This window comes from Triturus cristatus, chromosome 1_1 (assembly GCF_964204655.1).
Source record: "Triturus cristatus chromosome 1_1, aTriCri1.1, whole genome shotgun sequence".
In the NCBI taxonomy this organism is placed as follows: domain Eukaryota; kingdom Metazoa; phylum Chordata; class Amphibia; order Caudata; family Salamandridae; genus Triturus; species Triturus cristatus.
This window is the reverse complement of record NC_140579.1, coordinates 308,930,185-309,000,905: the sequence shown is the minus strand read 5'-3', so window position 1 is coordinate 309,000,905 and position 70,721 is coordinate 308,930,185.

Sequence of the window (70,721 nt, the reverse complement as noted above, 5' to 3'; positions counted from 1 at the left end):
CAGGTCAGCAGAGCTGCTTTACAGCCTAAGAACTAGGTCAGCAGAGCTGCTCTAGAGCCACATAACCAGGTCAGCAGAGCTGGTTCAGAGCCAGAGAACCAGGTCAGCAGGGCTGCTCTACAGCCAGAGAACCAGGTCAGCAGAGTCACTTTAGAGCCATAGAACCAGATCAGCAGAGCCACTTTAGAGCCAGAGAACCAGATCAGCAAAGCTGATTTAGAGCCAGAGAACCAGGTCTGCAGAGCTGCTCTAGAACCAGAGAAACAGGTCAGCAGAGCCGCTTTAGAGCCAGAGAACCAGGTCAGCAGAGCTGCTTTAGAGCCAGAGAACCAGGTCAGCAGAGCTTCTCTAGAGGCAGAGAAACGGAGCAGCAGAGCTGCTGTAGAGCCAGAGAACCAGGGCAGCAGAGCTGCTGTAGAGCCATAGAACCAAGTCAGCAGAGCTGCTTTAGAGCCAGAGAACCAGGTCAGCAGAGCAGTTGTAAAGTCAGAGAACCAGACCAGCAGAGCTGCTCTAGAAGCAATGAACCAGGTCAGCAGAGCTGCTCTGGAGCCAGAGAACCAGGTCAGCAGAGCTGCTTTAGAGCCAGAGAACCATGTCAGCAGAGCTGCTTTAGACCCAGAGAACCAGGTCAGCAGAGCTGCACTAGAGCCACAGAACCAGGTCAGCAGAGCTGCTTTAGAGCCAGAGAACCAGGTCAGCAAGGCTTCTTTAGAGCCAGAGAACCAGGTCGCCAGAGCCAAATTAGAGCCACAGAACCAGGTCAGCAGAGCCGCTTTAGAGCCTAAGAACCAGGTCAGCAGAGGTCCTCTAGAGGCATAGAACCAGGTCAGCAGTGCTGCTGTAGAGCCATAGAACCAGGTCAGCAGAGCTGCTTTAGACCCAGAGAACCAGGTCAGCAGAGCTCCTCTGGAGCCTAAGAACCAGGTCAGCAGAGCTGCTCTACAGCCAGAGAACCAGGTCAGCAGAGCTGCTCTAGAGCCAGAGAACCAGGTCAGAAGATCTGCTGTAGAGCCAGAGAAACCAGGTCAGCAGAGCTGCTTTAGAGGGAGAGAACCAGGTCAGCAGAGCTGCTTTAGAGCCAGAGAAGCAGGTCAGCAGAGGTGCTTTAGTGGGAGAGAACCAGGTCACCAGAGCTGCTCTAGAGCCAGAGAACCAGGTCAGCAGAGTTGCTTCAAAGCCAGAGAACCAGGTCAGCAGAGCTGCTTCAAAGCCAGAGAACCAGGTCAGCAGAGCTGCTTTAGAGGCATAGAACCAGGTCAGCAGAGCTACTTTAGAACTTCTTTAGAGCCATAGAACAAGGTCAGCAGAGCTGTTTTAGAGCCATAGAACCAGGTCAGTAGAGCTGCTTTAGAGCCTAAGAACCAGGTCAGCAGAGCTGATCTAGAGCCTAAGAACCAGGTCTGGAGAGCTGTTCTAGAGCCAGAGAACCAGGTCAGCAGAGCTGCTGTAGAGGCAGAGAAACCAGGTCAGCAGAGCTCCTTCAAAGCCAGAGAAACAGGTCAGCAGAGCTGCTTTAGAGCCATAGAACCAGGTCAGTAGAGCTGCTTTAGAGCCATAGAACCAGGTCAGCAGAGCTGATCTAGAGCCTAAGAACAAGGTCAGGAGAGCTGTTCTAGAGCCAGAGAACCAGGTCAGCAGAGTTGCTGTAGAGCCAGAGAAATCAGGTCAGCAGAGCTGCTTTAGAGGGAGAGAACCGGGTCAGCAGAGCTGCTTTAGAGCCAGAGAACCAGGTCAGCAGAGCTGCTCTAGAGCCTAAGAACCAGGTCAGCAGAACTGCTCTAGAGGCAGAGAACCAGGTAAGCAGAGTTGCTTTAGAGCCCGAGAGAACCAGGTCAGCAGAGCTGCTTTAGGGATAGAGAACCAGGTCTGCAGAGCTGCTTTAAAGCCAGAGAACCAGGTCAGCAGAGCTGCACCAGAGCCAGAGAACCAGGTCAGCAGAGCTGCTCAACAGCCTAAGAACCAGGTCAGCAGAGCTGCTCTAGAGCCAGAGAACCAGGTCAGCAGTGCTGCTTTAGAGCCAGAGAACCAGGTCAGCAGAGCTGCTTTAGAGCCAGAGAACCAGGTCAGCAGAGCTGCACTAGAGCCAGAGAACCAGGTCAGCAGAGCTGCTCTACAGCCTAAGAACTAGGTCAGCCGAGCTGCTCTAGAGCCAGAGAACCAGGTCAGCAGAGCTGGTTTAGAGCCAGAGAACCAGGTCAGCAAGGCTGCTCTACAGCCAGAGAACCAGGTCAGCAGAGCCGCTTTAGAGCCATAGAACCGGATGTATGACGTTACAACGCATGCTGTTACAACGCATGCTGTTACAACGAAAGTTTTACAACTCGAGTGCATTGACAACGCAGGACATTACAACGCAAGTCTTTACATCGACTTGCACTAGATGGCGTGCTAACATTAAAAAAGTGTAATTTACTATTCCAACTCCAGTCCACGTAACAGTAGGGAAGGTGTTGGGATAGTAAACTACACTATTTTTAATGCTAGCACGCCATCTAGTGCAAGTCGATGTAAAGACTTGCGTTGTAATGTCCTGCGTTGTCAATGCACTAGCGTTGTAACAGTTTTGTTGTAATGGTAGTGCGTTGTAAAAGTTGCGTTGTAAAGGTTGTTCCCCCATAGAACCAGGCCAGCAGAGCTTCCCTAGAGCCTAAGAACCAGGTCAGCAGAACTGCCCTTGAGGAAGAGAACCAGGTCAGCAAAGCTGCTGTAGAGCCAGAGGAACCTGGTCAGCAGAGCTGCTGTAGAGCCCGAGAGAACCAGGTCAGTAGAGCTGCTTTAGGGACACAGAACCAGATCTGCAGAGCTGCTTTAGAGCCAGAGAACCAGGTCAGCAGAGCTGCACTAGAGCCAGAGAACCAGGTCAGCAGAGCTGCTCTACAGCCTACGAACCAGGTCAGCAGAGCTGCTCTAGAGCCAGAGAACCAAGTCAGCAGAGCTGCTTTAGAGCCAGAGAACCATGTCAGCAGAGCTGCTTTAGACCCAGAGAACCAGGTCAGCAGAGCTGCACTAGAGCCACAGAATCAGGTCAGCAGGGCTTCTTTAGAGCCAGAGAACCAGGTCGCCAGAGCCGCTTTAGAGCCTAAGAAACAGGTCAGCAGAGCTGCTCTAGAGGCATAGAACCAGGTCAGCAGTGCTGCTGTAGAGCCATAGAACCAGGTCAGCAGAGCTGCTTTAGACCCAGAGAACCAGGTCAGCAGAGCTCCTCTAGAGCCTAAGAACCAGGTCAGCAGAGCTGCTCTACAGCCAGAGAACCAGGTAAGCAGAGCTGCTTTAGAGTCAGAGAACCAGGTCAGCAGATCCGCTTTAAAGCCAGAGAACCAGGTCAGCAGAGCCGCATTAGAGCCAGAGAACCAGGTAAGCAGAGCTGCTCTAGAGCCTAAGAACCAGGTTAGCAGATCAGCTCTAGAGCCAGAGAACAAGGTCAGAAGATCTGCTGTAGAGCCAGAGAAACCAGGTCAGCAGGGCTGCTTTAGAGGGAGAGAACCAGGTCAGCAGAGCTGCTTTAGAGCCAGTGAAGCAGGTCAGCAGAGGTGCTTTAGTGGGAGAGAACCAGGTCACCAGAGCTGCTTTAGAGGGAGCGAACCAGGTCAGCAGAGCTGCTTTAGAGGGAGAGAACCAGGTCACCAGAGCTGCTCAAGAGCCAGAGAACCAGGTCAGCAGAGTTGCTTCAAAGCCAGAGAACCAGGTCAGCAGAGCTCCTTCAAAGCCAGAGAACCAGGTCAGCAGAGCTGCTTTAGAGCCATAGAACCAGGTCAGCAGAGCTACTTTAGAGCTGCTTTAAAGCCATAGAACCAGGTCAGCAGAGCTGCTTTAGAACCATAGAACCAGGTCAGTAGAGCTGCTTTAGAGCCTTAGAACCAGGTCAGCAGAGCTGATCTAGAGCCTAAGAACCAGGTCTGGAGAGCTGTTCTAGAGCCAGAGAACCAGGTCAGCAGAGCTGCTGTAGAGCCAGAGAAAACAGGTCAGCAGAGCTCCTTCAAAGCCAGAGAACCAGGTCAGCAGAGCTGCTTTGGAGCCATAAACCAGGTCAGTAGAGCTGCTTTAAAGCCATAGAACCAGGTCAGCAGAGCTGCTGTAGAGCCAGAGAAACCAGGTCAGCAGAGCTCCTTCAAAGCCAGAGAACCAGGTCAGCAGAGTTGCTTTAGAACCATAGAACCAGGTCAGTAGAGCTGCTTTAGAGCCTTAGAACCAGGTCAGCAGAGCTGCTCTGGAGCCAGAGAACCAGGTCAGCAGAGCTGCTTTAGAGCCAGAGAACCATGTCAGCAGAGCTGCTTTAGACCCAGAGAACCAGGTCAGCAGAGCTGCACTAGAGCCACAGAACCAGGTCAGCAGAGCTGCTTTAGAGCCAGAGAACCAGGTCAGCAAGGCTTCTTTAGAGCCAGAGAACCAGGTCGCCAGAGCCAAATTAGAGCCACAGAACCAGGTCAGCAGAGCCGCTTTAGAGCCTAAGAACCAGGTCAGCAGAGGTCCTCTAGAGGCATAGAACCAGGTCAGCAGTGCTGCTGTAGAGCCATAGAACCAGGTCAGCAGAGCTGCTTTAGACCCAGAGAACCAGGTCAGCAGAGCTCCTCTGGAGCCTAAGAACCAGGTCAGCAGAGCTGCTCTACAGCCAGAGAACCAGGTCAGCAGAGCTGCTCTAGAGCCAGAGAACCAGGTCAGAAGATCTGCTGTAGAGCCAGAGAAACCAGGTCAGCAGAGCTGCTTTAGAGGGAGAGAACCAGGTCAGCAGAGCTGCTTTAGAGCCAGAGAAGCAGGTCAGCAGAGGTGCTTTAGTGGGAGAGAACCAGGTCACCAGAGCTGCTCTAGAGCCAGAGAACCAGGTCAGCAGAGTTGCTTCAAAGCCAGAGAACCAGGTCAGCAGAGCTGCTTCAAAGCCAGAGAACCAGGTCAGCAGAGCTGCTTTAGAGGCATAGAACCAGGTCAGCAGAGCTACTTTAGAACTTCTTTAGAGCCATAGAACAAGGTCAGCAGAGCTGTTTTAGAGCCATAGAACCAGGTCAGTAGAGCTGCTTTAGAGCCTAAGAACCAGGTCAGCAGAGCTGATCTAGAGCCTAAGAACCAGGTCTGGAGAGCTGTTCTAGAGCCAGAGAACCAGGTCAGCAGAGCTGCTGTAGAGGCAGAGAAACCAGGTCAGCAGAGCTCCTTCAAAGCCAGAGAAACAGGTCAGCAGAGCTGCTTTAGAGCCATAGAACCAGGTCAGTAGAGCTGCTTTAGAGCCATAGAACCAGGTCAGCAGAGCTGATCTAGAGCCTAAGAACAAGGTCAGGAGAGCTGTTCTAGAGCCAGAGAACCAGGTCAGCAGAGTTGCTGTAGAGCCAGAGAAATCAGGTCAGCAGAGCTGCTTTAGAGGGAGAGAACCGGGTCAGCAGAGCTGCTTTAGAGCCAGAGAACCAGGTCAGCAGAGCTGCTCTAGAGCCTAAGAACCAGGTCAGCAGAACTGCTCTAGAGGCAGAGAACCAGGTAAGCAGAGTTGCTTTAGAGCCCGAGAGAACCAGGTCAGCAGAGCTGCTTTAGGGATAGAGAACCAGGTCTGCAGAGCTGCTTTAAAGCCAGAGAACCAGGTCAGCAGAGCTGCACCAGAGCCAGAGAACCAGGTCAGCAGAGCTGCTCAACAGCCTAAGAACCAGGTCAGCAGAGCTGCTCTAGAGCCAGAGAACCAGGTCAGCAGTGCTGCTTTAGAGCCAGAGAACCAGGTCAGCAGAGCTGCTTTAGAGCCAGAGAACCAGGTCAGCAGAGCTGCACTAGAGCCAGAGAACCAGGTCAGCAGAGCTGCTCTACAGCCTAAGAACTAGGTCAGCCGAGCTGCTCTAGAGCCAGAGAACCAGGTCAGCAGAGCTGGTTTAGAGCCAGAGAACCAGGTCAGCAAGGCTGCTCTACAGCCAGAGAACCAGGTCAGCAGAGCCGCTTTAGAGCCATAGAACCGGATGTATGACGTTACAACGCATGCTGTTACAACGCATGCTGTTACAACGAAAGTTTTACAACTCGAGTGCATTGACAACGCAGGACATTACAACGCAAGTCTTTACATCGACTTGCACTAGATGGCGTGCTAACATTAAAAAAGTGTAATTTACTATTCCAACTCCAGTCCACGTAACAGTAGGGAAGGTGTTGGGATAGTAAACTACACTATTTTTAATGCTAGCACGCCATCTAGTGCAAGTCGATGTAAAGACTTGCGTTGTAATGTCCTGCGTTGTCAATGCACTAGCGTTGTAACAGTTTTGTTGTAATGGTAGTGCGTTGTAAAAGTTGCGTTGTAAAGGTTGTTCCCCCATAGAACCAGGCCAGCAGAGCTTCCCTAGAGCCTAAGAACCAGGTCAGCAGAACTGCCCTTGAGGAAGAGAACCAGGTCAGCAAAGCTGCTGTAGAGCCAGAGGAACCTGGTCAGCAGAGCTGCTGTAGAGCCCGAGAGAACCAGGTCAGTAGAGCTGCTTTAGGGACACAGAACCAGATCTGCAGAGCTGCTTTAGAGCCAGAGAACCAGGTCAGCAGAGCTGCACTAGAGCCAGAGAACCAGGTCAGCAGAGCTGCTCTACAGCCTACGAACCAGGTCAGCAGAGCTGCTCTAGAGCCAGAGAACCAAGTCAGCAGAGCTGCTTTAGAGCCAGAGAACCATGTCAGCAGAGCTGCTTTAGACCCAGAGAACCAGGTCAGCAGAGCTGCACTAGAGCCACAGAATCAGGTCAGCAGGGCTTCTTTAGAGCCAGAGAACCAGGTCGCCAGAGCCGCTTTAGAGCCTAAGAAACAGGTCAGCAGAGCTGCTCTAGAGGCATAGAACCAGGTCAGCAGTGCTGCTGTAGAGCCATAGAACCAGGTCAGCAGAGCTGCTTTAGACCCAGAGAACCAGGTCAGCAGAGCTCCTCTAGAGCCTAAGAACCAGGTCAGCAGAGCTGCTCTACAGCCAGAGAACCAGGTAAGCAGAGCTGCTTTAGAGTCAGAGAACCAGGTCAGCAGATCCGCTTTAAAGCCAGAGAACCAGGTCAGCAGAGCCGCATTAGAGCCAGAGAACCAGGTAAGCAGAGCTGCTCTAGAGCCTAAGAACCAGGTTAGCAGATCAGCTCTAGAGCCAGAGAACAAGGTCAGAAGATCTGCTGTAGAGCCAGAGAAACCAGGTCAGCAGGGCTGCTTTAGAGGGAGAGAACCAGGTCAGCAGAGCTGCTTTAGAGCCAGTGAAGCAGGTCAGCAGAGGTGCTTTAGTGGGAGAGAACCAGGTCACCAGAGCTGCTTTAGAGGGAGCGAACCAGGTCAGCAGAGCTGCTTTAGAGGGAGAGAACCAGGTCACCAGAGCTGCTCAAGAGCCAGAGAACCAGGTCAGCAGAGTTGCTTCAAAGCCAGAGAACCAGGTCAGCAGAGCTCCTTCAAAGCCAGAGAACCAGGTCAGCAGAGCTGCTTTAGAGCCATAGAACCAGGTCAGCAGAGCTACTTTAGAGCTGCTTTAAAGCCATAGAACCAGGTCAGCAGAGCTGCTTTAGAACCATAGAACCAGGTCAGTAGAGCTGCTTTAGAGCCTTAGAACCAGGTCAGCAGAGCTGATCTAGAGCCTAAGAACCAGGTCTGGAGAGCTGTTCTAGAGCCAGAGAACCAGGTCAGCAGAGCTGCTGTAGAGCCAGAGAAAACAGGTCAGCAGAGCTCCTTCAAAGCCAGAGAACCAGGTCAGCAGAGCTGCTTTGGAGCCATAAACCAGGTCAGTAGAGCTGCTTTAAAGCCATAGAACCAGGTCAGCAGAGCTGCTGTAGAGCCAGAGAAACCAGGTCAGCAGAGCTCCTTCAAAGCCAGAGAACCAGGTCAGCAGAGTTGCTTTAGAACCATAGAACCAGGTCAGTAGAGCTGCTTTAGAGCCTTAGATCCAGGTCAGCAGAGCTGATCTAGAGCCTAAGAACCAGGTCAGGAGAGCTGCTCTAGAGCCAGAGAAATCAGGTCAGCAGAGCTGCATTAGAGGTAGAGAACCAGGTCAGCAGAGCTGCTTTAGAGCCAGAGAACCAGGTCAGCAGAGCAGCTCTAGAGCCTAAGAACCAGGTCACCAGAACTGCTCTAGAGGCAGAGAACCAGGTAAGCAGAGTTGCTTTAGAGACCGAGAGAACCAGGTCAGCAGAGCTGCTTTAGGGACAGAGAACCAGGTCTGCAGAGCTGCTTTAGAGCCAGAGAACCAGGTCAGCAGAGCTGCACTAGAGTCAGAGAACCAGGTCAGAAGAGCTGCTCTACAGCCTAAGAACCAGTTCAGCAGAGCTGCTCTAGCGCCAGAGAACCAGGTCAGCAGAACTGCTTTAGAGCCAGAGAACCAGGTCAGCAGAGCTGCTTTAGAGCAGGAAACCAGGTCAGCAGAGCTGCACCAGAGCCAGAGAACCAGGTCAGCAGAGCTGCTCTACAGCCTAAGAACTAGGTCAGCAGAGCTGCTCTAGAGCCACATAACCAGGTCAGCAGAGCTGGTTCAGAGCCAGAGAACCAGGTCAGCAGGGCTGCTCTACAGCCAGAGAACCAGGTCAGCAGAGTCACTTTAGAGCCATAGAACCAGATCAGCAGAGCCACTTTAGAGCCAGAGAACCAGATCAGCAAAGCTGATTTAGAGCCAGAGAACCAGGTCAGCAGAGCTGCTTTAGAGCGAGGGAACCAGGTCAGCATAGCTGCTCTAGAGCCTAAGAACTAGGTCTGCAGAGCTGCTCTAGAACCAGAGAAACAGGTCAGCAGAGCCGCTTTAGAGCCAGAGAACCAGGTCAGCAGAGCTGCTTTAGAGCCAGAGAACCAGGTCAGCAGAGCTTCTCTAGAGGCAGAGAAACGGAGCAGCAGAGCTGCTGTAGAGCCAGAGAACCAGGGCAGCAGAGCTGCTGTAGAGCCATAGAACCAAGTCAGCAGAGCTGCTTTAGAGCCAGAGAACCAGGTCAGCAGAGCCGTTGTAAAGTCAGAGAACCAGGCCAGCAGAGCTGCTCTAGAGGCAATGAACCAGGTCAGCAGAGCTGCTCTAGAGCCAGAGAACCAGGTCAGCAGAGCTGCTTTAGAGCCAGAGAACCATGTCAGCAGAGCTGCTTTAGACCCAGAGAACCAGGTCAGCAGAGCTGCACTAGAGCCACAGAACCAGGTCAGCAGAGCTGCTTTAGAGCCAGAGAACCAGGTCAGCAAGGCTTCTTTAGAGCCAGAGAACCAGGTCGCCAGAGCCAAATTAGAGCCACAGAACCAGGTCAGCAGAGCCGCTTTAGAGCCTAAGAACCAGGTCAGCAGAGGTCCTCTAGAGGCATAGAACCAGGTCAGCAGTGCTGCTGTAGAGCCATAGAACCAGGTCAGCAGAGCTGCTTTAGACCCAGAGAACCAGGTCAGCAGAGCTCCTCTGGAGCCTAAGAACCAGGTCAGCAGAGCTGCTCTACAGCCAGAGAACCAGGTCAGCAGAGCTGCTCTAGAGCCAGAGAACCAGGTCAGAAGATCTGCTGTAGAGCCAGAGAAACCAGGTCAGCAGAGCTGCTTTAGAGGGAGAGAACCAGGTCAGCAGAGCTGCTTTAGAGCCAGAGAAGCAGGTCAGCAGAGGTGCTTTAGTGGGAGAGAACCAGGTCACCAGAGCTGCTCTAGAGCCAGAGAACCAGGTCAGCAGAGTTGCTTCAAAGCCAGAGAACCAGGTCAGCAGAGCTGCTTCAAAGCCAGAGAACCAGGTCAGCAGAGCTGCTTTAGAGGCATAGAACCAGGTCAGCAGAGCTACTTTAGACCTTCTTTAGAGCCATAGAACAAGGTCAGCAGAGCTGTTTTAGAGCCATAGAACCAGGTCAGTAGAGCTGCTTTAGAGCCTAAGAACCAGGTCAGCAGAGCTGATCTAGAGCCTAAGAACCAGGTCTGGAGAGCTGTTCTAGAGCCAGAGAACCAGGTCAGCAGAGCTGCTGTAGAGGCAGAGAAACCAGGTCAGCAGAGCTCCTTCAAAGCCAGAGAAACAGGTCAGCAGAGCTGCTTTAGAGCCATAGAACCAGGTCAGTAGAGCTGCTTTAGAGCCATAGAACCAGGTCAGCAGAGCTGATCTAGAGCCTAAGAACAAGGTGAGGAGAGCTGTTCTAGAGCCAGAGAACCAGGTCAGCAGAGTTGCTGTAGAGCCAGAGAAATCAGGTCAGCAGAGCTGCTTTAGAGGGAGAGAACCGGGTCAGCAGAGCTGCTTTAGAGCCAGAGAACCAGGTCAGCAGAGCTGCTCTAGAGCCTAAGAACCAGGTCAGCAGAACTGCTCTAGAGGCAGAGAACCAGGTAAGCAGAGTTGCTTTAGAGCCCGAGAGAACCAGGTCAGCAGAGCTGCTTTAGGGATAGAGAACCAGGTCTGCAGAGCTGCTTTAAAGCCAGAGAACCAGGTCAGCAGAGCTGCACCAGAGCCAGAGAACCAGGTCAGCAGAGCTGCTCAACAGCCTAAGAACCAGGTCAGCAGAGCTGCTCTAGAGCCAGAGAACCAGGTCAGCAGTGCTGCTTTAGAGCCAGAGAACCAGGTCAGCAGAGCTGCTTTAGAGCCAGAGAACCAGGTCAGCAGAGCTGCACTAGAGCCAGAGAACCAGGTCAGCAGAGCTGCTCTACAGCCTAAGAACTAGGTCAGCCGAGCTGCTCTAGAGCCAGAGAACCAGGTCAGCAGAGCTGGTTTAGAGCCAGAGAACCAGGTCAGCAAGGCTGCTCTACAGCCAGAGAACCAGGTCAGCAGAGCCGCTTTAGAGCCATAGAATTGGATGTATGATGTTACAACGCATGCTGTTACAACGCATGCTGTTACAACGAAAGTTTTACAACTCGAGTGCATTGACAACGCAGGACATTACAACGCAAGACTTTACATCGACTTGCACTAGATGGCGTGCTAACATTAAAAAAGTGTAATTTACTATTCCAACTCCAGTCCACGTAACAGTAGGGAAGGTGTTGGGATAGTAAACTACACTATTTTTAATGCTAGCACGCCATCTAGTGCCAGTCGATGTAAAGACTTGCGTTGTAATGTCCTGCGTTGTCAATGCACTAGCGTTGTAACAGTTTCGTTGTAATGGTAGTGCGTTGTAAAAGTTGCGTTGTAAAGGTTGTTCCCCCATAGAACCAGGCCAGCAGAGCTGCCCTAGAGCCTAAGAACCAGGTCAGCAGAACTGCTCTTGAGGAAGAGAACCAGGTCAGCAAAGCTGCTGTTGAGCCAGAGGAACCCGGTCAGCAGAGCTGCTGTAGAGCCCGAGAGAACCAGGTCAGTAGAGCTGCTTTAGGGACACAGAACCAGATCTGCAGAGCTGCTTTAGAGCCAGAGAACCAGGTCAGCAGAGCTGCACTAGAGCCAGAGAACCAGGTCAGCAGAGCTGCTTTAGAGCCAGAGAACCATGTCAGCAGAGCTGCTTTAGACCCAGAGAACCAGGTCAGCAGAGCTGCACTAGAGCCACAGAACCAGGTCAGCAGAGCTGCTTTAGAGCCAGAGAATCAGGTCAGCAGGGCTTCTTTAGAGCCAGAGAACCAGGTCGCCAGAGCCGCTTTAGAGCCTAAGAAACAGGTCAGCAGAGCTGCTCTAGAGGCATAGAACCAGGTCAGCAGTGCTGCTGTAGAGCCATAGAACCAGGTCAGCAGAGCTGCTTTAGACCCAGAGAACCAGGTCAGCAGAGCTCCTCTAGAGCCTAAGAACCAGGTCAGCAGAGCTGCTCTACAGCCAGAGAACCAGGTAAGCAGAGCTGCTTTAGAGTCAGAGAACCAGGTCAGCAGATCCGCTTTAAAGCCAGAGAACCAGGTCAGCAGAGCTGCATTAGAGCCAGAGAACCAGGTAAGCAGAGCTGCTCTAGAGCCTGAGAACCAGGTTAGCAGATCAGCTCTAGAGCCAGAGAACAAGGTCAGAAGATCTGCTGTAGAGCCAGAGAAACCAGGTCAGCAGAGCTGCTTTAGAGGGAGAGAACCAGGTCAGCAGAGCTGCTTTAGAGCCAGTGAAGCAGGTCAGCAGAGGTGATTTAGTGGGAGAGAACCAGGTCACCAGAGCTGCTTTAGAGGGAGCGAACCAGGTCAGCAGAGCTGCTTTAGAGGGAGAGAACCAGGTCACCAGAGCTGCTCAAGAGCCAGAGAACCAGGTCAGCAGAGTTGCTTCAAAGCCAGAGAACCAAGTCAGCAGAGCTGCTTCAAAGCCAGAGAACCAGGTCAGCAGAGCTGCTTTAGAGCCATAGAACCAGGTCAGCAGAGCTACTTTAGAGCTGCTTTAAAGCCATAGAACCAGGTCAGCAGAGCTGCTTTAGAACCATAGAACCAGGTCAGTAGAGCTGCTTTAGAGCCTTAGAACCAGGTCAGCAGAGCTGATCTAGAGCCTAAGAACCAGGTCTGGAGAGCTGTTCTAGAGCCAGAGAACCAGGTCAGCAGAGCTGCTGTAGAGCCAGAGAAACCAGGTCAGCAGAGCTCCTTCAAAGCCAGAGAACCAGGTCAACAGAGCTTCTTTGGAGCCATAAACCAGGTCAGTAGAGCTGCTTTAAAGCCATAGAACCAGGTCAGCAGAGCTGCTTTAGAACCATAGAACCAGGTCAGTAGAGCTGCTTTAGAGCCTTAGATCCAGGTCAGCAGAGCTGATCTAGAGCCTAAGAACCAGGTCAGGAGAGCTGCTCTAGAGCCAGAGAAATCAGGTCAGCAGAGCTGCATTAGAGGTAGAGAACCAGGTCAGCAGAGCTGCTTTAGAGCCAGAGAACCAGGTCAGCAGAGCAGCTCTAGAGCCTAAGAACCAGGTCACCAGAACTGCTCTAGAGGCAGAGAACCAGGTAAGCAGAGTTGCTTTAGAGACCGAGAGAACCAGGTCAGCAGAGCTGCTTTAGGGACAGAGAACCAGGTCTGCAGAGCTGCTTTAGAGCCAGAGAACCAGGTCAGCAGAGCTGCACTAGAGTCAGAGAACCAGGTCAGAAGAGCTGCTCTACAGCCTAAGAACCAGTTCAGCAGAGCTGCTCTAGCGCCAGAGAACCAGGTCAGCAGAACTGCTTTAGAGCCAGAGAACCAGGTCAGCAGAGCTGCTTTAGAGCAGGAAACCAGGTCAGCAGAGCTGCACCAGAGCCAGAGAACCAGGTCAGCAGAGCTGCTCTACAGCCTAAGAACTAGGTCAGCAGAGCTGCTCTAGAGCCAGAGAACCAGGTCAGCAGAGCTGGTTCAGAGCCAGAGAACCAGGTCAGCAGAGTCACTTTAGAGCCATAGAACCAGATCAGCAGAGCCACTTTAGAGCCAGAGAACCAGATCAGCAAAGCTGATTTAGAGCCAGAGAACCAGGTCAGCAGAGCTGCTTTAGAGCGAGGGAACCAGGTCAGCATAGCTGCTCTAGAGCCTAAGAACTAGGTCTGCAGAGCTGCTCTAGAACCAGAGAAACAGGTCAGCAGAGCCGCTTTAGAGCCAGAGAACCAGGTCAGCAGAGCTGCTTTAGAGCCAGAGAACCAGGTCAGCAGAGCTTCTCTAGAGGCAGAGAAACGGAGCAGCAGAGCTGCTGTAGAGCCAGAGAACCAGGGCAGCAGAGCTGCTGTAGAGCCATAGAACCAAGTCAGCAGAGCTGCTTTAGAGCCAGAGAACCAGGTCAGCAGAGCCGTTGTAAAGTCAGAGAACCAGGTCAGCAGAGCTGCTCTAGAGGCAATGAACCAGGTCAGCAGAGCTGCTCTAGAGCCAGAGAACCAGGTCAGCAGAGCTGCTTTAGAGCCAGAGAACCATGTCAACAGAGCTGCTTTAGACCCAGAGAACCAGGTCAGCAGAGCTGCACTAGAGCCACAGAACCAGGTCAGCAGAGCTGCTTTAGAGCCAGAGAACCAGGTCAGCAAGGCTTCTTTAGAGCCAGAGAACCAGGTCGCCAGAGCCGAATTAGAGCCACAGAACCAGGTCAGCAGAGCCGCTTTAGAGCCTAAGAACCAGGTCAGCAGAGGTGCTCTAGAGGCATAGAACCAGGTCAGCAGTGCTGCTGTAGAGCCATAGAACCAGGTCAGCAGAGCTGCTTTAGACCCAGAGAACCAGGTCAGCAGAGCTCCTCTGGAGCCTAAGAACCAGGTCAGCAGAGCTGCTCTACAGCCAGAGAACCAGGTCAGCAGAGCTGCTTTAGAGTCAGAGAACCAGGTCAGCAGAGACGCATTAGAGCCAGAGAACCAGGTAAGCAGACCTGCTCTAGAGCCTAAGAACCAGGTTAGCAGATCTGCTCTAGAGCCAGAGAACAAGGTCAGAAGATCTGCTGTAGAGCCAGAGAAACCAGGTCAGCAGAGCTGCTTTAGAGGGAGAGAACCAGGTCAGCAGAGCTGCTTTAGAGCCAGAGAAGCAGGTCAGCAGAGGTGCTTTAGTGGGAGAGAACCAGGTCACCAGAGCTGCTCTAGAGCCAGAGAACCAGGTCAGCAGAGGTCCTTCAAAGCCAGAGAACCAGGTCAGCAGAGCTGCTTCAAAGCCAGAGAACCAGGTCAGCAGAGCTGCTTTAGAGGCATAGAACCAGGTCAGCAGAGCTACTTTAGAGCTTCTTTAGAGCCATAGAACAAGGTCAGCAGAGCTGTTTTAGAGCCATAGAACCAGGTCAGTAGAGCTGCTTTAGAGCCTAAGAACCAGGTCAGCAGAGCTGATCTAGAGCCTAAGAACCAGGTCTGGAGAGCTGTTCTAGAGCCAGAGAACCAGGTCAGCAGAGCTGCTGTAGAGGCAGAGAAACCAGGTCAGCAGAGCTCCTTCAAAGCCAGAGAAACAGGTCAGCAGAGCTGCTTTAGAGCCATAGAACCAGGTCAGTAGAGCTGCTTTAGAGCCATAGAACCAGGTCAGCAGAGCTGATCTAGAGCCTAAGAACAAGGTCAGGAGAGCTGTTCTAGAGCCAGAGAACCAGGTCAGCAGAGTTGCTGTAGAGCCAGAGAAATCAGGTCAGCAGAGCTGCTTTAGAGGGAGAGAACCGGGTCAGCAGAGCTGCTTTAGAGCCAGAGAACCAGGTCAGCAGAGCTGCTCTAGAGCCTAAGAACCAGGTCAGCAGAACTGCTCTAGAGGCAGAGAACCAGGTAAGCAGAGTTGCTTTAGAGCCCGAGAGAACCAGGTCAGCAGAGCTGCTTTAGGGATAGAGAACCAGGTCTGCAGAGCTGCTTTAAAGCCAGAGAACCAGGTCAGCAGAGCTGCACCAGAGCCAGAGAACCAGGTCAGCAGAGCTGCTCAACAGCCTAAGAACCAGGTCAGCAGAGCTGCTCTAGAGCCAGAGAACCAGGTCAGCAGTGCTGCTTTAGAGCCAGAGAAGCAGGTCAGCAGAGCTGCTTTAGAGCCAGAGAACCAGGTCAGCAGAGCTGCACTAGAGCCAGAGAACCAGGTCAGCAGAGCTGCTCTACAGCCTAAGAACTAGGTCAGCCGAGCTGCTCTAGAGCCAGAGAACCAGGTCAGCAGAGCTGGTTTAGAGCCAGAGAACCAGGTCAGCAAGGCTGCTCTACAGCCAGAGAACCAGGTCAGCAGAGCCGCTTTAGAGCCATAGAACCGGATGTATGACGTTACAACGCATGCTGTTACAACGCATGCTGTTACAACGAAAGTTTTACAACTCGAGTGCATTGACAACGCAGGACATTACAACGCAAGTCTTTACATCGACTTGCACTAGATGGCGTGCTAACATTAAAAAAGTGTGATTTACTATTCCAACTCCAGTCCACGTAACAGTAGGGAAGGTGTTGGGATAGTAAACTACACTATTTTTAATGCTAGCACGCCATCTAGTGCAAGTCGATGTAAAGACTTGCGTTGTAATGTCCTGCGTTGTCAATGCACTAGCGTTGTAACAGTTTCGTTGTAATGGTAGTGCGTTGTAAAAGTTGTGTTGTAAAGGTTGTTCCCACATAGAACCAGGCCAGCAGAGCTGCCCTAGAGCCTAAGAACCAGGTCAGCAGAACTGCTCTTGAGGAAGAGAACCAGGTCAGCAAAGCTGCTGTAGAGCCAGAGGAACCCGGTCAGCAGAGCTGCTGTAGAGCCCGAGAGAACCAGGTCAGTAGAGCTGCTTTAGGGACACAGAACCAGATCTGCAGAGCTGCTTTAGAGCCAGAGAACCAGGTCAGCAGAGCTGCACTATAGCCAGAGAACCAGGTCAGCAGAGCTGCTCTACAGCCTACGAACCAGGTCAGCAGAGCTGCTCTAGAGCCAGAGAACCAAGTCAGCAGAGCTGCTTTAGAGCCAGAGAACCATGTCAGCAGAGCTGCTTTAGACCCAGAGAACCAGGTCAGCAGAGCTGCACTAGAGCCACAGAACCAGGTCAGCAGAGCTGCTTTAGAGCCAGAGAATCAGGTCAGCAGGGCTTCTTTAGAGCCAGAGAACCAGGTCGCCAGAGCCGCTTTAGAGCCTAAGAAACAGGTCAGCAGAGCTGCTCTAGAGGCATATAACCAGGTCAGCAGTGCTGCTGTAGAGCCATAGAACCAGGTCAGCAGAGCTGCTTTAGACCCAGAAAACCAGGTCAGCAGAGCTACTCTAGAGCCTAAGAACCAGGTCAGCAGAGCTGCTCTACAGCCAGAGAACCAGGTAAGCAGAGCTGCTTTAGAGTCAGAGAACCAGGTCAGCAGATCCGCTTTAAAGCCAGAGAACCAGGTCAGCAGAGCTAAATTAGAGCCAGAGAACCAAGTAAACAGAGCTGCTCTAGAGCCTAAGAACCAGGTTAGCAGATCAGCTCTAGAGCCAGAGAACAAGGTCAGAAGATCTGCTGTAGAGCCAGAGAAACCAGGTCAGCAGAGCTGCTTTAGAGGGAGAGAACCAGGTCAGCAGAGCTGCTTTAGAGCCAGTGAAGCAGGTCAGCAGAGGTGCTTTAGTGGGAGGGAACCAGGTCAGCAGAGCTGCTTTAGAGGGAGAGAACCAGGTCACCAGAGCTGCTCAAGAGCCAGAGAACCAGGTCAGCAGAGTTGCTTTAAAGCCAGAGAACCAGGTCAGCAGAGCTGCTTCGAAGCCAGAGAACCAGGTCAGCAGAGCTGCTTTAGAGCCATAGAACCAGGTCAGCAGAGCTACTTTAGAGCTGCTTTAAAGCCATAGAACCAGGTCAGCAGAGCTGCTTTAGAACCATAGAACCAGGTCAGTAGAGCTGCTTTAGAGCCTTAGAACCAGGTCAGCAGAGCTGATCTAGAGCCTAAGAACCAGGTCTGGAGAGCTGTTCTAGAGCCAGAGAACCAGGTCAGCAGAGCTGCTGTAGAGCCAGAGATACCAGGTCAGCAGAGCTCCTTCAAAGCCAGAGAACCAGGTCAGCAGAGCTGCTTTGGAGCCATAAACCAGGTCAGTAGAGCTGCTTTAAAGCCATGGAACCAGGTCAGCAGAGCTGCTTTAGAACCATAGAACCAGGTCAGTAGAGCTGCTTTAGAGCCTTAGATCCAGGTCAGCAGAGCTGATCTAGAGCCTAAGAACCAGGTCAGGAGAGCTGCTCTATAGCCAGAGAAATCAGGTCAGCAGAGCTGCATTAGAGGTAGAGAACCAGGTCAGCAGAGCTGCTTTAGAGCCAGAGAACCAGGTCAGCAGAGCAGCTCTAGAGCCTAAGAACCAGGTCACCAGAACTGCTCTAGAGGCAGAGAACCAGGTAAGCAGAGTTGCTTTAGAGACCGAGAGAACCAGGTCAGCAGAGCTGCTTTAGGGACAGAGAACCAGGTCTGCAGAGCTGCTTTAGAGCCAGAGAACCAGGTCAGCAGAGCTGCACTAGAGTCAGAGAACCAGGTCAGAAGAGCTGCTCTACAGCCTAAGAACCAGTTCAGCAGAGCTGCTCTAGCGCCAGAGAACCAGGTCAGCAGAACTGCTTTAGAGCCAGAGAACCAGGTCAGCAGAGCTGCTTTAGAGCAGGAAACCAGGTCAGCAGAGCTGCACCAGAGCCAGAGAACCAGGTCAGCAGAGCTGCTCTACAGCCTAAGAACTAGGTCAGCAGAGCTGCTCTAGAGCCAGATAACCAGGTCAGCAGAGCTGGTTCAGAGCCAGAGAACCAGGTCAGCAGGGCTGCTCTACAGCCAGAGAACCAGGTCAGCAGAGTCACTTTAGAGCCATAGAACCAGATCAGCGAAGCCACTTTAGAGCCAGAGAACCAGATCAGCAAAGCTGATTTAGAGCCAGAGAACCAGGTCAGCAGAGCTGCTTTAGAGCGAGGGAACCAGGTCAGCATAGCTGCTCTAGAGCCTAAGAACTAGGTCTGCAGAGCTGCTCTAGAACCAGAGAAACAGGTCAGCAGAGCCGCTTTAGAGCCAGAGAACCAGGTCAGCAGAGCTGCTTTAGAGCCAGAGAACCAGGTCAGCAGAGCTTCTCTAGAGGCAGAGAAACGGAGCAGCAGAGCTGCTGTAGAGCCAGAGAACCAGGGCAGCAGAGCTGCTGTAGAGCCATAGAACCAAGTCAGCAGAGCTGCTTTAGAGCCAGAGAACCAGGTCAGCAGAGCCGTTGTAAAGTCAGAGAACCAGGTCAGTAGAGCTGCTCTAGAGGCAATGAACCAGGTCAGCAGAGCTGCTCTAGAGCCAGAGAACCAGGTCAGCAGAGCTGCTTTAGAGCCAGAGAACCATGTCAACAGAGCTGCTTTAGAACCAGAGAACCAGGTCAGCAGAGCTGCACTAGAGCCACAGAACCAGGTCAGCAGAGCTGCTTTAGAGCCAGAGAACCAGGTCAGCAAGGCTTCTTTAGAGCCAGAGAACCAGGTCGCCAGAGCCGAATTAGAGCCACAGAACCAGGTCAGCAGAGCCGCTTTAGAGCCTAAGAACCAGGTCAGCAGAGGTGCTCTAGAGGCATAGAACCAGGTCAGCAGTGCTGCTGTAGAGCCATAGAACCAGGTCAGCAGAGCTGCTTTAGACCCAGAGAACCAGGTCAGCAGAGCTCCTCTGGAGCCTAAGAACCAGGTCAGCAGAGCTGCTCTACAGCCAGAGAACCAGGTCAGCAGAGCTGCTTTAGAGTCAGAGAACCAGGTCAGCAGAGACGCATTAGAGCCAGAGAACCAGGTAATCAGAGCTGCTCTAGAGCCTAAGAACCAGGTTAGCAGATCTGCTCTAGAGCCAGAGAACCAGGTCAGAAGATCTGCTGTAGAGCCAGAGAAACCAGGTCAGCAGAGCTGCTTTAGAGGGAGAGAACCAGGTCAGCAGAGCTGCTTTAGAGCCAGAGAAGCAGGTCAGCAGAGGTGCTTTAGTGGGAGAGAACCAGGTCACCAGAGCTGCTCTAGAGCCAGAGAACCAGATCAGCAGAGGTCCTTCAAAGCCAGAGAACCAGGTCAGCAGAGCTGCTTCAAAGCCAGAGAACCAGGTCAGCAGAGCTGCTTTAGAGGCATAGAACCAGGTCAGCAGAGCTACTTTAGAGCTCCTTTAGAGCCATAGAACAAGGTCAGCAGAGCTGTTTTAGAGCCATAGAACCAGGTCAGTAGAGCTGCTTTAGAGCCTAAGAACCAGGTCAGCAGAGCTGATCTAGAGCCTAAGAACCAGGTCTGGAGAGCTGTTCTAGAGCCAGAGAACCAGGTCAGCAGAGCTGCTGTAGAGGCAGAGAAACCAGGTCAGCAGAGCTCCTTCAAAGCCAGAGAAACAGGTCAGCAGAGCTGCTTTAGAGCCATAGAACCAGGTCAGTAGAGCTGCTTTAGAGCCATAGAACCAGGTCAGCAGAGCTGATCTAGAGCCTAAGAACAAGGTCAGGAGAGCTGTTCTAGAGCCAGAGAACCAGGTCAGCAGAGTTGCTGTAGAGCCAGAGAAATCAGGTCAGCAGAGCTGCTTTAGAGGGAGAGAACCGGGTCAGCAGAGCTGCTTTAGAGCCAGAGAACCAGGTCAGCAGAGCTGCTCTAGAGCCTAAGAACCAGGTCAGCAGAACTGCTCTAGAGGCAGAGAACCAGGTAAGCAGAGTTGCTTTAGAGCCCGAGAGAACCAGGTCAGCAGAGCTGCTTTAGGGATAGAGAACCAGGTCAGTAGAGCTGCTTTAGGGACACAGAACCAGATCTGCAGAGCTGCTTTAGAGCCAGAGAACCAGGTCAGCAGAGCTGCACTAGAGCCAGAGAACCAGGTCAGCAGAGCTGCTCTACAGCCTACGAACCAGGTCAGCAGAGCTGCTCTAGAGCCAGAGAACCAAGTCAGCAGAGCTGCTTTAGAGCCAGAGAACCATGTCAGCAGAGCTGCTTTAGACCCAGAGAACCAGGTCAGCAGAGCTGCACTAGAGCCACAGAACCAGGTCAGCAGAGCTGCTTTAGAGCCAGAGAATCAGGTCAGCAGGGCTTCTTTAGAGCCAGAGAACCAGGTCGCCAGAGCCGCTTTAGAGCCTAAGAAACAGGTCAGCAGAGCTGCTCTAGAGGCATAGAACCAGGTCAGCAGTGCTGCTGTAGAGCCATAGAACCAGGTCAGCAGAGCTGCTTTAGACCCAGAGAACCAGGTCAGCAGAGCTCCTCTAGAGCCTAAGAACCAGGTCAGCAGAGCTGCTCTACAGCCAGAGAACCAGGTAAGCAGAGCTGCTTTAGAGTCAGAGAACCAGGTCAGCAGATCCGCTTTAAAGCCAGAGAACCAGGTCAGCAGAGCCGCATTAGAGCCAGAGAACCAGGTAAGCAGAGCTGCTCTAGAGCCTAAGAACCAGGTTAGCAGATCAGCTCTAGAGCCAGAGAACAAGGTCAGAAGATCTGCTGTAGAGCCAGAGAAACCAGGTCAGCAGAGCTGCTTTAGAGGGAGAGAACCAGGTCAGCAGAGCTGCTTTAGAGCCAGTGAAGCAGGTCAGCAGAGGTGCTTTAGTGGGAGAGAACCAGGTCACCAGAGCTGCTTTAGAGGGAGCGAACCAGGTCAGGAGAGCTGCTTTAGAGGGAGAGAACCAGGTCACCAGAGCTGCTCAAGAGCCAGAGAACCAGGTCAGCAGAGTTGCTTCAAAGCCAGAGAACCAGGTCAGCAGAGCTGCTTCAAAGCCAGAGAACCAGGTCAGCAGAGCTGCTTTAGAGCCATAGAACCAGGTCAGCAGAGCTACTTTAGAGCTGCTTTAAAGCCATAGAACCAGGTCAGCAGAGCTGCTTTAGAACCATAGAACCAGGTCAGTAGAGCTGCTTTAGAGCCTTAGAACCAGGTCAGCAGAGCTGATCTAGAGCCTAAGAACCAGGTCTGGAGAGCTGTTCTAGAGCCAGAGAACCAGGTCATCAGAGCTGCTGTAGAGCCAGAGAAACCAGGTCAGCAGAGCTCCTTCAAAGCCAGAGAACCAGGTCAGCAGAGCTGCTTTGGAGCCATAAACCAGGTCAGTAGAGCTGCTTTAAAGCCATAGAACCAGGTCAGCAGAGCTGCTTTAGAACCATAGAACCAGGTCAGTAGAGCTGCTTTAGAGCCTTAGATCCAGGTCAGCAGAGCTGATCTAGAGCCTAAGAACCAGGTCAGGAGAGCTGCTCTAGAGCCAGAGAAATCAGGTCAGCAGAGCTGCATTAGAGGTAGAGAACCAGGTCAGCAGAGCTGCTTTAGAGCCAGAGAACCAGGTCAGCAGAGCAGCTCTTGAGCCTAAGAACCAGGTCACCAGAACTGCTCTAGAGGCAGAGAACCAGGTAAGCGGAGTTGCTTTAGAGACCGAGAGAACCAGGTCAGCAGAGCTGCTTTAGGGACAGAGAACCAGGTCTGCAGAGCTGCTTTAGAGCCAGAGAACCAGGTCAGCAGAGCTGCACTAGAGTCAGAGAACCAGGTCAGAAGAGCTGCTCTACAGCCTAAGAACCAGTTCAGCAGAGCTGCTCTAGCGCCATAGAACCAGGTCAGCAGAACTGCTTTAGAGCCAGAGAACCAGGTCAGCAGAGCTGCTTTAGAGCAGGAAACCAGGTCAGCAGAGCTGCACCAGAGCTAGAGAACCAGGGCAGCAGAGCTGCTCTACAGCCTAAGAACTAGGTCAGCAGAGCTGCTCTAGAGCCAGATAACCAGGTCAGCAGAGCTGGTTCAGAGCCAGAGAACCAGGTCAGCAGGGCTGCTCTACAGCCAGAGAACCAGGTCAGCAGAGTCAATTTAGAGCCATAGAACCAGATCAGCAGAGCCACTTTAGAGCCAGAGAACCAGATCAGCAAAGCTGATTTAGAGCCAGAGAACCAGGTCAGCAGAGCTGCTTTAGAGCGAGGGAACCAGGTCAGCATAGCTGCTCTAGAGCCTAAGAACTAGGTCTGCAGAGCTGCTCTAGAACCAGAGAAACAGGTCAGCAGAGCCGCTTTAGAGCCAGAGAACCAGGTCAGCAGAGCTGCTTTAGAGCCAGAGAACCAGGTCAGCAGAGCTTCTCTAGAGGCAGAGAAACGGAGCAGCAGAGCTGCTGTAGAGCCAGAGAACCAGGGCAGCGGAGCTGCTGTAGAGCCATAGAACCAAGTCAGCAGAGCTGCTTTAGAGCCAGAGAACCAGGTCAGCAGAGCCGTTGTAAAGTCAGAGAACCAGGTCAGCAGAGCTGCTCTAGAGGCAATGAACCAGGTCAGCAGAGCTGCTCTAGAGCCAGAGAACCAGGTCAGCAGAGCTGCTTTAGAGCCAGAGAACCATGTCAGCAGAGCTGCTTTAGACCCAGAGAACCAGGTCAGCAGAGCTGCACTAGAGCCACAGAACCAGGTCAGCAGAGCTACTTTAGAGCCAGAGAACCAGGTCAGCAAGGCTTCTTTAGAGCCAGAGAACCAGGTCGCCAGAGCCGAATTAGAGCCACAGAACCAGGTCAGCAGAGCCGCTTTAGAGCCTAAGAACCAGGTCAGCAGAGGTGATCTAGAGGCATAGAACCAGCTCAGCAGTGCTGCTGTAGAGCCATAGAACCAGGTCAGCAGAGCTGCTTTAGACCCAGAGAACCAGGTCAGCAGAGCTCCTCTGGAGCCTAAGAACCAGGTCAGCAGAGCTGCTCTACAGCCAGAGAACCAGGTCAGCAGAGCTGCTTTAGAGTCAGAGAACCAGGTCAGCAGAGACGCATTAGAGCCAGAGAACCAGGTAAGCAGAGCTGCTCTAGAGCCTAAGAACCAGGTTAGCAGATCTGCTCTAGAGCCAGAGAACCAGGTCAGAAGATCTGCTGTAGAGCCAGAGAAACCAGGTCAGCAGAGCTGCTTTAGAGGGAGAGAACCAGGTCAGCAGAGCTGCTTTAGAGCCAGAAAAGCAGGTCAGCAGAGGTGCTTTAGTGGGAGAGAACCAGGTCACCAGAGCTGCTCTAGAGCCAGAGAACCAGGTCAGCAGAGTTGCTTCAAAGCCAGAGAACCAGGTCAGCAGAGCTGCTTCAAAGCCAGAGAACCAGGTCAGCTGAGCTGCTTTAGAGGCATAGAACCAGGTCAGCAGAGCTACTTTAGAGCTTCTTTAGAGCCATAGAACAAGGTCAGCAGAGCTGTTTTAGAGCCATAGAACCAGGTCAGTAGAGCTGCTTTAGAGCCTAAGAACCAGGTGAGCAGAGCTGATCTAGAGCCTAAGAACCAGGTCTGGAGAGCTGTTCTAGAGCCAGAGAACCAGGTCAGCAGAGCTGCTGTAGAGGCAGAGAAACCAGGTCAGCAGAGCTCCTTCAAAGCCAGAGAAACAGGTCAGCAGAACTGCTTTAGAGCCATAGAACCAGGTCAGTAGAGCTGCTTTAGAGCCATAGAACCAGGTCAGCAGAGCTGATCTAGAGCCTAAGAACAAGGTCAGGAGAGCTGTTCTAGAGCCAGAGAACCAGGTCAGCAGAGTTGCTGTAGAGCCAGAGAAATCAGGTCAGCAGAGCTGCTTTAGAGGGAGAGAACCGGGTCAGCAGAGCTGCTTTAGAGCCAGAGAACCAGGTCAGCAGAGCTGCTCTAGAGCCTAAGAACCAGGTCAGCAGAACTGCTCTAGAGGCAGAGAACCAGGTAAGCAGAGTTGCTTTAGAGCCCGAGAGAACCAGGTCAGCAGAGCTGCTTTAGGGATAGAGAACCAGGTCTGCAGAGCTGCTTTAAAGCCAGAGAACCAGGTCAGCAGAGCTGCAAAAGAGCCAGAGAACCAGGTCAGCAGAGCTGCTCAACAGCCTAAGAACCAGGTCAGCAGAGATGCTCTAGAGCCAGAGAACCAGGTCAGCAGTGTTGCTTTAGAGCCAGAGAACCAGGTCAGCAGAGCTGCTTTAGAGCCAGAGAACCAGGTCAGCAGAGCTGCACCAGAGCCAGAGAACCAGGTCAGCAGAGCTGCTCAACAGCCTAAGAACCAGGTCAGGAGAGATGCTCTAGAGCCAGAGAACCAGGTCAGCAGTGCTGCTTTAGAGCCAGAGAACCAGGTCAGCAGAGCTGCTCTAGAGCCAGAGAACCAGGTCAGCAGAGCTCGTTTAGAGCCAGAGAACCAGGTCAGCAAGGCTGCTCTACAGCCAGAGAACCAGGTCAGCAGAGCCGCTTTAGAGCCATAGAACCGGATGTATGACGTTACAACGCATGCTGTTACAACGCATGCTGTTACAACGAAAGTTTTACAACTCGAGTGCATTGACAACGCAGGACATTACAACGCAAGTCTTTACATCGACTTGCACTAGATGGCGTGCTAACATTAAAAAAGTGTAATTTACTATTCCAACTCCAGTCCACGTAACAGTAGGGAAGGTGTTGGGATAGTAAACTACACTATTTTTAATGCTAGCACGCCATCTAGTGCAAGTCGATGTAAAGACTTGCGTTGTAATGTCCTGCGTTGTCAATGCACTAGCGTTGTAACAGTTTCGTTGTAATGGTAGTGCGTTGTAAAAGTTGCGTTGTAAAGGTTGTTCCCCCATAGAACCAGATCAGCAGAGCCACTTTAGAGCCAGACAACCAGATGAGCAAAGCTGATTTAGAGCCAGAGAACCAGGTCAGCAGTGCTGCTTTAGAGCCAGAGAACCAGGTCAGCAGAGCTGCTCTAGAGCCAGAGAACCAGGTCAGCAAGGCTGCTCTACAGCCAGAGAACCAGGTCAGCAGAGCCGCTTTAGAGCCATAGAACCGGATGTATGACGTTACAACGCATGCTGTTACAACGCATGCTGTTACAACGAAAGTTTTACAACTCGAGTGCATTGACAACGCAGGACATTACAACGCAAGTCTTTACATCGACTTGCACTAGATGGCGTGCTAACATTAAAAAAGTGTAATTTACTATTCCAACTCCAGTCCACGTAACAGTAGGGAAGGTGTTGGGATAGTAAACTACACTATTTTTAATGCTAGCACGCCATCTAGTGCAAGTCGATGTAAAGACTTGCGTTGTAATGTCCTGCGTTGTCAATGCACTAGCGTTGTAACAGTTTCGTTGTAATGGTAGTGCGTTGTAAAAGTTGCGTTGTAAAGGTTGTTCCCCCATAGAACCAGATCAGCAGAGCCACTTTAGAGCCAGACAACCAGATGAGCAAAGCTGATTTAGAGCCAGAGAACCAGGTCAGCAGAGCTGCTTTAGAGGGAGGGAACCAGGTCAGCAGAGATGCTCTAGAGCCTAAGAACCAGGTCTGCAGAGCTGTTCTAGAGCCAGAGAACCAGGTCAGCAGAACTACTTTAGAGCCAGAGAACCAGGTCAGCAGAGCTGCTTTAGAGGGACAGAACCAGGTCAGCAGAGCTGCTCTACAGCCTAAGAACTAGGTCAGCAGAGCTGCTCTAGAGCCAGAGAACCAGGTCAGCAGAGCTGGTTTAGAGCCAGAGAACCAGGTCAGCAGGGCTGCTTTATAGCCAGAGAACCAGGTCAGCAGAGCTGCTCTAGAGGCAGAGAAACGGAGCAGCAGAGCTGCTGTAGATCCAGAGAACCAGGGCAGCAGAGCTGCTGTAGAGCCATAGAACCAGGTCAGCAGAGCTGCTTTAGAGCCAGAGAACCAGGTCAGCAGAGTCGTTGTAGAGTCAGAGAACTAGGTCAGCAGAGCTGCTCTAGAGCCTAAGAACCAGGTCAGCAGAACTGCTGTAGAGGCAGAGAACCAGGTAAGCAGAGTTGCTTTAGAGCCCGAGAGAACCAGGTCAGCAGAGCTGCTTTAGGGATAGAGAACCAGGTCTGCAGAGCTGCTTTAAAGCCAGAGAACCAGGTCAGCAGAGCTGCACCAGAGCCAGAGAACCAGGTCAGCAGAGCTGCACAACAGCCTAAGAACCAGGTCAGCAGAGATGCTCTAGAGCCAGAGAACCAGGTCAGCAGTGCTGCTTTAGAGCCAGAGAACCAGGTCAGCAGAGCTGCTTTAGAGCCAGAGAACCAGGTCAGCAGAGCTGCACCAGAGCCAGAGAACCAGGTCAGCAGAGCTGCTCAACAGCCTAAGAACCAGGTCAGCAGAGATGCTCTAGAGCCAGAGAACCAGGTCAGCAGTGCTGCTTTAGAGCCAGAGAACCAGGTCAGCAGAGCTGCTCTAGAGCCAGAGAACCAGGTCAGCAGAGCTGGTTTAGAGCCAGAGAACCAGGTCAGCAAGGCTGCTCTACAGCCAGAGAACCAGGTCAGCAGAGCCGCTTTAGAGCCATAGAACCGGATGTATGATGTTACAACGCATGCTGTTACAACGCATGCTGTTACAACGAAAGTTTTACAACTCGAGTGCATTGACAACGCAGGACATTACAACGCAAGTCTTTACATCGACTTGCACTAGATGGCGTGCTCACATTAAAAAAGTGTAATTTACTATTCCAACTCCAGTCCACGTAACAGTAGGGAAGGTGTTGGGATAGTAAACTACACTATTTTTAATGCTAGCACGCCATCTAGTGCAAGTCGATGTAAAGACTTGCGTTGTAATGTCCTGCGTTGTCAATGCACTAGCGTTGTAACAGTTTCGTTGTAATGGTAGTGCGTTGTAAAAGTTGCGTTGTAAAGGTTGTTCCCCCATAGAACCAGATCAGCAGAGCCACTTTAGAGCCAGACAACCAGATGAGCAAAGCTGATTTAGAGCCAGAGAACCAGGTCAGCAGTGCTGCTTTAGAGCCAGAGAACCAGGTCAGCAGAGCTGCTCTAGAGCCAGAGAACCAGGTCAGCAGAGCTGGTTTAGAGCCAGAGAACCAGGTCAGCAAGGCTGCTCTACAGCTAGAGAACCAGGTCAGCAGAGCCGCTTTAGAGCCATAGAACCGGATGTATGACGTTACAACGCATGCTGTTACAACGCATGCTGTTACAACGAAAGTTTTACAACTCGAGTGCATTGACAACGCAGGACATTACAACGCAAGTCTTTACATCGACTTGCACTAGATGGCGTGCTAACATTAAAAAAGTGTAATTTACTATTCCAACTCCAGTCCACGTAACAGTAGGGAAGGTGTTGGGATAGTAAACTACACTATTTTTAATGCTAGCACGCCATCTAGTGCAAGTCGATGTAAAGACTTGCGTTGTAATGTCCTGCGTTGTCAATGCACTAGCGTTGTAACAGTTTCGTTGTAATGGTAGTGCGTTGTAAAAGTTGCGTTGTAAAGGTTGTTCCCCCATAGAACCAGATCAGCAGAGCCACTTTAGAGCCAGACAACCAGATGAGCAAAGCTGATTTAGAGCCAGAGAACCAGGTCAGCAGAGCTGCTTTAGAGGGAGGGAACCAGGTCAGCAGAGATGCTCTAGAGCCTAAGAACCAGGTCTGCAGAGCTGTTCTAGAGCCAGAGAACCAGGTCAGCAGAACTACTTTAGAGCCAGAGAACCAGGTCAGCAGAGCTGCTTTAGAGGGACAGAACCAGGTCAGCAGAGCTGCTCTACAGCCTAAGAACTAGGTCAGCAGAGCTGCTCTAGAGCCAGAGAACCAGGTCAGCAGAGCTGGTTTAGAGCCAGAGAACCAGGTCAGCAGGGCTGCTTTATAGCCAGAGAACCAGGTCAGCAGAGCTGCTCTAGAGGCAGAGAAACGGAGCAGCAGAGCTGCTGTAGATCCAGAGAACCAGGGCAGCAGAGCTGCTGTAGAGCCATAGAACCAGGTCAGCAGAGCTGCTTTAGAGCCAGAGAACCAGGTCAGCAGAGTCGTTGTAGAGTCAGAGAACTAGGTCAGCAGAGCTGCTCTAGAGCCTAAGAACCAGGTCAGCAGAACTGCTCTAGAGGCAGAGAACCAGGTAAGCAGAGTTGCTTTAGAGCCCGAGAGAACCAGGTCAGCAGAGCTGCTTTAGGGATAGAGAACCAGGTCTGCAGAGCTGCTTTAAAGCCAGAGAACCAGGTCAGCAGAGCTGCACCAGAGCCAGAGAACCAGGTCAGCAGAGCTGCACAACAGCCTAAGAACCAGGTCAGCAGAGATGCTCTAGAGCCAGAGAACCAGGTCAGCAGTGCTGCTTTAGAGCCAGAGAACCAGGTCAGCAGAGCTGCTTTAGAGCCAGAGAACCAGGTCAGCAGAGCTGCACCAGAGCCAGAGAACCAGGTCAGCAGAGCTGCTCAACAGCCTAAGAACCAGGTCAGCAGAGATGCTCTAGAGCCAGAGAACCAGGTCAGCAGTGCTGCTTTAGAGCCAGAGAACCAGGTCAGCAGAGCTGCTCTAGAGCCAGAGAACCAGGTCAGCAGAGCTGGTTTAGAGCCAGAGAACCAGGTCAGCAAGGCTGCTCTACAGCCAGAGAACCAGGTCAGCAGAGCCGCTTTAGAGCCATAGAACCGGATGTATGACGTTACAACGCATGCTGTTACAACGCATGCTGTTACAACGAAAGTTTTACAACTCGAGTGCATTGACAACGCAGGACATTACAACGCAAGTCTTTACATCGACTTGCACTAGATGGCGTGCTCACATTAAAAAAGTGTAATTTACTATTCCAACTCCAGTCCACGTAACAGTAGGGAAGGTGTTGGGATAGTAAACTACACTATTTTTAATGCTAGCACGCCATCTAGTGCAAGTCGATGTAAAGACTTGCGTTGTAATGTCCTGCGTTGTCAATGCACTAGCGTTGTAACAGTTTCGTTGTAATGGTAGTGCGTTGTAAAAGTTGCGTTGTAAAGGTTGTTCCCCCATAGAACCAGATCAGCAGAGCCACTTTAGAGCCAGACAACCAGATGAGCAAAGCTGATTTAGAGCCAGAGAACCAGGTCAGCAGAGCTGCTTTAGAGGGAGGGAACCAGGTCAGCAGAGATGCTCTAGAGCCTAAGAACCAGGTCTGCAGAGCTGTTCTAGAGCCAGAGAACCAGGTCAGCAGAACTACTTTAGAGCCAGAGAACCAGGTCAGCAGAGCTACTTTAGAGGGACAGAACCAGGTCAGCAGAGCTGCTCTACAGCCTAAGAACTAGGTCAGCAGAGCTGCTCTAGAGCCAGAGAACCAGGTCAGCAGAGCTGGTTTAGAGCCAGAGAACCAGGTCAGCAGGGCTGCTTTATAGCCAGAGAACCAGGTCAGCAGAGCTGCTCTAGAGGCAGAGAAACGGAGCAGCAGAGCTGCTGTAGATCCAGAGAACCAGGGCAGCAGAGCTGCTGTAGAGCCGTAGAACCAGGTCAGCAGAGCTGCTTTAGAGCCAGAGAACCAGGTCAGCAGAGTCGTTGTAGAGTCAGAGAACTAGGTCAGCAGAGCTGCTCTAGAGCCTAAGAACCAGGTCAGCAGAACTGCTCTAGAGGCAGAGAACCAGGTAAGCAGAGTTGCTTTAGAGCCCGAGAGAACCAGGTCAGCAGAGCTGCTTTAGGGATAGAGAACCAGGTCTGCAGAGCTGCTTTAAAGCCAGAGAACCAGGTCAGCAGAGCTGCACCAGAGCCAGAGAACCAGGTCAGCAGAGCTGCTCAACAGCCTAAGAACCAGGTCAGCAGAGATGCTCTAGAGCCAGAGAACCAGGTCAGCAGTGCTGCTTTAGAGCCAGAGAACCAGGTCAGCAGAGCTGCTTTAGAGCCAGAGAACCAGGTCAGCAGAGCTGCACCAGAGCCAGAGAACCAGGTCAGCAGAGCTGCTCAACAGCCTAAGAACCAGGTCAGCAGAGATGCTCTAGAGCCAGAGAACCAGGTCAGCAGTGCTGCTTTAGAGCCAGAGAACCAGGTCAGCAGAGCTGCTCTAGAGCCAGAGAACCAGGTCAGCAGAGCTGGTTTAGAGCCAGAGAACCAGGTCAGCAAGGCTGCTCTACAGCCAGAGAACCAGGTCAGCAGAGCCGCTTTAGAGCCATAGAACCGGATGTATGACGTTACAACGCATGCTGTTACAACGCATGCTGTTACAACGAAAGTTTTACAACTCGAGTGCATTGACAACGCAGGACATTACAACGCAAGTCTTTACATCGACTTGCACTAGATGGCGTGCTCACATTAAAAAAGTGTAATTTACTATTCCAACTCCAGTCCACGTAACAGTAGGGAAGGTGTTGGGATAGTAAACTACACTATTTTTAATGCTAGCACGCCATCTAGTGCAAGTCGATGTAAAGACTTGCGTTGTAATGTCCTGCGTTGTCAATGCACTAGCGTTGTAAAAGTTTCGTTGTAATGGTAGTGCGTTGTAAAAGTTGCGTTGTAAAGGTTGTTCCCCCATAGAACCAGATCAGCAGAGCCACTTTAGAGCCAGACAACCAGATGAGCAAAGCTGATTTAGAGCCAGAGAACCAGGTCAGCAGAGCTGCTTTAGAGGGAGGGAACCAGGTCAGCAGAGCTGCTCTAGAGCCTAAGAACCAGGTCTGCAGAGCTGTTCTAGAGCCAGAGAACCAGGTCAGCAGAACTGCTTTAGAGCCAGAGAACCAGGTCAGCAGAGCTGCTTTAGAAGGACAGAACCAGGTCAGCAGAGCTGCTCTACAGCCTAAGAACTAGGTCAGCAGAGCTGCTCTAGAGCCAGAGAACCAGGTCAGCAGAGCTGGTTTAGAGCCAGAGAACCAGGTCAGCAGGGCTGCTTTAGAGCCAGAGAACCAGGTCAGCAGAGCTGCTCTAGAGGCAGAGAAACGGAGCAGCAGAGCTGCTGTAGATCCAGAGAACCAGGGCAGCAGAGCTGCTGTAGAGCCATAGAACCAGGTCAGCAGAGCTGCTTTAGAGCCAGAGAACCAGGTCAGCAGAGTTGTTGTAGAGTCAGAGAACCAGGTCAGCAGAGCTGCTCTAGAGCCAGAGAACCAGGTCAGCAGAGCTGCTCTAGAGCCAGAGAACCAGGTCAGCAGAGCTGCTTTAGAGCCAGAGAACCAGGTCAGCAGAGCAGCTCTACAGCCTAAGAACTAGGTCAGCAGAGCTGCTCTAGAGCCAGAGAACCAGGTCAGCAGAGCTGGTTTAGAGCCAGAGAACCACATCAGCAGGGCTGCTCTACAGCCAGAGAACCAGGTCAGCAGAGCCACTTTAGAGCCATAGAACCAGATCAGCAGAGCCACTTTACAGCCAGAGAACCAGATCAGCAAAGCTGATTTAGAGCCAGAGAACCAGGTCAGCAGAGCTGCTTTAGAGCGAGGGAACCAGGTCAGCAGAGCTGCTCTAGAGCCTAAGAACCAGGTCTGCAGAGCTGCTCTAGAACCAGAGAACCAGGTCAGCAGAGCCGCTTTAGAGCCAGAGAACCAGGTCAGCAGAGCTGCTTTAGAGCCAGAGAACCAGGTCAGCAGAGCTGCTCTAGAGGCAGAGAAACGGAGCAGCAGAGCTGCTGTAGATCCAGAGAACCAGGGCAGCAGAGCTGCTGTAGAGCCATAGAACCAGGTCAGCAGAGCTTCTTTACAGCCAGAGAACCAGGTCAGCAGAGTCGTTGTAGAGTCAGAAAACCAGGTCAGCAGAGCTGCTCTAGAGCCAGAGAACCAGGTCAGCAGAGCTGCTCTAGAGCCAGAGAACCAGGTCAGCAGAGCTGCTTTAGAGCCAGAGAACCAGGTCAGCAGAGCTGCTCTACAGCCAGAGAATCAGGTCAGCAGAGCTGCTTTAGAGCCAGAGAACCAGGTCAGCAGAGCCACCTTAGAGCCAGAGAACAAGATCAGCAAAGCTGATTTAGAGCCAGAGAACCAGGTCAGCAGAACTGCTTTAGAGCCAGAGAACCAGGTAAACAGAGCTGCTTTAGAGGGAGAAAACCTGGTCAGCCGAGCCGCTTTAGAGCCAGAGAACCAGGTCAGCAGAGCTGTTGTAGAGCCATAGAACCAGGTCAGCAGAGCTGCTTTAGACCCAGAGAACCAGGTCAGCAGAGCCGTTGCAGAGCCAGAGAACCAGGTCAGCAGAGCTGCTCTAGAGCCTAAGAACCAGGTCAGCAGAGCTGCTCTAGAGCCAGAGAACCAGGTCAGCAGAGCTGCTTTAGAGCCAGAGTACTAGGTCAGCAGAGCTGCTCTAGAGCCAGAGACCCAGTTCAGCAGAGCTGCTTTAGAGCCATACAACCAGGTCAGCAGAGCTGCTTTAGAGCCAGAGAACCAGGTCTGCAGAGCCGCATTAGAGCCAGAGAACCAGGTAAGAAGAGCTGCTCTAGAACCTAGGAACCAGTTCAGCAGAGCTGCTGTAGAGCCAGAGAACCAGGTCAGCAGAGCTGCTGTAGAGCCAGAGAAAGCAGGTCAGCAGAGCTGCTGTAGAGGGAGAGAACCAGGTCAGCAGAGCTGCTTTAGAGCCGGAGAACCAGGTCAGCAGAGCTGCTCTAGAGCCAAAGAACAAGGTCAGCAGAACTGCTCTAGAGGCAGAGAACCAGGTCAGCAGAGCTGCTGTAGAGCCAGAGAAACCAGGTCAGCAGAGCTGCTTTAGAGCCCGACAGAACCGGGTTGTGAGAAGTTGGCCTGGCATATGCTGGTCACTAGTTATAGTGGCCACCTTGCACCAGTCCAATTCGACTCTTATGGTAGATAGGTTTAAGACAACCTTTTAAAGAAAGCTATCCTAGTGGTAGCTGTGGAGAGCAGCCTTCAGGCTAAGTCTCTGAGGAATGTAAAGCAGCTTGTTTTACCTTATAATCTCTTGAATTACCAAATGAAAAGGACACCACACAGGTATATATATCAAATATATATGTATTTATTCTTAGATACAATCTACTAATCCAGTGGCGTAGCTAGGGGGGGGCGGGGGGGGCGGACCGCCCCAGGCGGCACTATTTCTGGGGCGGCGGCGGTCACTGGTGGCCCGTCGCGGCGACCTTTATAATTTATTTGAGGAGTGGGGACACTCACTGTCTGACACTTTACAGTAGTCAGTCAGTGTCCCGAGTCGAGTCCACAAATAAATTATAAAGGCCTCCGCAACGGACGGGCCACCAGTCAATCAGACTACGGCCCCGGGCCCAGGCCAGACGTCACCAGATCAAGAACAGACACCCTCCCGATTCAGGCGGGAGACTACCGATGTTAAGGCTAGTCTCCCGCCTCCCGATTCCTGCAAGCAAGATTCCTCGGGGTTTCAGCTGACAGAGCTTGTATCGAGTAAAGTGCTAATTCTTCCAGCAATAGTCAGAGTGGCGATGCAGGGGCTCTCGAAGGGGTGAAAAATCAACAAAGCCTCATTAACCAGCGAATGGTCTTTTAAAGGCCTGTGAAGTACTGGGGGCGGCTGTGTGTGTTCACAGGAAGCTGTCTCAGCGAGTAATCCCGGGCTGACACACAGGGGGGTGGGGGCGGTGGTGTTTGCACTGCCACTGCACCCTTGGCCCACCCAAATAAAAATTCCTAGAGCCGGGCCTGTCTCCCACCCCCTTACGAAATGGGCAAAATTCATTGTGTGGCAAAGGTCCTTGGCATTCTCGCCACCTGCGTTTAACCACAGGAATAGCAGCAAGGTCACTTCAGGTCGCCCCACAAGCACGAGCGGGGCTTTGCTTTGCTATTGGGACCCGCGTCACGAGTGGGGCTTTGCCATGCTTTGGGGCCCCACGTCACGGGTAGGGATTTGCCATGCTATTGGGGCCCCCGTCACGAGTGTATAGGGGCCCACGCCGCGAGTGGGGCTTTGCTGTACTGTAGGGGCATTGCGTCACGAGTGGGGTTTTGCAATAGGGGCCCACGTCACGAGTGGGGCTTTGCTATAGGGGCCAGCGACATGAGTGGGGACTTTGCCATGATATATGAGCCTAGGACACGACTTGAGATTTGCCATGCTATAGTGGCCCACGCCACGATTGGGGCTTTGCTATAGGAGCCCGCGTCGCGTCAAGAGTGGAGCTTTGCTATGGGGGCTCGCGTCACGAGCGGGGGCTTTGCCATGCTATAGTGACCCACGTCACTAGTGGGGCTTTGCCATGCTACAGGGGCCCACGTCACATTTTACCATGCTATAGGGGCCCACGTCACGAGAGGGGCTCTGCCATGCTATAGGCGGACACGTCACGAGTGGGGCTCCTCCATGCTACAGGGGCCCACGTCAGCTCCCGTAGTTTAAGGCTCTTATTTAAAGGGTCTGGGGCCTGTAAGGGGTGGTGGCGTTGAAAGCCCCTGATAAGCTCTCAACCCTCGGGTACCCAGCTCTCAATAGTGCAGTAGGTACAGTGGTACCAGGCCCAGCGTTTTAAGGGCCCACTTTATCTCCAATTATTGGTGTTATTTTTAAGAACCCACCCAGTCGACGGTGGCCTATTTCACCTCGCCTCTGTAGGGCGCCCTTCTTAGGGCACTGCGCTCCTGAGCCCTGTAGTGACCGCAGAGAGGCCGCGGTCCTGGCCTGTGCGTCCGGAGGGCGCTGGGATCGTGGTTGGGACCCGCCTGGCTTAGGAAGTGTCATTTTACTGCTTTCCTCACATGGCTGACGGGACATCCTGTCAACAAAGGAATCTGCCGCGGCCGGCCGGGATCGGCGTCTCCTTCGTGGGTTCCAGATTTAGCCAGCAACCTGTCAAACCAGTGAGTGCACACAACACTTGTATCACCCTCTCTCTGCCTGCCATTACGCTCCATGCTTTTGAAAGGTAAGAGAAAAACGTGCATTTTCGTTTCAAATGCCCGATCCTGCAGCAGCACACTTCCAAAGCCCACACGTGACAGTAACCTGATTCAAGGCCCCATTCTCCCGATTAATTTTTTTAAAACTCCCACTTTGCTCTTCTGAACACCCACTCCCTATTATGCCACTGACATCTTTTGGCGGCCGCCTCGGACACTATACGCCGAGGATCACAGCTGCGCATTTAGTATCAAATTGGCGCCCTCTGCTAGAGTGGGACCCGAACGCTGGCGCCAGTCTATCAGGTCACGTGAACAGACTCCGACAATGTTGCACTCATCGTACTCAGCGTGAGGCAGGCACCGTTATGTGTTTTTTTTGTCAATTTCCTGCTAATGGACCTTCCCCCCAGGAGCTGGATTGTCCTCCCTCCCTCCCTGACCTCGACACCTTCAGGGCAGCCACGGCAGCAGGGTGATGTAGCATACATAGAGTTGCCACACACTTTCGGCTTGTATTTCCTCGAAGTGCAGGGGCCTCCCTTTCCCAAAGTTTTCAGTTGGTTCGCGTTGTAAGGTAGGACACATTTTTTTCTTTTAATAATAGTCGCGTTTGTTTCAGCTGTTGTGGTGCAGGGTCCCGCATGTTCAGCTCGTGAGTCTTTCATCTGGGTACAGTCCTGGGTACAGTTAGTGATGGGGGCTGCCTCCAAGTAAGTGAGACTGTGCCAGCCTTGCATGATGTCAGCGCGCGTGTAGGAAATCGTGTCATACGCGGTGGCACCGTGTGAGTTGGCAGGTATGAGTTTGCATTGACTCAGGTAGCAACAGAATCTTCTATGGACCTATTACTGCTAGACTTTCGGGGAAGGGCACGGAAGTGCAGATGTAATGGTGAGAGAGCGGTGGGGGGGCATTGGCTGTGCTATTATGTGCGGGAGGGGGTAGCTCACGAAGAGTGTGAGAGGACCGAAGCAATGAGAATGGGAGTTTGTAGTGTATTGTAATTAGGGCTCCCGGATTTATGGTATTTATTTTTTGGACATTTCCGCCTGTATTTATCCATATTTATTTTTTGCAAATTTTATCTGTATTTATCCATATTTATTGTGGGTTTTATTGAAAAATTAAGCTGAAATTAGTATATTTCCATATTTATTTAACCAGTATATATGCACTAATGCTTGAATGCCTTCCAGGTTTCAATGCTGTAAACACCCACAGAAGATAAATCAATGCACTTTAATGAAACTATGCAAATGTCAGTGTCAACCTTGCACTTATCTACTGCTGTTAAAGCTTCTTTACTAGAATTCCTTTCTTTTTTAGCTCCCTTACCTATCAATCCACACAGCTATTGGCCTGGCAGTCATGGGAGACAGTATTTAGAATTACTCAAAAAGCAACAAAATTTCCGTTTTTGTCCACATTTAGAAATAAATACAGACAAGAAAATAAAAGTTTTCTGTCTGTATTTACCTGTAAAAATCAGTAAAAACGGAAAACAGGGAGCTTTAACTGTAATTGCATAAAAAGTGTCACTTTATCACTCCTAGAAGCCTTCCTATATGTTGGACACTATTGTGATATATGTTTCTAGAGCGACAAAGAAATAAGATGCCCTTATCAAATTTGAGGACCACTGATGTCCCTTCTGCAGAAGTAAACACCTTCTACTGCTTACGTGATATTCTTAAGAAGAGCCTGTGTGTTCTCTTTAATGTCAGAAAATATTTATTGGGATTTTATATGTACAGGAAGATACAGTTAATAAAGTACAGATAGGGCCTGTGTGTTCTGAATGTGAATGCACTACGTACCCTCTGTACTCACTCTGTGTGTCCAATCAGAGATGCAGGGATCGGGGATTTTCCGCAGATTGGGGGCAGGTAGACAGGGAGGGGGCGCAGCGCGATGCAGGAGAGACTGAGAAAGGAAACTAGAGGCACAGTGTACCAGGAGAAACGAAAGAGAGAGGGGAAAGGAAACCAAGGAGAGGGAGAGGCAGTAAACAGCGTTGGAGGAGGGGAGGAACGAATGAGAAAAAGATAAACGAAACAGTAGTAAATTCTGGGAGTTCAGAAACGGTAGGTCTGTCCCATCCTTCCCTGCATGCATGGACAGGAGATTAGAGCTCGGAGTAGCAAAGGGAAGAGACGAACTAAGAACAAGGAAACATAAAGAAAAGGAGGTGAAAGGAAACTATTTTAGGGGTGTGCAAAATTTATCTAATTTGCTCGTATAAATCGCAAAATATCAGGAACATTCCAGAAAATTATGTATCATTTCGTGAAATGCAAAGCCATCATTTAGTGCAATATTTGCATCCTAGCCTCAATTTTTGATGCAACAACGTATTTTGCATTTTAAAAAAGTGCAAAAAAAACTGATTACTGCAAACTATAGCTGCTCATGTTGTGGTTGTTCGCATTGTTCCTGTACCCCTCTGCTATAATTTTATGACGATTACACGACATGGTCCAAGTTTGGAAATTTTACATAGCAAGGTTAAGGCGAAATTTCCAAAATGATATAGATTTTGCCAGCATAATTTAAATTTCGCCCAGGTCCAAAGGTATTACAGTACAGTGAAAGCGGCACAGAAGAGAATGAAGGAGATAAAAAGAGCCAGGAAAAACTGGAATGGGGGTGGTGTAGCGCAAGAAAGAGCTTACAGTTCGCAAAAAGATGACAAGGATAGAAGGGGAAAGGAAAACATTAGAAGAGGGGAGACCTGCCAGGAAGTGTTTAGAGTGCAGGTTGGCACCGTGGAAACCCTATGCTGTTAGACATCTCATGGTGTCCCGTGTCTAGTTTGAGTCACACATCAGGGCATTTTCTTCCTTGTATTGCAAAGCATGTACTACCTCCTTCCCCACAGATTCTTTAATATTGTTTGCAGTTTACCACTATTAGCAAAGAGTGGAGTTTTTCGCAATGTAATTCGCAGCACAGTCGTTCTTTTGCTGCAGCTTCCCAGGGCATGATGGCAGATTTAAATGACCTGATACAGGAAATACCAAGTCACAGAAATTTATTCGGTTGGAGTTTTGAATAATCAAATCGGTAACAATTTGTACAAAGCAACATGTTAAACTTTCCACAGTATGCACAAAAAGGAGAAAAATAGTAAGCTAGAGGGTTGGATGAGAGTCCACCCTCAAATCCACCGGCACGTGGTGTCAGCTGAAGCTGCTGGGCAGGAGTAGGTCAGTGATAAGGGCTGGCAAGTACAAGGAGTGAGCTGAGGGAAGTTATAAACAGAGGCCATGTGCCCCAAGGTACAGTCAGCACAATCTCCATTGAAGGGGTCACTTAACTTGCAAAGACATACAGTTTTACAGATAAAACTAATATAGCGCAAAAACGATGTGTGGAAATCGGGTCTCAATCAATCAAACAAACAGGATTTGCATAGCGCCACTTATCACCTGTAAGGGTATCTAGGTGCTGGAGGGTGGGGGCGGTGCTGCTGATGATGACTTTAATCGAATAACCATGGTTTTAGGCCCTTCCTGAAATCCTGCAGTGTGGCAGTCTGTGTGTTCTCCTTTGTACTGCCGGTCACCAGTGTATTCAACTGTGTAGCCTTGGATCGTGTCATGTATGTGCATGTAACTTGCATGATCAAGGTAACTATTAGCGGCGATACTACGTGTCTCTCGGTCCTTTCCCCAGCACCCTCCTCCCCTTATTCCCCCCCCCCCTCCCCCCCCCCAGGGGCGGCAATCTGAGGGATAGCCCCGGGCGCCACAAGCTCTAGCTACGCCCCTGTACTAATCTCTTTATGAGATTAGAACCCAGATACACATTCAAATGCCAACACTTCTCAATAAATTAAGCACAAATATGGCTGGAGCCCTAGGGGCGTACCAGACCATATACTAAGAAAATGGTTTAACAAACTCGACTTGCAAAATGAAAAGGCCTAGGGCCTTGGGAATCGCTGGGGCTTTACTTCCGCAGAGTTAGCAGGTAAGTAATCAGCCCAAGGGAGACGCGTGCAGTGTCTAAACACAGCCGCGGGTTTCCTATTGGTTTCAATGACACAAGTCGCGGTTTGTAATTTAAAGTTTTAGGGCACTTCGGAGAAGTCAACAAGCAAGCCATTTACAAGGTAAGTATTTCGAGGGCCAATACACACTTGGGCACCGGAGTGCACAAGTTACCTCACCCACGGAAGCCGGGTGCATATGTGTCTTTTGGTGTCGGGTCCCGATGCTGTTTTCAATGGAGATGACTTGCTGCTTGTGACGACTGGAGAGGTGTCCGCTGGAATCCGAAGATGGATTGAAGTTAAAGAGGACATGAAAATTGAGGGGACAGAGTTCAAAGTCACTTGCCAGTGACCGGTGGCCAGCAGGATGGATGACCACTGATGTCGCGTCGCTTCAGGTCATTGATGGTGATTTGTCTCTTCGCCCACGAGGTCCAGGAGAGATCAACGATGACCAGCAGCTGGATCCAGAGGGTCCCATGACGTCTGCAGCTGATGACGGTGTCGGCAACCGGATTGGAGCCAATAAACCTTGGCAACTGCAAATCTCGTGTGGAGTAAAGATTGAAGATGGTGCAGACCAGCAAGGTCTGATGGACTTACCCAGCAAGGGTAAGTGAGGGCAGGCCCGGTGGAACCAGGAGAGCCCTTGAAGTCGATGAGAAAGTCTTCGGGTGAGTCACTAGCCAACGGGCAAGCAACCGCCAAGACGCCTTTGCAGGAAAAGTTCCACAGGAGCCCACGGTCACTCGGGATGGGTAGGCTGCTGATTTTCAGCACCAGACCTGCTAGGGACTTGGTCTACAGATGTTCCAAAGCACAAGTTCGTAGAACGTTGTTTAGGGTTTACACTTGAAATCAGTGCACGGTTCCCTGGTATTGCTGTTCCTCGTCACTCGTGGGGTCCAGACGCCACAGCTTCACTGGGGACTCAAAATGGCCGTCGACAGGTCAGGAAATCTGCTTCAGTGGACGCAGGGACTTAGGACTCCGGCGGGATCGGTGAAGTTTGCAACCGTTGATCAAGTTACTAGTGCCTGCCAAGCAGGGGAGTCACTCCTTGACTCCAAGGCAGATTCTTCAGTCTTCCAGAGATAGTGGAACGTTGAAGGGCCAGGATTCTTCTTTGTAGAGCGTCGTCCAGGTGTAATCTGAATTGCATTGGCAATGCTTGGTATCTTATAGTGAAGATAGGGGAGGGACTAGCTCTATGACCACTCCTCTAGGAGAGTCAGGGTAGTGGGTGGTTACACCCACTTCCCTTTATCCAGTTTCACGCCAGAGCACGGGCAGGTAGCCCCTGAACTGGTTTGAGCTGGCATATGCACAGAGGAGCCTACTGCTCCCCCAGTGCAGGACTTCAAAGGCACTCTAAGAGTGCACCCACCCAGCTCCAATACACTAAATCCAGTCTGGGAGGTGGTAACACCTCCCTGTGACAGGATACCCTTTGTTGGGCTTCCTCCACTGCGAGTTTCGGTCAGCAGCAGGAGGGCAGCCCGGTGTCTGTGCTGGTGGCATCCATTTTGTGATGCCAGGGCTCTAGAATATTTCTACTGTTTAGTACAGTGGGTACATGTCGTCCCCTCTAGAAGGGTGGGATCATACTCCCACACCAGTTACTGGTGTGGGTGTATGATTCCAAGTTGTTTGACACCAAACACGACATGTTTTGATGCAGTCATTCCAAAGTTAGCATTTACCGCGAGGTTATAATGCACTTAAGAGTATATGGTTTAACCGCATCCACAAACAGCAGTAGAGAATAGACTCTGCTAGCTTCAGAGGGGTCCTGCTCAGGCAGAAGCACCCCCTCACATAGTACACCAAGCACCCTGCCCTCAGGATTGTTAGGGCCTGCTAGAGGGGTGACTGATAGGTTTATATGTGTGTGTATGGTGAGATATAGGAACCTATACCTCAGTGAGGAGTGCTAACACTACCTCACACAGGCTGCAGTAGCAGGCCTGTGGTGTCAGATTGTGAATGCTTCCCAGGGGTGGCATAATACATGCTGCAGCCCCTGGTAGGCCTGTGAAGTACCAATCCCCTAGGTACCTAAGGTACCATATACTAGGGGCTCATAAGGTACCACAGTATCCAATCACTAGTGCATCTAATATGCACACCAAGTTGTTTTAGAGAGATCAGTGAGACTGGGGCCCTGATTAGCAGGGACCCAGCCAGACTTTAGTCAGAAACCAGTGTATACATCAGAAAAAAGTGGGGGCAACTTAAGTGCAGATCCTACTCTCCTACACAACCCCCCCCGCCCCCAAATGCAGGGACATTTAACTAACCTTGACCAGTTGAGTCTTCATGTTCTAAGTGGAAATACCTCGAGAGTCCATCTGCATTGGCATATTGGGTCCCAGGTCTATGTTCCACTGTATAGTCCATCCCCTGTAGGGAAATGGACCACCTGAGCAGTTTAGGATTTTCACCTTTCATCTGTTTGAGCCATAGGAGGGGCTTATGGTCAGTCTGAACTATGAAGTGAGTGCCAAACAAGTATGGCCTCAGCTTCTTCAGGGCCCACACCACAGCAAAGGCCTCCCTCTCAATAGCTGACCAACGTTTCTCTCTAGGGGTCAGCCTTCTGCTTATGAAAGCTACTGGCTGGTCTTGACCTTCATCATTAAGTTGAGACAGTACAGCTCCCACACCCAGCTCTGAAGCATCTGTTTGAACAATGAACTTCTTTTTGTAATCTGGACTCTGTAAGATGGGGGCAGGGCACATTGCCTGCTTGAGGTCACCAAATGCCTTTTGACAGCTATCTGTCCACTGAACCTTTTTTGGCATTTTCTTGGAGGTCAGATCATTTAAGGGGGTCACTATAGATCCATATCCCTTGACAAACCTCCTGTAATACCCAGTCAGTCCAAAGAAGGCTCTCACCTGTGTCTGGGTGGTTGGAGCTACCCAGTCCATTATGGTCTGGATCTTGCTCTGCAATGGTTGAACCTGGCCCCCACCTACAAGGTGGCCCAGGTAGACAACCTGACTCTGCCCTATCTGGCACTTGGTGGCCTTGATAGTGAGGCCTGCTTTCTGCAGGGCCTCCAGTACATTCCTGAGGTGGACCAGGTGATCCTGCCAGGTGGAACTAAAGACAGCAATATCATCAAGATAAGCTGAGCAATAGGTTTCCATACCAGTCAGAACTTTATTCACCAACCTCTGAAATGTGGCAGGTGCATTCTTCAAACCAAAGGGCATTACCACAAAGTGATAGTGCCCACCAGGGGTCGAAAATGCTGTTTTAGCCTTGGCATCATCAGCTAACTTGATTTGCCAATAGCCTGCTGTAAGGTCAAATGTACTGAGATACTTGGCTGAGGCCAAAGTGTCTATTAGTTCATCAGCCCTGGGTATTGGGTAGGCATCAGTCCTGGTGACTGCATTGAGGCCCTTGTAGTCAACACAAAACCTCATCTCTTTCTTACCACCCTGGGTGTGAGGTTTTGGGACAAGGACTACTGGGCTAGCCCAAGGGCTATCTGAGGGCTCAATAACACCTAGCTCCAACATTTTCTGGACTTCAATCCTGATACAGTCCCTGACATGGTCAGGTTGCCTGTAGATTTTACTCTTTACAGGCAGATTGTCTCCAGTGTCCACCTCATGGGTGCACCAGGAAGTCTGACTTGGGGTCAGGCTAAACATATGTCTAAACTGATGTAGCACTTGTTGATTTTGTTTGAGTTTGTTGATGTTCAGTGAGGCTGCTTGCCAAAGCAACACCATCAACTGACCCATCTTCAGGGCTCTGTGAGAGCAGGTCAGGGAGAGGGTCACTCTCCTCCTCCTGGTCCTCATCAGTTGCCATGAGCAAGCTCATGTCAGCCCTGACCACATATGCCTTAAGGCTGTTGACATGGAGCACCCTAAGGGGGCTCCTGGGAGTGCCAAGATCTACCAAGTAGGTGACCTCTCCCTTCTTTTCAACAATTTTATGGTGGCCACTCCATTTGTCTTGTAGAGCTGCTGGGGCCACAGGCTCCAACACCCACAATTTCTGGCCTGGCTGGTAAACAGTCAGGACAGCCTTTTGGTCATGCCAAGCTTTTTGGAGTTCTTGGCTTGCCTCAAGGTTTTTAGTGGCCTTATTCATATACTCTGCCATCCTGGAGCGGAGACCAAGTACATAGTCCACTACATCTTGTTTGGGAGGTTTGAGAGGTAACTCCCATCCCTCCTTCACCAGACATAATGGTCCTCTAACTGGGTGCCCAAACAGAAGTTCAAAAGGGCTGTAGCCAACCCCCTTCTGAGGAACCTCCCTGTATGCAAACAGAAGGCAGGGAAGTAAAAGGTCCCATTTTTGCCTAAGCTTCTCTGGGAGCCCTTTAATCATTCCCTTTAGGGTTTTGTTGAATCTCTCAACTAACCCATTGCATTGTGGGTGATAGGGAGAAGTGAATTTGTAGTTTACACCACACTCCTTCCACATTGCAGTTAGATATCCTGACATAAAGTTAGATTCTCTGTCAGAGATGACCTCATTAGGGAAACCCACTCTGGAGAAGACTCCAATGAGGGCTCTTGCTACCACAGGAGCTGTGGTAGTCCTTAGGGGTATAGCTTCTGGATACCTGGTGGCATGATCCACTACCACCAGTATAAATCTGTGCCCAGATGCTGTTGGTGGGTCAAGGGGACCAACAATGTCAATCCCTACCCTTTCAAAGGGAACCCCCACCACAGGTCGTGGTATCAGGGGGGCCTTTGTGGTGCCACCTGTCTTGCCACTGGCTTGACAAGTGACACAGGAGCGACAAAACTCCTTTGTGTCTTCAGACATGTGTGGCCAATGAAAATGTGGTACAAGCCTGTCCCAGGTCTTGTTTTGGCCCAAGTGTCCTGCCAATGGGATATCATGTGCGAGGGTCAAGAGGAACCCCCTAATCTTCTGAGGAATTACCAACCTCCTGGTGGCTCCAGGGGTAGGATCCCTAGCCTCAGAATATAGGAGCCCCTCATCCCAACAAACCTTATGGGACCCACTAGCACTCCCAGCAGTCTCAGCAGCAGCCAGCTGTCTGAGGGGTTCAAGAGTGGGGCAGCACTGTTGCTCTTTGCTCAGATCTTCCCTGGAAGGTCCCCCTGCCCCCAAGAACTCAACCTGACCAGGCTCAAGTTCCTCTGGGGCAGTTCCTACTTCAGGCTCTGCTTCTCCTCCCTCAGGAGGGGAATCTGAGATCTGAGACAGAGGGGAAGGCCCAGCCTTAACCCTACTGCTCCTCCTCTTGGGTAGCACCTGGTCCATAGTTTCAGGATCCAGAGCTGGTTCAGCTTTATGCATTTTGGCTTGTGACCTGGTCACAGCAAATACCTCTGCAGGTATGCCCAACATCTCAGCATGAGTCCATAATTCTACTTCAGACCAGGCTGAAGTCTCCAGATCATTGCCCAACAAACATTCGACAGGGAGGTCTGCACTGACTACTACCTTTTTGAGGCCAGTTACCCCTCCCCAGGAGAAATTCACAACTGCCAGGCTATGGTTGGTCCTGGTGTTGCTTGCATTGGTTACCTGGTACATTTCACCCAGGATGATCTGTGTAGGGTCCACTAGGTCCTCTGCCACCATGGTGACACTAGCATCTGTGTCCCTAAATGCCAAAGCCTGTTTGCCATTTATGATAGGCTGCTGTTTGTATTTGCCCAGATTACTGGGGCTCACTAGGAAGGACATATCAAGGTCTCCCTCACAAACTAGCAATGTCTGTGTTGGTACTCTGACTAGGCCAGAGTCTACATCAGAACCCAGGGTCAACCCTACTACACCCTTATTCTGAGTATTACCTCCACCAATGACTGCACTAGGGGGAACAGTTGCCTTAGGGGCTGGAGTGGTGGTGGTTTGGTCTTTGGACTTTGTACAGTCAGAAGTCCAGTGCCCTTTCTGTTTACAGAATTTGCACCAGGGCTTCTTTTGGCTTTTTCCCTCTGCAGATTGTGACTCCCCACCAGTTGCAGATTTTTGGGGCCCTTGTGAAGACTTCTGGTCTTTAGATTTATCCCCACCTTTATCTGAGCCTTTAGGATCTTGCTTCTTAGTGTCACCACCTTGGTTCTGGTTTTTCTGCCTCACCCTGGTTCTGACCCATTCTCTGCCTTCTTTCCCAATTCTTGGGGAGAGGTTAGATCAGAGTCCACCAGGTACTGATGCAACAACTGGTTCTGGCAATTATTAAGGATCTGTTCTCTCATTATACGATTATACAATCCCTTAAAGTCAGTTACTCTACTACCAACCAGCCAACCTTCTAGAACCTTGGTTGCACAATCAACAAAGTCAGTCCAATCCTGAGTCTGTGCTTTCTGGGTGTCTCTGAACTTCAACCTGTACTGTTCAGTGGTTAAGCCAAACCCATCTATCAAAGCACTCTTCAGGGCTTCATAATCATTAGCATCCTCTTCTCTAACAGTAAGGAGCTTGTCTCTACCTTTATCTGAAAAGGAGAGCCACAAGATTGCTGCCCACTGTGTCTGGGGGACCTGTTGAACTTTACAGGCCCTCTCCATATCAGTTATCCATTTGTGGATATCATCCCCACTCTGGTAGGGAGGAACAACCTTGGGCAGGTTCCTATGGTCTGGAATGTAATCTCTGCCTCTAGGGACACTGTTGCTGCCACCAGGGGTATCTAACCCCTCCTTCTTAGAAGCTCTCTGGAGCTCGAAGGCTTCCCTATCTAAGGCCAATTGCTTGGTTCTGAGGGCAAGCCTAGCTTCCTCATACTGGAGCATCTTGAACCTTCTTTCAGAGGAGGACTCCCTGGGAAAGTTGGAGTTCCTCTGGGGAACAGATTCTCTTCCAGAGTGGTATGAATGGTCAGAGTCCCTTGAAAGGGACCTAGGCCTTCCTCCCACTCTGTCAGTTCTCTTAGGGAGACTTCCTCTGTTCCCTTCAGACCCTTCTGGGTCTGGCCCTTCAACCACAGACTCCAGGTCATCTAGATTTTCATCATCAGACCCAGAGACTATGTTTGAATCACCCCCTGATGCAGACCCACTTGCTACTAGAGCTTGTCTCGGGTCATCTGCTACTAACAGATCTATCAGGTGTTGTGATGAGGGACTCCTGCCCACCCTCAGTTGTCTTTCAAAGCATAAGGCCTTCAGTTCAGTGTAGGCTATATCTTTGTACTGAGATGGGGTGGACCCACTGGCTCCACCATGGTGAGACATACTAGTGTTGTCCAGTGTTGTACTACCTACACTAGTTGAGGCCTACTGGACCTAGCTTGAGCTGTAGCAAGGGTGTGCTTGTCCCTTCACAAACAGCTCTAAGTTCAGTAGAACTTATTGATACTAGCTTGACTTTATATGTACCTTGAGTACCTTAAGTGGTTTTCAGTTAGTAATTCAAATAGAGATTTTCTGGTAAAACAATGGCAAGCTGGAATCCCACACGCTGCCCACCAATGTGAGAAGTTGGCCTGGCATATGCTGGTCACTAGTTATAGTGGCCACCTTGCACCAGTCCAGTTCGACTCTTGGTAGATAGGTGTAAAGACAACCTTTTAAAGAAAGCTATCCTAGTGGTAGCTGTGGAGAGCAGCCTTCAGGCTAAGTCTCTGAGGAATGTAAAGCAGCTTGTTTTACCTTATAATCTCTTGAATTACCAAATGAAAAGGACACCACACAGTTATATATATCAAATATATATGTATTTATTTCTATATATACTCTACTAATCTCTTTATGAGATTAGAGCCAGGTAAACATTCAAAAGATCAACAGTTCTCAATAAATTAAGCACAAATATGGCTGTAGCCCTAGGGGCGTACCAGACCATATTCTAAAATAATGGGTTAACAAACTCGACTTGCAAAATGAAGAGGCCTAGGGCCTTGGGAATCGCTGGGGCTTCACTTCTGCAGTGTTAGCAGGTAAGTAATCAGCCCACAGGAAACGCGTGCAGTGTCTAAACACACACGCGGGTTTTCAATGCGTTTCAATGGCAAATGTTGTGGTTTGTATTTTACAGTTCTAGGGCACTTCCACTGCCAGTGACCGGTGGCCAGCAAGATGGATGACCACAGCTGTCGCGTCTCTTCAGGTCGATGATGGTGTTTTATCTCTTCGCTCACGAGGACCAGGAGGGATCGAAGATGACCAGCAGCTGGCTTCGGAGGTTCCCATGACATCTGCAGCTGATGACGGTGTCTGCACCCGGATTGGAGCCAACAAGCCTTGGCAACTGCAAGTCTCGTGTAGAGTGAAGATTGGCAATGGTGCTGACCAGCAAGGTCTGATAGACTTACCCAGCGAGGGTAAGTGAGGGCAGGCCCAGAGCAACTAGGAGAGCCCTTGAAGTCGATGTGGAAGTCTTCAGGTGAGTTACTAGCCAACGGGCAAGCAACCGCGAAGACGCCTTTACAGGAAAAGTTTAACAACAGCCCACGGTCACTCGGGACAAGGTAGGCCGCTGAATTTCGGTACTAGACCTGCTAGGGACTTGGACAACAAGTGGTCCAAAGCACAATTTCGTTGGACGTAGATTAGGGCTTGCACTTGAAATCAGTGCACGGTTCCCTGGTATTGCTGTCCCTCGTCACTCGTGGGGTCCAGACACCACAGCTTCGCTGGGGACTCAAAATGGCCGTCGAGAGGTCAGGAAATCCACTTCAGGGGACGCAGGGACTTCGGGCTCCGGCGGGAGCGGTAAAGTTTGCAACCGTTGTTGAAGAGCTTTGGTGCCTGCCAAGCAGGGGAGTCACTCCAAGGGAGATTCCTCAGTCTTCCAGAGATAGTGGAACGTCGAAGGGCCAGGATTCTTCTTAGTAGAGCGTCGTCCAGGTGTAATCTAAATTGCATTGGCAATGTGTGGTATTTTATAGTGAAAAGATGGGAGGGACTAGCTCTATGACCACTCCTCTAGGAGGGTCAGGGTAGTGGGTGGTTACACCCACTTCCCTTTGTCCAGTTTCACGCCAGAGCAGGGGCAGGTAGCCCCTGAACCGGTTTGAGCTGGCATATGCACAGAGGAGCCTATTGCTCCCCCAGTGCAGGACTTCAAAACACTCTAAGAGTGCACCCACCCAGCTCCAATACACTAAATCCTGTCTGGGAGGTGGTGACACCTCCCTGTGACAGGAAACCCTTTGTTGGGCTCCCTCCACTGCGAGTTTCGGTCAGCAGCAGGAGGGCAGCCCGGTGTCTGTGCTGGTGGCATCCATTTTGTGATGCCAGGGCTCTAAATGATTTCTACCGTGTAGTACAGTGGGTACATGTCGTCCCCTCTAGAAGGGTGGGATCCTACTCCCACACCAGTTACTGGTGTGGGGGTAGGATTCCAAGTTGTTTGACACCAAACACGACATGTTTTGATGCAGTCATTCCAAAGTTAGCATTTACCGCGAGGTTATAATGCACTTAATAGTATATGGTTTAACCACATCCACAAACAGCAGCAGAGAATAGACTCTGTCAGCTGCAGAGGGGTCCTGCTTAGGCAGAAGCACCCCCTCACATAGTAAACCATGCACCCTGCCCTTGGGATTGATAGGGCCTACCATAGGGGTGACTGATATGTTTATATGTGTGTGTATGGTGAAATATAGGAACCTATACCTCAGTGAGGAGTGCTAACACTACCTCACACAGGCTGCAGTAGCAGGCCTGTGGTGTCAGATTGTGAGTGCTTCCCAGGGGTGGCATAATACATGCTGCAGCCCCTGGTAGGCCTGTGAAGTACCAATGCCCTAGTTACCTAAGGTACCATATACTAGGGGCTCATAAGGTACCACAGTATCCAATCACTAGTGCATCTAATATGCACACCAAGTGGTTTAGAGAGATCAGTTAGACTGGGGCCCTGATTAGCAGGGACCCAGCCAGACTATAGCCAGAAACCAGTGTTAACATCAGAAAAAAAGTGGGGACAACACAAGTGCACATCCTACTCTCCTACACAGGTCAGCAGAGCCGTTGTAGAGTCAGAGAACCAGGTCACCAGAGCTGCTCTAGAGCCAGATAACCAGGTCAGCAGAGCTGCTCTAGAGCCAGAGAACCAGGTCAGCAGAGCTGCTTTAGAGCCAGAGAACCAGGTCAGTAGAGCTGTTCTAGAGCCAGAGAACCAGGTCAGCAGAGCTGCTTTAGATCCATAGAACCAGGTCAACAGAGCCGCTTTAGAGCCAGAGAAAGAGGTCAGCAGAGCCGCATTAGAGCCAGAGAACCAGGTTAGCAGTGCTGTTCTACAGCCTAAGAAGCAGGTCAGCAGAGCTGCTGTAGACCCATAGAGAAACCAGGTCAGCAGAGCTGCTTTTGAGGGAGAGAAGCAGGTCAGCAGAGCTGCTTTAGAACGAGAGAACCAGGTCAGCAGAGCTGCTTTAGATGGAGAGAACCAGGTCAGCAGAGCTGCTTCAAATCCAGAGAACCAGGTCAGCAGCGCTGCTTCAAAGCCAGAGAACCAGGTCAGCAGAGCTGCTCTAGAGCCAGAGAACCAGGTCAACAGAGCTGCTTTAGAGCCAGAGAACCATGTCAACAGAGCTGCTTTAGAGCCAGAGAACCAGGTCAGCAGAGCTGCTCTACAGCCTAAGAACCAGGTCAGTAGAGCTGCTCTACAGCCTAAGAACCAGGTCAACAGAGCTGCTCTAGAGCCAGAGAACCAGGTCAGCAGAGCTGCTTTAGAGCCAGAGAACCACGTCAGCAGAGCTGCTCTACAGTCAGAGAACCAGGTCAGCAGAGCCGCTTTAGAGCCAGAGAATCAGGTCAGCAGAGTCACTTTAGAGCCAGAGAACCAGATCAGCAAAGCTGATTTAGAGCTAGAGAAGCAGGTCAGCAGAGCTGCTTTAGAGGGAGAGAACCAGGTCAGCGGAGCTACTCTAGAGCCTGAAAACCAGTTCAGCAGAGCTGCTCTGGAGCCAGAGAACCAGGTCAGCAGAACTGCTTTAGAGAAAGAGAACCAGGTCAGCAGAGCTGCTTTAGAGGGAGAAAACCAGGTCAGCCGAGATGCATTTAGAAACAGAGAACCAGGTCAGCAGAGCCGCTTCAAAGCCAGAGAACCAGGTCAGCAGAGCTGCTCTAGAGACAGAGAACCAGGTCAGCAGAGCTGCTTTAGAGCCAGAGAACCAGGTCAGCAGAGCTGCTTTAGAGCCAGAGAACCAGGTCAGCAGAGTAGCTTTAGACCCAGAGAACCAGATCAGCAAAGCTGATTTAGAGCCATGGAACCAGGTCAGCAGAGCTGCTCTAGAGCCAGAGAACCAGGTCAGCAGAACTGCTTTAGAGCCAGAGAACCAGGTCAGCAGAGCTGCTTTAGACGGAGAGAACTAGGTCAGCCGAGCCACTTTTGAACCAGAGAACCAGGTCAGCAGAGCTGCTTTAGAGCCTGAGAACCAGGTCAGAAGAGCTGCTTTAGAGCCAGCGAACCAGGTCAGCAGAGCCGCTTTAGAGCCAGAGAACCAGGTCAGCAGAGCTGCTTTAGAGCCAGAGATCCAGGTCAGCAGAGCTGCTTTAGAGCCAGAGAACCATGTCATCAGAGCGGCTCTAGAGGAGGATCGACGGAGCAGCAGAGCTGCTGTGGAGCCAGAGAACCAGGTCAGCAGATCTGCTGTAGAGCCATAGAACCAGGTCAGCAGAGCCGTTGTAGAGCGAGAGAACCAGGTTAGCAGAGCTGCTCTAGAGCCAGAGAACCAGGTCAGCAGACCTGCTCTAGAGCCAGAGAACCAGGTCAGCAGAGCTGCTATAGAGCCAGAGAACCAGGTCAGCAGAGCTGCTTTAGAGCCAGAGAACCGGGTCAGCAGAGCTGCTCTGGAGCTAGAGAACCAGGTCAGCAGAGCTGCTTTAGAGCCATAGAAGCAGGTCAGCAGAGCTGCTTCAGAGCCAGAGAACCAGGTCAGCAGAGCCGCATTATTGCCAGAGAACCAGGTAAGCAGAGCTGCTCTAGAGCTTAAAAACTAGGTTAGCAGAGATGCTCTAGAGCCAGAGAACCAGGTCAACAGAGATGCTGTAGACCCAGAGAAACCAGGCCAGCAGAGCTGCTTTAGAGGGAGAGAACCAGGTCAGCAGAGCTGCTTTAGAGGGAGAGAACCAAGTCTGCAGAGCTGCTTTAGAGCCATAGAACCAGGTCAGCAGATCTGCTTTTGAGCCAGAGAACCAGGTCAGCAGAGCAGCTTTAAAACCTGAGAACCAGGTCATTAGAGCTGCTTTAGAGCCATAGAACCAGGTCAGCAGAGCTGCTTTAGAGCCAGAGAACCAGATCAGCAGAGCTGCTCTAGAGCCAGAAAACCAGGTCAGCAGAGCTGCTTTAGAGGGAGAGAACCAGGTTAACAGAGCTGCTTTAGAGGGAGAGAACCAGGTCAGCAGAGCTGCTCTGGAGCCAGAGAACCAGGTCAGCAAAGCTGCTTCAAAGCCAGAGAACCAGGTCAGCAGAGCTGCTTTTGAGCCATAGAACCAGGTCAGCAGATCTGCTTTTGAGCAAGAGAACCAGGTCAGCAGAGCTGCTTTAGAGCCAGAGAACCCAAACAGCAGAGCTGCTCTAGAGCCAGAGAACCAGGGCAGCAGAACTGCTTTAGAGCCAGAGAACCAGGTCAGCTGAGCTGCTTTAGAGGGAGAGAACCAGGTCAGCCGAGACGCTTTAGAACCAGGTCAGCAGAGCTGCTTTAGAGCCAGAGAACCAAGTCAGCAGAGCTTCTTTAGGGCCAGAGAACCAGTTCAGCAGAGCCGCTTTAGAGCCAGAGAACCAGGTCAGCAGAGCTGCTTTATAGCCAGAGAACCAGGTCAGCAGAGCTGCTGTAGAGGCAGAGAAAAGAAGCAGCAGAGCTGCTGTAGAGCTAGACAACCAGGTCAGCAGAGCTGCTTTAGAGCCAGAGAACCAGGTCAGCAGAGTCGCTTTAGAGCCAGAGAACCAGATCAGCAAAGCTGATTTAGAGGCAGATAACCAGGTCAGCAGAGCTGCTCTAGAGCCAGAGAACCAGGTCAGCAGAGATGCTGTAGACCCAGAGAAACCAGGCCAGCAGAGCTGCTTTAGAGGGAGAGAACCAGGTCAGCAGAGCCGCTTTAGAGCCAGAGAACCAGGTCAGCAGAGCTGCTTTAGAGCCAGAGATCCAGGTCAGCAGAGCTGCTTTAGAGCCAGAGAACCAGGTCATCAGAGCGGCTCTAGAGGAGGATCGACGGAGCAGCAGAGCTGCTGTGGAGCCAGAGAACCAGGTCAGCAGATCTGCTGTAGAGCCATAGAACCAGGTCAGCAGAGCCGTTGTAGAGCGAGAGAACCAGGTTAGCAGAGCTGCTCTAGAGCCAGAGAACCAGGTCAGCAGAGCTGCTCTAGAGCCAGAGAACCAGGTCAGCAGAGCTGCTGTAGAGCCAGAGAACCAGGTCAGCAGAGCTGCTTTAGAGCCAGAGAACCGGGTCAGCAGAGCCGCTCTAGAGCTAGAGAACCAGGTCAGCAGAGCTGCTTTAGAGCCATAGAAGCAGGTCAGCAGAGCTGCTTCAGAGCCAGAGAACCAGGTCAGCAGAGCCGCATTATTGCCAGAGAACCAGGTAAGCAGAGCTGCTCTAGAGCTTAAAAACTAGGTTAGCAGAGATGCTCTAGAGCCAGAGAACCAGGTCAGCAGAGATGCTGTAGACCCAGAGAAACCAGGCCAGCAGAGCTGCTTTAGAGGGAGAGAACCAGGTCAGCAGAGCTGCTTTAGAGGGAGAGAACCAAGTCAGCAGAGCAGCTTTAAAACCTGAGAACCAGGTCATTAGAGCTGCTTTAGAGCCATAGAACCAGGTCAGCAGAGCTGCTTTAGAGCCAGAGAACCAGATCAGCAGAGCTGCTCTAGAGCCAGAAAACCAGGTCAGCAGAGCTGCTTTAGAGGGAGAAAACCAGGTTAGTAGAGCTGCTTTAGAGGGAGAGAACCAGGTCAGCAGAGCTGCTCTGGAGCCAGAGAACCAGGTCAGCAAAGCTGCTTCAAAGCCAGAGAACCAGGTCAGCAGAGCTGCTTTTGAGCCATAGAACCAGGTCAGCAGTTCTGCTTTTGAGCAAGAGAACCAGGTCAGCACAGCTGCTTTAGAGCCAGAGAACCCGAACAGCAGAGCTGCTCTAGAGCCAGAGAACTAGGTCAGCAGAGCTGCTCTAGAGCCAGAGAACCAGGGCAGCAGAACTGCTTTAGAGCCAGAGAACCAGGTCAGCTGAGCTGCTTTAGAGGGAGAGAACCAGGTCAGCCGAGACACTTTAGAACCAGGTCAGCAGAGCTGCTTTAGAGCCAGAGAACCAAGTCAGCAGAGCTTCTTTAGGGCCAGAGAACCAGTTCAGCAGAGCCGCTTTAGAGCCAGAGAACCAGGTCAGCAGAGCTGCTTTATAGCCAGAGAACCAGGTCAGCAGAGCTGCTGTAGAGGCAGAGAAAAGAAGCAGCAGAGCTGCTGTAGAGCTAGACAACCAGGTCAGCAGAGCTGCTTTAGAGCCAGAGAACCAGGTCAGCAGAGTCGCTTTAGAGCCAGAGAACCAGATCAGCAAAGCTGATTTAGAGGCAGATAACCAGGTCAGCAAAGCTGCTCTAGAGCCAGAGAACCAGGTCAGTAGAGATGCTGTAGACCCAGAGAAACCAGGCCAGCAGAGCTGCTTTAGAGGGAGAGAACCAGGTTAGCAGAGCTGCTTTAGAGGGAGAGAACCAGGTCAGCAGAGCTGCTCTGGAGCTAGAGAACCAGGTCAGCAAAGCTGCTTCAAAGCCAGAGAACCAGGTCAGCAGAGCTGCTTTTGAGCCATAGAACCAGGTCAGCAGATCTGCTTTTGAGCAAGAGAACCAGGTCAGCAGAGCTGCTTTAAAGCCAGAGAACCAGGTCATTAGAGCTGCTTTAGAGCCATAGATCCAGGTCAGCAGAGCTGCTTTAGAGCCAGAGAACCCGAACAGCAGAGCTGCTCTAGAGCCAGAGAACCAGGTCAGCAGAGCTGCTCTAGAGCCAGAGAACCAGGTCAGCAGAACTGCTTTAGAGCCAGAGAACCAGGTCAGCTGAGCTGCTTTAGAGGGAGAGAACCAGGTCAGCCTAGCCGCTTTAGAACCAGAGAACCAGGTCAGCAGAGCTGCTTTAGAGCCTGAGAACCAAGTCAGCAGAGCTTCTTTAGGGCCAGAGAACCAGTTCAGCAGAGCCGCTTTAGAGCCAGAGAACCAGGTCAGCAGAGCTGCTTTAGAGCCAGGGAAGCAGGTCAGCAGAGCTGCTGTAGAGGCAGAGAAAAGAAGCAGCAGAGCTGCTGTAGAGCAAGAGAACCAGGTCAGCAGAGCTGCTGTAGAGCCATAGAACCAGGTCAGTAGAGCTGCTTTAGAGCCAGAGAACCAGGTCAGCAGAGCCGTTGTAGAGTCAGAGAACCAGGTCACCAGAGCTGCTCTAGAGGCAGAGAACCAGGTCAGCAGAGCTGCTCTAGAGCCAGAGAACCAGGACAGCAGAGCTGCTCTAGAGCCAGAGAACCAGGTCAGCAGAGCTGCTTTAGAGCCAGAGAACCAGGTCAGCAGAGCTGTTCTAGAGCCAGAGAACCAGGTCAGCAGAGCTGCTTTAGAGCCATAGAACCAGGTCAGCAGAGCCGCTTTGCAGCCAGAGAACCAGGTCAGCAGAGCCGCATTGGAGCCAGAGAACCAGGTTAGCAGAGCTGCTCTAGAGCCTAAGAACCAGGTCAGCAGAGCTGCTGTAGACCCAGAGAAACTGTGAGATGGATTAAGCCACGCCCTATTTACAACACTAATTTAGCATAACCGAAATCATAGTTAACAAGCAAGCTTGTCGTTTCTGCTGCGCTGCACACGACACTGTTGTTATGTGTTATTCATTTTAGAAATGCTGACTCGACTTTGCCTTACAGGATAACAAGCTGTTGTTTCACATTCTTAACCGTGAAATGTGCCCTTGGTCTGTACATCATGCAAAGAACGCGTCTGGGTCACTAGAAGGTACAGAGTGTTGTATTTAGATTGATCGTACCACTTGTTAGACATATCATGCATACAGCTGCCAATATTTGAAGGACGAGCGTCTTTAATATTGCAGAACAGTTTGGTTTTACATTCATTCGAACAAGAAGAACTGATGCATGCTGTGAGAGCTGATCCTTTGATGTGATTCTACTAAGCTGATCTATACGGTATGGGGTCCCCCCTGTTAGCCTAAGAGACCTTCTAATAGTCTAATAATAACAATGTATTAGATTATAGTGAAAGGAGTGTGGCCGTATACCACTGTCATTAATAGTATGATTGCTCCTTTCATTCGATATGGTATTATAATAATGCTAATGATTCTGATCTGTATTGTTAGTCTGCTAGTGTTAGCCAAAGTACTGCATCTTAGGACGCGAGGTTTATAAAATAAACTCTTTAAACTTTACCGTGTCTGTATTATTATGTTGTGGACTAATAAATAAGTACGGACAGGTATTTCGGATTCCCACCACTCCTGAGAAATATCTAAGTCGCTTGTTTTGGTTTGTCTATACATTGGGACCACCTAGCTAGATCTAGGTTAACGAATGAGATACTAAGCTAGTCGGATAAGGGGTTCTGGGTTCTGAGGGGAGTTTTCTGGTACACCACAATTCTCTGAGGTCCTGGTCTCCTGCGCATAGTTCTGTGCAAAAGCAGAATCCCTGCAACATGGCGCACCTAACGTTTGGTCTTAACGTCTGAGACGCTTTAGTAGTGCTGATTTTAGTCCACAACAACCCTCGCTCTCGTTTCCGGAAAACTTGAGTGACGGTTTAACCTACCTAGGTTTAGACTAAAGGTTCTATCAAGCTTGAGAATTAAAAAGGTTATAATTTTTGAGCCCAAGTGCTACTGTGTAGATCGTTGTTATTCTTTAAGGAGTCCTTATGGCGGTTAATATTCCCGCTCATAGTAGGGTTCCTCTGCGTGCTCATCTGAGAGCGTATGGGATACCTGATGACGGGATGTCCGTAGTCTTTGTGGTCAGTGCTGATACCACCTACCCGTATGAGTTGTTTTACTCATGGGTGACCTTTGCGGAGGTGGATACAGACGATAATTTGTTCCACGAATATACAGCCTCGGCTGTACCTGCGGCTTATGCCCCATATCGGACTCTGGAAATTCCTATTTCTGCCTGGCAGCATACAATTTGGTTTAATGGCGCCCTCCCCCATGAGGTCGTATCGGCGAGAATGGGCCCGTTGTCAATTGCGGGAGCTACATGGCCGGTACTGGCCGGATATACTCCACACCCACGCTACCTGACGGTGGGAGTGGGTGATTTACGAACGCTACACACAGCCCTGATTACAGTCCATAGGGCTTTAGTGCAGTATGTGTCACGCACAGTTCAGGTGGGAGCACCTGCGGTTGCTGGACACGGGGCGGATCACCATCACGCGGTGGTGATAAGCCCTGTTATGGTTAACGCGGTTATCGGCAAGCGCACCCTCAGTAAGGATGAATTTCCTTATTGGCTTGCAGAAAAATGTGATCAATTAGAAGCCGTGTTTCCAAACACTACACCTGTGGATAAACACAGGATACTCACCATTACTTTGCCGAAAGACCTGGTCCCTGAGCTTGTTGATTGTGACAATTGGGGCAAGGTCTTTGCTGCGACATATTCGAAGTGCTACGGCACTCCGTCTATGGCTGTACTACCCTCCGTCATCAAGAAAGTTCAAGAAAGTCATGGTGCGGAGGCAGCTATTGAGTTGGGAATGAGGCTTGTCGACAGTTTCGATGTGGTTTGTTTCATGGTAATGGGCAACCTCAAAGGAGATGCCATGCAGTTCCAAGTTGGCAATATGCTGGAGCTTCTGGCTGATGAAGACAGGCCTCGGCAGTTCGCAAAAATTATTGCGAAAGCCTACAGGATGGTTGGACGTAGTGCCTTAGGGGTAAAACCCACCATCAAAATTCCAGATATAGTGCAACAAACTAAGGTGAGTTCGTCTACAAAAGACGAAAAGCCCAACTTTCCTAAACAAAGTTGGCGAGCCAAAAAACAAGAGAAGCAGCAACAGAAACAGGTTTCTCGTCCTGCCTCACCAGTTCAGTCGTATAGTGAACGCACTTATGATTTGCGCGATCGTACTCGTATTAAGTCACCTGATAGGTTTCAGGTTTCTGAACAACGCTCTCCTCGTTCTTCACAGGAAACATCGACTTCGCACTCTGGTGGTGGAGATCGAGGAAGAGGACGGGGCACTCAAGGTCGAGACCAGCCCCGCCAGACTGACGGTAAAGGCAAACAGGAAGACGGTGCCAGACCACGTCCACCGTTTCAGAAAAAGAAAGTTGCTGCTATCTCAGCGAGATATGCCTCAGATGGTCAGGACACAGCTTCGGAACCTGACATGGGCACTAACGCTGCTAGACAGCGCGGCGGAGGTTACAGTAGTGCGGGAAGCATTGCGTCCATTTCTGGAGGCGACAGCAACTGACATATATGTGACAGTTGAAACTGCTGATACTCGCGTAGCCCCCCCAGAAAGATTATTTGAAATAGTCCTTAATATTGAGGGTGACATACAACGCAAAATTAAAGGGGTTTTTTGGGATAATCTTACCACCACATATGATATTCTTTTGGCGGAGAAAGATTGGCCTCCGGCTTTCATTTTGGACGCCCCTAGGGGCGAGGAAGTTATACTTCCTTCCTTTGGGCACGCAGTGCCCACGGAGGAGTCTACTAGGTTGGCCGGGGAGTGGGCACAGGTGCTTGCGCCTGCGTTATATCGTAATCAGGTTGGCTGGGATAAATGTTCTCCCAATCACGAGATTCCATTGCGATCCGATCCCCAGCCTCAACCCCAATATCCCATGCGTCGCGAGGCTAGACCTCACGTCGCGTCAATCCTTGAACAATTGGAATATCAAGGAGTAATTGAGACATGTGTGTCACCCATGAATAATCCTTTATTCACTGTAACGAAGCCTGACGGATCGTACCGCCTAGTTTTGCATTACCGGCATTTAAACTCACATTGCCGGACGTGTGCGGTACAAAATACTCATAGTTCGGCTCTCGTGGATAGTCTTGTGAGAAAACGTTTCAAAACTACGCTTGACTTATCCATTGGCTTTTATTGCCATAATCTGCCCCCTCTTAGTATGAGTGGACAGCATTCACCTCGGGTGGCAAACAAAAATTGTTCAAGAGGCTCCCGATGGGCTATAAGAACAGCCCTGGAGTTTTTGCCGCTCGCGTGGTCTCTCTCTTGGAGATGGTAGACCCAGAAGCATACTCGTATGTCGACGACATCTATCTGACAGACGACGAGTTGCTTCCACACCTTGCTCGTGTGGATAACATAGTGACTATGTTTGCAGACTTCGGTTACAAGTTTAACTTTAAGAAGTCGCACATTGCTGAATTTACAGTGTTGTTCTTGGGGTACGAACTCAATAATGAAGGCCGAGGCTTGGCACCGCAGTTCTTTGAGAAATGCGCAAACCTTCGTATCCCTACGACATTGAAAAAATTACAATCCTTGCTGGGTTTTCTGAATTTCGGTCGATCCTACATTCCTGATTATGCCCAGCGTATCAAGACACTTTATGCCTTGATACAACCAACTTATACCAGATCTTGCTGGCTGCCAGAGCACACGTTGGCATTATATACTGTGCAAACTGATCTTCTTACAGCTAAATATCTAAAAACTCGTGACAACCACACCAACCTGGTCATTAGAATTGTTCCAGGCGCGGAAGGTTTCACGTACTTAACGTTCAATGAGGGTGACACAGTCCCCATTGCTTACAAATCTCATCTGTACACTTCGGCTGAGCTGCGATTTTCCACTGTTGAAAAAGTCTTGACAGCAGTTCAGATGGCGATCCTGAAAGAACGAGCGCTATCACAAGGAAAGCGCATGCTGGTGGTAACACCGTTTCCTGCTCTAGAAGCAGTCACTAAGGCTAGTGTACCAAATTCTAAGGCTTTGCATCCAAGGTGGATACAATGGGCAACCTCCTTGGCTTCGCCTGACGTCGAATACATCTTTGACGTGGCGTTGCAGACTCAGGAGAGTTTGGAGTATGAATTAGTTCATCCTGCTCCGCAGTCATTGCGCCCCATCGAGGTGTGGAAATATGGATTTTTCTGGTCAGTTATGTCCCCTATCTTGGACCCCAACGGTTTCATGTATAAATCACAAGTACATGTATGTTCCCTCCAGTTCCAGTTATGAAGACGCAAACACATGTGTGTCCACCGCCAAAATGTCCTCTTTCAGATTCGCCATGAATGGGCCGGATATTCCATTCCTAAGTATGAAAGGCCACCGGCTTTACATGGTTCACTTATGCCATTTTACAGTCCAGGCAAGTAGGCCCTGATTCTGCCATCAAGCTTTTCCTGCCTTCTGCCTCTGAAAGCTCCAGTCTAAGCTCGCATCTGCATCCATGAACTTTGTCCTCATTCTCTGCGCAGCTAACGGTGCCTGACATCAGCCTGTTGCCTGCCAAAAACTGTATTTCACCTTCGAAATTATCTGCTCCGCTCCCTACCCAATGCATTCCTGACTAGTAGTCTAAGTAAACATTCTTCCAGCTACCGAGCAAAGGGCCCGGCTTCTCTGTCTTTATGCAAGTAATTCATAGCCCTGTTACTATGGAAGATTCCTGCCCTCGCATCTAGTGTAGACACTTAGACGCGTGTACACGCACTCACAGTCAGTATAGTCAGTATAGAATAAGATTCTACTCCAAGAAGGCCTCTCTTTTGGATAACATAGTTCTTTAAACATAGGATGTTAGATATGATTTGGGATTAGGTTGACTTGACCCTCCAGACTTCTGTCGCCACATGTAGAGCTAAATGTCAAGTCCCCTTCACCCCCTAGTTGCACGTCAATCACACGTCATGCTGCTGCGCGCGCATTTCTGCCAAGTATTTCTGCTGACATTGCGAAATTCTTTCATGGAACCACCCTATTATGACATCATACCTGATGACGTTCTTTAAGTTACGCCCAGTTACACCCACTTTTGCTACGCATGTATGTTTTATCTTTACTATCAATTGTTACGCCTCCTCCATTTGTTTCACTGTAATGCCTATTGTATAAAAATGATTACCTATCAATAAAGTACGGTCTTCACTTCCTGAACCTTCGTGGTGATGGAATCTGGAGCTCATCGATTTAAATTGATTATGGAATAAAGCCCGTTCCGAACCTCTAATACCACGGATTCTGCCTCTTATTTTACTGAGCTATTGTTATAGATTTTCCGCATCAAATTAAGTCCCGGTAATTAAATTATTTACCACATAAATGGCGCCCGAACAGGGACACTTTCTCATCTCACGCGCCGGCGGTGCGTTGCAGGCCCGGTCTCCTGTCACAGCTGGACGGACAACAACGCGTACCCACAGGATTTCCTGTATCTCCCTCCTGCCGAGCGGGGGTAACTGAGGCTGCGATCAACACCCAGACGAGGCGGTGAGAAGTGCGAAGTATCCCGACCAGAGCCTAGCTGAGAGAGCAAGATCCGAGGTATACAGAGGCCCGCCAGTTTCCGAAGTTTCCGAAGTTTCAAGTCGAGTCCAGTCCGGTTCAAGTTCAGTTCCGTTCCGAGGCCTTCCGTTCCGAGCTACCCGGTGAGTACCATTATCGGGGAGGCGTTCTGACGTGCACATAGGTTGTGCCGGTCAAGACGGGTTTGGGTACACAAATCCGGTCTGCACTGTTTCAGCAGTGTATCTGTACTGTTTAGCAGTATATCAAGTATGTCTAGTATATAATTCAGAATTACCTAGTTAGTATCGAGTATTATGCTTAGGGACTAGTTCCCTAAATGACCATCATTGTTTATTCATTAAATGTTAAATGTTAAAATGTTTTAAATACGTTCTGTATATTGTGGTGTGAATGACTGTTCATTATTGTGTTTTATGGTATTAAACGTGTTCAAAATTAGGTATCAGATCAGTTCTCAAATATGCCGCTCTTTTCGAAATTAAGACAGATCACAACTAGAAAAGGGGTACTCGAAGAAGCTGTTCCCATTCCTCCTAGGGACACTCCAGGGTACTTCATGTATCATAAACATGGCCTAGACGCCATATTATTTCTTGATTTATGGGTAGACTACACCAAGGAATTACCAGAAAGTCAGAGGTGGCCCGCAGCTGGGACCTGGGATGCAGATTGCATTGTGAAAGTAGAGGAAGAATTATGGAAAAAGAAAGCTAGACAGTCACAGAAAGACGCCATTGAATTATGGCGTAAAGAATCGTATAGACGTACAGAAAAAGCACGTAGACAGGAAGAGAAGAGTAAGGAGAATTCAAATAAAGTTCGAGAAAGTGTATTAATTGAAGAAGGTACTCGAGTAAAATCAGAACAAACAGACAGACAAAGAAATGCCCTTGTGAATGGTATGTATCCTCTTCTGGCCGAAGGACTACCTAAGGCTACCCCGGAGATACCAAGAGACTTGCCACCCCCATTGTTTCCGATAAAAGCACATCCCAAAGGGCATCCCAGAACCGCAGAAGATGTTTTTCTTTCCTCTTATTTAGACGACGCAGCTCCCGAGTATGCTAATGCTGCGCCACATAGACCGCCTGCCGAGGGGGTTCAACGCCGAGACCCTCCTTCGTCTGTACCTCTGCAACAGCAAACTCCGACACAAGTTCCGGCAAGCACATCTGTTTCTACATCCGCATCCACACCTATGGTTGCTATATCACGTTCAACGAATCCTTTCACATCCAGCACCCCAGGTGGTGCTACCGGAGGTACATCAAGCATTTTTTCTACGCCACCCAGAACAAATAAACTGTCCTTTCAAGAATTAGCCCACCAACGTACGCCCAAACTAGTAACTCCCAGCACGCTCAAGGAACTTCTAATAGATTGTAGATATGACCCTGTGCCCGGAAAAGGGGACGAAATGATGCTGGCATCATTACGTATCCGACGAGCTGCAATATATTTAGGGAAGCTACCAGGAATGACTGCACATTTAGAAAATATATATCATTTTGTTCAATCAGGGCGAGACCCTGAGAGTATTAACAGAGCCATGGAGTATCAAAAGGTGGAAATACAGGGGGAACTGTTACGTTTCCTCATAAACTGTGTGATCAGAAATCAAGATCAACCAGGGGTAAATACGGAAGAAATGCAAATTCTTACCACGTGGGGTAAGAATATATCAGAGGGGAGACACGATAAACGATCATGCATAGTAGCTATGAGCCGAAAGATCCGCAAAGAAATAGAACGAATACACGAGGAAAGATTAGCAGTAGACGAACCAGAACAAACCGAGGACGAGGAAGAATTAGAACTGCCCACAGGACAGTTAGAAACAATGGCATATGTAGGTAGAGGAAGATCTTGCAATAATACTAGATGCTTTACTGATCCGATATGTCCGATACGTCCAGATAATAACAGAAAATTCCAAACTCCTATAATAAATATAAGGTCCCCCGAACATTCATTCCAAGCCGCTGACAAATTACTCCGAGAACGAAGGGGTTATCATATACTCGATTCTATGGACGAACAAGAATTAGCCAGGTCAGCCGTTCACTGGGTTGATAGTCCTGGAAAATATGGTGATGATATACTAGTACATACGTTTTTGAACCTCGCCCCAGATGAACAGCGTTTAGCTGGTATCTATATGATTCAACAACTCCTTATATTGTATAAAAGTCAACACTCCGATCCTGGTCCCTTACCTGATATATTGACTGGATTACTCACGAATAAATGGAGAGGTTCCGGTACTAAGTTAATTAGAGAAATACTAGAATCTAGAAGACAGTATATTATTTTTGTATGTCATGAACATGTCTCATTGCCCATCAAGGAAAGAACGACGCATTACATGGATAGACAGAATCCCTTACGCGAAGTGCACCCGATAAAGGGTGATGACAATGAGTTTAAACGTGTGTTTGTATACACACCCATATCTAAAATAGAACTATTAGAAATGAAGAAAGTGGTACCCAGTCATGATAAAGACCCAGCAGGTTTCCATCGTGAAATTAAAGATATGTTACTCATGGGAGAATATACCTACCCCGACATTATGACAATATTGAAGGTATTAATGCCTGCGGGCATTTACGAAAAACTCAAGGAAAAAGATTGGGAGGTGGGAGACCAGAAGATAGATTGGACAGCATTAGAAAACGAAGAAAAAGCTCGAGGTCCAGGTTCAGGGCTCGGGGACAAGATCAAAGCACTACCAGGTTTACTAGTACAGGTACTGCCACGTTTATTAACTACGAAAAAGGAAGACTGGGGTGCAATCTCAGCCTGTAAACAAAAATCAGATGAAGACACTAGTGATTTCTATTCCCGATTTGAGAAATGTTTTGGTATAAATAGTGGAATAAAAGCAAGTAGCGAGTCGTATCCACATCTGTTTGTGACAAAATTGGTTAAAAATGCCTTGCCCCAAGTTAAGAATAGAGTATTGAAGTTCGAGAGTACCTGGCAAGGTAACACTCCGTCACAAATGTTACAAATGCTACAGTACCATCACAATAGAATTAGAGAAGAACAAGAACATGAACATAGACGCATGAAAGACACGAAAATGAAAATGCTAGTTTCCCAGACAGTGCCAGTTGACGGTCATAAGAAGGGTATAACACAGTCCAGTGTTTCAACAGGTCCTGTTAAAGGGACGTGCAACTATTGTAAACAGCCAGGTCATTATATACACGATTGTCCAGTTTTAAAACATAATATTGCCATAGGTAACGCAAAAGAAAGACCACGACCACTTAGACAGGATCAGAACCAACAAGGAGCTCCGCAGCATGCACAGTCCATGCCAGCTCCGCAACAGTCTATGCCAGCTCCACCACCGCAGCCTATTGCTGCCACACAAACAACGACCCGACAGATGTATCAGACCGCACAGTATGACTATCCTGATTATCAACGATACTCATGAAACAGCCTAGAGAGGGAAGTTGGCTTACCCCTTATTGAGGTCCCTGTGGATCAAGAAGGACCTTATGTACACAGTGAACTGTTAGGTCAAGATAGAAAATTCTTACTTGATACAGGGGCAAGCCGAACAACAATAAAACGTAGTGAAGTTCCAGGGGCACCCCTCTCAGGCACACAGAATATTTCCCTTGGCTTTTCAGGAAAACCTATCATTAACGAAGTAACACAGCCTCTTCCACTTACGATCGGTCCCTTGACACGAACTACAGATTTATTACTTACTAAATCATGTCCAGAAAACTTGTTAGGCATAAAAACTTTGAAAGCTCTAGGAGCTATTATATGTTGTTCTCCGGAAGGAGTAAGATTATTTTTACGTGATTTCAAAGGGCACTACGTGTCCCGAGACATGGATCACCGACTACAGACCTTACCGACACATTTATGGGCGCAAGGCCCTACAGATGTTGGTTGCATGAACATTACACCATATCAAGTCACACTAAAGGCAGGAGTGGTACTTCCACGAATGCGACAATACAAGTTACCCCCAGATGCTGTAGTGGCTTTACTACAAATCATTGACGAGCTTATTACCCAAGGAGTGGTTGTGGAAACTGACTCCAATGTATGTAATTCACCGATAATTCCGATTTTTAAACGAACCGATCCAACAGCCCCGCCAGTATATCGATTGGTTATTGATCTGCGCGAATTAAATAAATGCATAGTACCACAATACCCCGTAGTCCCAGACATTTCTTCATTACTGACAGCCATTGATTCCGAAGCAACATTCTTTACTGTAATTGATCTCAAGAATGCCTTTTTCAGCGTCCCAATAGATCCGGAAAGCCAATACTTGTTCGGATTTAGTTTAAATGGACGAAGCTTTAAATTCACACGCGCACCTCAAGGATTTACAGAAAGCCCCAGCATTTATAGCCAAGCACTGAAACGAGAACTCGACAGTATCCACATGCCAGTCAACACTGCCCTGCTTCAATATGTCGATGATCTGCTGATCACCGCTAGAAGCGAACCTGAATGTGAGAAAGCCTCACTGACGGTATTACAATTTTTGGCCGAAAAGGGGCACAAGGTGTCCCCTTCTAAGCTGCAATTCTGTGTCCAGCGAGTTGTTTACCTTGGTCACTCGCTGTCCAAGGAGGGAAGGCAGCTTACACCAGATCGCATCCAGCTAATTGCTAATATGCCGATACCCAAGACACAAAAGGAGGTGCGGGCTTTCATAGGCCTCACTTCATATTGTAGGCAGTGGATCCCTCAGTATGCATTTCTAGCAAAACCACTCATTCAATTGACAACACAGGAGGCAGCCACATCGACTGTTCTCCCTTGGACTCAGGAACATACACAAGCTTTTGAAAGCCTAAAGAAAGCCTTATGCCAAGCACCTGTTTTAGCAACACCATGTTACAATAAACAGTTTACACTCTTCGTTACAGAACGCGAAGGTACTGCCTTGTCAGTACTCACACAGGAACAAGCAGGATCACACAAACCATGTGCTTATTTCTCTAGTACATTAGATCCCGTAGCTCAGGCTTTGCCTGCGTGCCTGAAATCAGTGGCAGCAACAGCTTTAGCAATCAGACAAAGCGATGCCATAGTATTAGGACATCCATTGACAGTACAAGTACCACATGCAGTCGAGGTTCTCCTGAACCGCACACAAACACAACACTTGACTATAGCACGACTCACTGGTTACGAATTAACATTGTTTCAGCCACATATAGAAATCAGACGTTGTAGTACATTGAATCCTGCCACACTGTTACCTGTACATGGAACAGACCCATTAGCACATGATTGTATTGAAGTTATCACTATCACGACGAAACCGAGACAAGATTTGACAGATGTCCCATTGTCAGACCCAGACCTGACGTTGTATGTAGATGGTTCATGTATGAGAACAAGTACAGGAGAGCTAGTGGCCGCTTACGCAGTCACAACAGACACTGAAATAATTGAAACAAATTGCATAAATACCTTGTCCGCTCAAGCAGCAGAGCTCATCGCTCTGACACAAGCCTGTATTCAAGCCACAAATAAAAAAGTCAACATATACACTGATTCACGTTATGCATTCGGAGTTGTACATGACTTCGGCGTGCTGTGGCGAGAGAGAGGTTATTTAACTTCTCACGGTGCCCACATTCAGCACGGACCCCTTATTCATGCCTTATTAGATGCAATACATCTACCCACTGCAATATCAATTATGAAATGTAAAGCTCATACGAAAGTTACTGATATCATTTCTCAAGGCAATGATCTAGCTGACAGAACAGCTAAACAGACTGCTCAAACTCAAACATCCGACATGACAAAGACAATAGTCCCGACACCAACACATTGCATGATGGTTAAGGATTCCGCTCTTGACGTAATCGACATACAGACACATGCTACACCAGACGAAATAAAGAAATGGACTGAATTAGGAGGGATCCAAACGGATCAAGGATGGATGACGAAGGAAAAATCTGTGTGGTTCCTTCCTGATTCAATGGTCCAAGTCGTTATTAACACTGTACATAGTCCAGCACATCTAGGAGAAAAAGCTATGCTAGACAGCATCCAACACATTTGGTTCAACAAACATTTACGAGCAGCAGCTAAACAAAAAGTCCGTACCTGTATGATCTGTTGTCAGTTTAACCCAGGTAAAAGCATTCCCGTAGAACAGGGTGGATTTCAGCCTCCTGATCACCCTTTTGAAGTCCTCCAGATGGATTATATCCAGATGGAACGATGTCGGGGATTCAAATATGTTCTCGTAGTTGTCTGTGCTCTTTCCCGTTGGACAGAGGCATACCCGGTTTCAGATTACACTGCCCCGACTACTGCCAAACAGTTAGTTCGAGAATTCTTCCCACGATACGGTTTACCACGTGTTGTCTACTCAGATAACGGCCAGCCGTTCTCATCCGAACTAATGAAACACGTTTCACTTTTGTTAGGTTATCAGTGGAAATTTCACTGTGTCCGACACCCCGAGGCAGCAGGTCTCGTGGAAAGACATAACCAGACCCTGAAAATTAGATTGTCCAAAATATGCAGAGAGAAGGGTGTCGACTGGGTAGTAGCCTTACCCGTTGCACTCTTTTACATGAGAATGGTAGCACACTCTCGAACAGGGCTATCCCCGTATGAGGTGATCTTCGGTAGACCACCAAATATGTGGGGGACGCCTATACCACGTAAAATAACTGATATTGACTGTAATATGCTGACAGATTACTTGGCTTCCTTGATGTCTGCACTACAATCTTGTCGTTCACAGGTAGCTGCAGCCTTTCCCGACAACACCGAGGTGAAACCCCATGACGTAATTCCAGGGGATTTGGTTTTAGTGAGGAACTTTGATCGGAAGTCTCAGCTGGATCCTAGGTGGAAGTCGCCTCAGCTCGTACTGCTAACGACGAGGACAGCCGTAAAGACGTAAACGACACACCTTGCGTGTCTTCCCCGATTGACTCTAAACTTCCTTTGGTTGAACTGAATAGCCATGAACTATACAGACTAAAACTCAGGTCTAACCAGTCAGGCAATTTGATTGTTTAAGTCCTCTCCAAGGTGAAGCGGTCGAATTTGTCTCTGACATGTATCCCTTAGACCTGTATAGAGAAAGAAACAGAAGGATAAAATTGAAACGATATGCGTACTGTAAATCACTGCGTAGTCATTGCACAGTGACGTTATTAATTCTGTTTTTCTTAAGTCTTTTAGTAATTACTGCAAGTATATTGTTGCACACATATTATCCTATTTCTAGACATGTTTATAATGTTACTGCTGAACATTCTTTTAGTGAATTACCTCCGCATGAATTGTCTTATAGATTTGCGCTGCGCAATAACACATTTATTAGTATGTTACATCATTCCCATCAGGTTAGCAATGCTACAAATTGTTGGATATGTGGCCGACTCCCTCCCTATCAGAACTATAAAGGAATTCTACCTCTCTTTCCATACCCGTTCACACACAACGGCTCCTGTGGAGCATGGTTTAGTTTAATTAATTCCCTAGATTCGAATTCTGCAGTTTACCAGGATAACTGGGTATGGGGAAATCTGAACTTAGTTTTACTCAAAGTCTGCCACCCCAACAAGGAGGGACTTCCCAAAAGAACAGGAACTGATCTAGAAAATGAAGTATATGGATTAGGTAATTTTACGCTCAATCTCATGATCTTGAATGTCGAATCCGAAGCTACTCCAATTTTGCCCGCCATGTCAGTATTTCCAGTTAAAGGTGAATTATGTGTAAGAAAGAATGGTTCCATACATATGGGCCATAGTAGATGCACCACTGTAATAGAATTTAGTGATCAAGGCAAGTCTACATTTAGAGCTTCCCGCCATTCCTACTTCATATGTGGTCAGACAGCATACATACGTTTGCCACTAGATTGGGATGGTACCTGCTACATCGGATTCCTTTTGCCACCTGTTTTCCTAGCTCCTCCTGATTATCACAGAAATACTCATTTAGTACACAATAGAGAAAGGAGAGATCTCCCAATAGTCGATTACACTGAGACAGCATGGGAAAAATACACAGATTTCAATAAAGGTCTCTTTCCCTATATAGGTACAGTTACCAATAGTAAGCTGATACGTAGATTAACTAGAACCCTTGAAGCAGTAGTGAACGAAAATATTTCCGCCTTAGGCAATTTAACAGAAGAGCAGTCTGCTATGCGGATTGTTGTGCTTCAAAATCGTCTTGTCCTTGACGTCATCCTGGCCGATAGGGGCAGAGCTTGTAGGGTCATCGGATCAAGTTGTTGCATTTTCATACCAGAAAATTCGCCATCTGTATATAAAGCCATAACTCGCCTTCATAAGATTGTAAGCCAGATACACCAGAATCCAGGCACCTGGACTTGGTCCGGTTGGTTTTGGAGTGTATTATCTACCTTTGGATGGAAGGTCCTATCCTTCCTAGGTATTGGCTTCCTCATATTATTCAGTTGCTGTCTATGCCTACAATGTGGACCAGCGATCTGTGGTCTGTGTGCCACATCATGTATTCCACCACCAAGATTTCATTCATCACGGAAGAAGAAAGAAGAACAAATGATGCTATATGAACAGATCAATGGATTGATGAAGATTGATATCTCTTGACGGGCAAGTAGGGGACAAGGAGGGAATGTGGAAATATGGATTTTTCTGGTCAGTTATGTCCCCTATCTTGGACCCCAACGGTTTCATGTATAAATCACAAGTACATGTATGTTCCCTCCAGTTCCAGTTATGAAGACGCAAACACATGTGTGTCCACCGCCAACATGTCCTCTTTCAGATTCGCCATGAATGGGCCGGATATTCCATTCCTAAGTATGAAAGGCCACCGGCTTTACATGGTTCACTTATGCCATTTTACAGTCCAGGCAAGTAGGCCCTGATTCTGCCATCAAGCTTTTCCTGCCTTCTGCCTCTGAAAGCTCCAGTCTAAGCTCGCATCTGCATCCATGAACTTTGTCCTCATTCTCTGCGCAGCTAACGGTGCCTGACATCAGCCTGTTGCCTGCCAAAAACTGTATTTCACCTTCGAAATTATCTGCTCCGCTCCCTACCCAATGCATTCCTGACTAGTAGTCTAAGTAAACATTCTTCCAGCTACCGAGCAAAGGGCCCGGCTTCTCTGTCTTTATGCAAGTAATTCATAGCCCTGTTACTATGGAAGATTCCTGCCCTCGCATCTAGTGTAGACACTTAGACGCGTGTACACGCACTCACAGTCAGTATAGTCAGTATAGAATAAGATTCTACTCCAAGAAGGCCTCTCTTTTGGATAACATAGTTCTTTAAACATAGGATGTTAGATATGATTTGGGATTAGGTTGACTTGACCCTCCAGACTTCTGTCGCCACATGTAGAGCTAAATGTCAAGTCCCCTTCACCCCCTAGTTGCACGTCAATCACACGTCATGCTGCTGCGCGCGCATTTCTGCCAAGTATTTCTGCTGACATTGCGAAATTCTTTCATGGAACCACCCTATTATGACATCATACCTGATGACGTTCTTTAAGTTACGCCCAGTTACACCCACTTTTGCTACGCATGTATGTTTTATCTTTACTATCAATTGTTACGCCTCCTCCATTTGTTTCACTGTAATGCCTATTGTATAAAAATGATTACCTATCAATAAAGTACGGTCTTCACTTCCTGAACCTTCGTGGTGATGGAATCTGGAGCTCATCGATTTAAATTGATTATGGAATAAAGCCCGTTCCGAACCTCTAATACAACGGATTCTGCCTCTTATTTTACTGAGCTATTGTTATAGATTTTCCGCATCAAATTAAGTCCCGGTAATTAAATTATTTACCACAGAGGAATACCATTGTGTCATATACACTGACAGGTCGGCGCAACCGGCAACTGGATCAAGGCACCCTTATTCAGCGGCTTGCGCATTTGTAGTCGGTACTTTCGTGAATGGAGAGTTCAAATCTGATGCAGTGCATACGCAGTCATTGGGTGATTGTACCGCGCAACTGGCGGAGCTTCGTGCTCTAGTGCTTGCACTTGAGTTTGCTGATCACAGAGTCACTACTCTTATAGTGAGTGACTCTTACTATTGTGTTCAATCTTACAACGACAATATACTTTTTTGGATTATGAATGTTTTTCGTGATTCCAAAGGTTGCTCAGTAAAGCATAAAACAATTTGGGCTCGAGTGTCAGAACTCAAAGGGAGTTTGCCACTTGTGGATGTAATTCACACTCTTGGTCACCAACGAGTTGGTGTCCATGCTGTCGGTAACAGTTTGGCTGACGAGGCAGCTAAAACAGCAGTGGCGACATAATTAGTAGCAGCAGTTACAAGATCAAAATCTAAGATAGATGCAGACATCTTAGCAGCTATTGCTGCTTCTGTGACAGGGACAAACTTCCCTAGAGGTTTCCCTTCTCGATACCATTATCACTTAAGTCCTGATAACGTCCCATTAGTGAGAATTAACGACGTTGGTGATAGATTGATTCCCAATGCGGACTGCAGACCAAATCTGATGACAGCTGCCCATGAAGGTGTTGCGTCTGCGCATGCTGGAGTGTCAGCAACTGTCTCTCTTTTGCAGCAACGTTACTGGTGGTACGGTTTGTATAAACAAGCGCGGGCTTATGTACTTAATTGTGACATTTGCCAGCAGATCAAACCTTCTTCTGTTGCGCGGCCGCCGCCAACGCAGCTGCATATATCTAATCAACCACTAGCGTGTGTTTATTTAGATCACTGCGGTCCTTTTACCTCTGATACTGCGTACAAGTACATCTTGGTTGCAGTGGATTCGTGCACACGTTTTCTGTGGGTGTGGCCACAAAGGAGTGCTGATGCCAGGACTGTCATCAAAGCATTGCGTGTCTTTATAGGGAGTTTTGCGTGTGGTACCCTTC